At 44.1% G+C, this 64991-nt stretch overlaps 19 protein-coding genes across 19 annotated transcripts; all 19 read right to left on the minus strand.

The window, feature by feature from the left end:
• Positions 1-4196: 4196 nt before the first annotated feature.
• Positions 4197-5811, minus strand: LOC138368062 (uro-adherence factor A-like). The gene is made up of 2 exons (XM_069330358.1): positions 5609-5811; positions 4197-4431 (listed from the first exon to the last, which is right to left on the minus strand). The coding sequence occupies exons 1-2, from the start codon at positions 5809-5811 to the stop codon at positions 4197-4199; spliced, it is 438 nt and encodes a 145-aa protein (XP_069186459.1).
• Positions 5812-8410: 2599 nt separating this feature from the next.
• LOC138368063 (uro-adherence factor A-like) lies at positions 8411-10025 on the minus strand. Its single transcript, XM_069330359.1, has 2 exons — positions 9823-10025; positions 8411-8645 (listed from the first exon to the last, which is right to left on the minus strand). Exons 1-2 carry the CDS (start codon positions 10023-10025, stop codon positions 8411-8413), a joined length of 438 nt encoding a protein of 145 aa, XP_069186460.1.
• Positions 10026-11009: 984 nt separating this feature from the next.
• On the minus strand, positions 11010-12598 carry LOC138368064 (major royal jelly protein 5-like). Its single transcript, XM_069330360.1, has 2 exons — positions 12414-12598; positions 11010-11397 (listed from the first exon to the last, which is right to left on the minus strand). The coding sequence occupies exons 1-2, from the start codon at positions 12596-12598 to the stop codon at positions 11010-11012; spliced, it is 573 nt and encodes a 190-aa protein (XP_069186461.1).
• Positions 12599-14714: 2116 nt separating this feature from the next.
• On the minus strand, positions 14715-16252 carry LOC138368065 (uro-adherence factor A-like). The gene is made up of 2 exons (XM_069330362.1): positions 16050-16252; positions 14715-14949 (listed from the first exon to the last, which is right to left on the minus strand). Exons 1-2 carry the CDS (start codon positions 16250-16252, stop codon positions 14715-14717), a joined length of 438 nt encoding a protein of 145 aa, XP_069186463.1.
• A 297-nt stretch (positions 16253-16549) lies between these two features.
• LOC138368066 (uro-adherence factor A-like) lies at positions 16550-18230 on the minus strand. The gene is made up of 3 exons (XM_069330363.1): positions 18035-18230; positions 16885-17013; positions 16550-16761 (listed from the first exon to the last, which is right to left on the minus strand). The coding sequence occupies exons 1-3, from the start codon at positions 18228-18230 to the stop codon at positions 16550-16552; spliced, it is 537 nt and encodes a 178-aa protein (XP_069186464.1).
• A 336-nt stretch (positions 18231-18566) lies between these two features.
• LOC138368067 (major royal jelly protein 5-like) lies at positions 18567-19094 on the minus strand. The gene is made up of 2 exons (XM_069330364.1): positions 18899-19094; positions 18567-18775 (listed from the first exon to the last, which is right to left on the minus strand). The coding sequence occupies exons 1-2, from the start codon at positions 19092-19094 to the stop codon at positions 18567-18569; spliced, it is 405 nt and encodes a 134-aa protein (XP_069186465.1).
• A 48-nt stretch (positions 19095-19142) lies between these two features.
• On the minus strand, positions 19143-19993 carry LOC138368068 (uro-adherence factor A-like). The gene is made up of 2 exons (XM_069330365.1): positions 19834-19993; positions 19143-19573 (listed from the first exon to the last, which is right to left on the minus strand). The coding sequence occupies exons 1-2, from the start codon at positions 19991-19993 to the stop codon at positions 19143-19145; spliced, it is 591 nt and encodes a 196-aa protein (XP_069186466.1).
• An 81-nt stretch (positions 19994-20074) lies between these two features.
• LOC138368069 (major royal jelly protein 5-like) lies at positions 20075-21720 on the minus strand. The gene is made up of 2 exons (XM_069330366.1): positions 21482-21720; positions 20075-20309 (listed from the first exon to the last, which is right to left on the minus strand). Exons 1-2 carry the CDS (start codon positions 21718-21720, stop codon positions 20075-20077), a joined length of 474 nt encoding a protein of 157 aa, XP_069186467.1.
• Positions 21721-21981: 261 nt separating this feature from the next.
• Positions 21982-24131, minus strand: LOC138368070 (uro-adherence factor A-like). The gene is made up of 3 exons (XM_069330367.1): positions 23936-24131; positions 23389-23596; positions 21982-22216 (listed from the first exon to the last, which is right to left on the minus strand). Exons 1-3 carry the CDS (start codon positions 24129-24131, stop codon positions 21982-21984), a joined length of 639 nt encoding a protein of 212 aa, XP_069186468.1.
• Positions 24132-28209: 4078 nt separating this feature from the next.
• On the minus strand, positions 28210-29924 carry LOC138368071 (major royal jelly protein 5-like). The gene is made up of 3 exons (XM_069330368.1): positions 29729-29924; positions 29189-29281; positions 28210-28382 (listed from the first exon to the last, which is right to left on the minus strand). Exons 1-3 carry the CDS (start codon positions 29922-29924, stop codon positions 28210-28212), a joined length of 462 nt encoding a protein of 153 aa, XP_069186469.1.
• A 1164-nt stretch (positions 29925-31088) lies between these two features.
• On the minus strand, positions 31089-31472 carry LOC138368072 (uncharacterized). Its single transcript, XM_069330369.1, has one exon. The coding sequence runs from the start codon at positions 31470-31472 to the stop codon at positions 31089-31091; it is 384 nt and encodes a 127-aa protein (XP_069186470.1).
• Positions 31473-31484: 12 nt separating this feature from the next.
• Positions 31485-33307, minus strand: LOC138368073 (major royal jelly protein 5-like). The gene is made up of 3 exons (XM_069330370.1): positions 33105-33307; positions 31781-32004; positions 31485-31621 (listed from the first exon to the last, which is right to left on the minus strand). Exons 1-3 carry the CDS (start codon positions 33305-33307, stop codon positions 31485-31487), a joined length of 564 nt encoding a protein of 187 aa, XP_069186471.1.
• Positions 33308-37185: 3878 nt separating this feature from the next.
• LOC138368074 (uro-adherence factor A-like) lies at positions 37186-37677 on the minus strand. The gene is made up of 2 exons (XM_069330371.1): positions 37518-37677; positions 37186-37394 (listed from the first exon to the last, which is right to left on the minus strand). The coding sequence occupies exons 1-2, from the start codon at positions 37675-37677 to the stop codon at positions 37186-37188; spliced, it is 369 nt and encodes a 122-aa protein (XP_069186472.1).
• An 84-nt stretch (positions 37678-37761) lies between these two features.
• Positions 37762-38145, minus strand: LOC138368075 (E3 ubiquitin-protein ligase RNF12-B-like). Its single transcript, XM_069330373.1, has one exon. The coding sequence runs from the start codon at positions 38143-38145 to the stop codon at positions 37762-37764; it is 384 nt and encodes a 127-aa protein (XP_069186474.1).
• A 2727-nt stretch (positions 38146-40872) lies between these two features.
• Positions 40873-41580, minus strand: LOC138368076 (major royal jelly protein 5-like). The gene is made up of 2 exons (XM_069330374.1): positions 41385-41580; positions 40873-41225 (listed from the first exon to the last, which is right to left on the minus strand). The coding sequence occupies exons 1-2, from the start codon at positions 41578-41580 to the stop codon at positions 40873-40875; spliced, it is 549 nt and encodes a 182-aa protein (XP_069186475.1).
• Positions 41581-42743: 1163 nt separating this feature from the next.
• On the minus strand, positions 42744-43127 carry LOC138368077 (uro-adherence factor A-like). Its single transcript, XM_069330375.1, has one exon. It carries the CDS (start codon positions 43125-43127, stop codon positions 42744-42746), a length of 384 nt encoding a protein of 127 aa, XP_069186476.1.
• Positions 43128-50534: 7407 nt separating this feature from the next.
• On the minus strand, positions 50535-50954 carry LOC138368078 (uro-adherence factor A-like). Its single transcript, XM_069330376.1, has one exon. The coding sequence runs from the start codon at positions 50952-50954 to the stop codon at positions 50535-50537; it is 420 nt and encodes a 139-aa protein (XP_069186477.1).
• Positions 50955-51578: 624 nt separating this feature from the next.
• On the minus strand, positions 51579-52250 carry LOC138368079 (uncharacterized). Its single transcript, XM_069330377.1, has 2 exons — positions 52091-52250; positions 51579-51823 (listed from the first exon to the last, which is right to left on the minus strand). Exons 1-2 carry the CDS (start codon positions 52248-52250, stop codon positions 51579-51581), a joined length of 405 nt encoding a protein of 134 aa, XP_069186478.1.
• Positions 52251-52259: 9 nt separating this feature from the next.
• On the minus strand, positions 52260-53258 carry LOC138368080 (major royal jelly protein 5-like). The gene is made up of 3 exons (XM_069330378.1): positions 53099-53258; positions 52523-52759; positions 52260-52471 (listed from the first exon to the last, which is right to left on the minus strand). The coding sequence occupies exons 1-3, from the start codon at positions 53256-53258 to the stop codon at positions 52260-52262; spliced, it is 609 nt and encodes a 202-aa protein (XP_069186479.1).
• Positions 53259-64991: the final 11733 nt, after the last annotated feature.

Raw genomic sequence — 64991 nt, forward strand, 5'->3', positions numbered from 1 at the left:
CTCCGGTACTCTCTACTCATGTCTCGCACATTTGCGTTAAGCATCTTTATGTAATCATTCTCATACCATTTTATTTTCTTCCTCTGAGGGTTACTTCGCCCCGGCGTACGGCGCGGAACTCTTAGACAGCTCTCAATTTGGTGATTAAGGTCATCAAAAAATGTGTCAATGTCTTCTGGGATTTGGTATTCCGTGAACCAGTCATTCATCCTGTTTATGAAGTGCGGCCTCATATCGGGTCCGAGTGATAACCTTTTTCTTTTATTTGTCTCTTTCCTTCTCTTGCTCATGTCGACGGTGGTAATCAGCGCCCCGTGGTCACTACATAAACTGTGTACAATGTGTGTACTGGCATCTGTGTTCTGGCTTGCTCATATGTTCTGCGTGCTACATATTATCTGGTTTGTTCATGTGTTCTGTTCACCACATACTATCTAGCTTGTTCATGTGGTCTGCTCGCCACATACTATCTTGCTTGTTCATGTGTTCTGCTCGCCACATACTATCTGGCTTGTCCTTGTGTTCTGCTCGCCACATACTATCTTGCTTGTCCAAGAGTTCTGCTCCCCACGTACTATCTGGCTTGTTGATGTGTTCTGCTAGCCTCGTACTATCTGGCTTGTTCATGTGTTCTGCTCGCCAGGTAATATCTGACTTGTTTGTGTTTTCTGCTCGCCACGTACTATCTGGCTTGTTCGTGTGTTCTGCTCACCACATACTATCTGGTTTGTTCATGTGTTTTGCTCACCACGTACAATCTAGCTTGTTCATGTGTTCTGCTCACCACGTACTATCTGACTTGTTCATGTGTTTTGCTCACCACGTACTATCTAGCTTGTTCATGTGTTCTGTTTGCTAGGTACTATCTAGCTTGTTTATGTGTTCTGCTCGCCACATACTATCTGGCTTGTTCACATGTTCTGCTCGCCACGTACTATCTGGCTTGTTCATGTGTTCTGCTCGCCACGTACTATCTGGCTTGCTCATGTGTTCTGCTCGCCATGTATTGTCTTGCTTGTTCGTGTTTTCTGCTCGCCACATACTAACTAGCTTGTTGATGTGTGCTGCTCGCCAGGTACTATCTTGCTTGTTCATGTGTTCTGCTCGCCACGTGCTAACTGGCTTATTGATGTGTTCTGTGTGCCATGTACTATCTGGCTTGTTGATGAGTTCTATTTGCCACATACTATCTGGCTTGTTCATGTATTCTGCTTCCACATACTGTCTGGCTTGTTCATGTGTTCTGCTCGACACGTACTATCTGGTTTGTTGATGTGATCTGCTCGCCACATACTATCTAGCTTCTTCATGTGTTCTGCTCGCCCCGTACTATCTGGCTTGTTCATGTGTTCTGCTCGCTACGTACTGTCTGGCTTGTTCGTGTGCTCTGCTCGCCAAGTACTAACTCGCTTGTTGATGTGTTCTGCTCGCCACATAATATCTGGCTTGTTGATGTGTTCTGTTTGCCACGTACTATCTGGCTTGTTCATATATTCTGCTCACCACGTACTGTCTGGCTTGTTCTCATGTTTTACTTGTAACGTACTAACTGGCTTGTGTATGTATTCTGCTCGCCACATACTATCTGGCTTGTTCATGTGTTCTGTTCGCCATTTACTATCTGGCTTTTTTATGTGTTCTTCTTGCCACATACTATCTAGCTTGACATGAGTTCTGCTCGCTACATACTATCTGGCTTGTTCATGAATTCTGCTCGCCACATACTATCTATCTTGTTCATGTGTACTGATCGCCACGTAATATCTGGCTTACTCATATATTCTGCGTGCCACATATTATCTGGCTTGTTCATGTGTTCTGCTCGCCAGGTACTGTCTGGCTTGTTCATGTGTTCTGCTCGCCAAGTACTATCAGGCTTGTTTATTTGTTCTGCATGCCACATACTATATCGCTTGTTCAAGTGTTCTGCTTGCCACGTATTATCTGGATTGTTCATGTGTTCTGCTCACCACGTATTATCTGGCTTGTCCAAATGTTCTGCTCGCTACGTACTAGCTGGCTTGTTGATGTGTTCTGCTAGTCACGATCTATCTGGCTTGTTCATGTGTTCTGCTCACCCCATACTATCTGGCTTGTCCAAGTGTTCTGCTCCCCACGTACTATCTGGCTTGTAGATGTGTTCTGCTAGCCACGTACTATCTGGCTTGTTCACGTGTTCTGCTCGCCAAGTACTATCTGACTTCTTAATGTTTTCTGCTTGCCACGTACTATCTGGTTTGTTCATGTGTTCTGATAGCCACGTACTATCTGCCTTGTTCATGTGTTCTGCTCGCCAGGTACTATCTGACTTGTTCATGTTTTCTGCTCGCCACGTACTATCTGGTTTGTTCATGTGTTCTGTTCACCACGTACTATCTGGCTTGTCCATGTGTTCTGCTCGCCACATACTGTCTTGCTTGTCCAAGTGTTCTGCTCCCCACGTGCTATCTGGCTTGTCCATATGTTCTGCTTGCCACATACTATCTTGCGTGTCCAAGTGTTCTGCTCCCCACGTACTATCTGGCTTGTTGATGTGTTCTGGTAGCCACGAACTATCTGGCTTGTTCATGTGTTCTGCTCGCCAGGTACTATCTGACCTGTTCATGTTTTGTGCTTACACATACTATCTGGTTTGTTCATGTGTTCTGCTCGCCACGTACTATCTGGCCTGTTCATGTGTTCAGTTCACCAGATACTCTCTGGCTTGTTCATATGTTCTGCTCGCCACATACTATCTGGCTTGTCCATGTGTTCTACTCGCCACATACTATCTTGCTTGTCCAAGTGTTCTGCTCCCTACATACTATGTAGCTTGTTGATGTGTTCTGCTAGCTACGTACTATCTGGTTTGTTCATGAGTTCTGCTCGGCAGGTACTATCTGACTTGTTCATGTTTTCTGCTCGCCACGTACTATCTACTATGTTCATGTGTTCTGCTCGCCACGTACTATCTGGCTTCTTCACGTGTTCTGTTCACCACATTCAATCTGGCTTGTTCATATGTTCTGCTCGCCACGTACTATCTGGCTTGTCCATGTGGTCTGCTCGCCACATACTATCTTGCTTGTTCAAGTGTTCTGCTCCCCATGTACTATCTGGCTTGTTCATGTGTTCTGCTAGCTACGTACTGTCTGACTTGTTCGTGTGCTCTGCTCGCCAAGTACTAACTCGCTTGTTGATGTGTTCTGCTCGCCACATAATATCTGGCTTGTTGATGTGTTCTGTTTGCCACGTACTATCTGGCTTGTTCATATATTCTGCTCACCACGTACTGTCTGGCTTGTTCTCATGTTTTACTTGTAACGTACTAACTGGCTTGTGTATATATTCTGCTCGCCACATACTATCTGGCTTGTTCATGTGTTCTGTTCGCCATTTACTATCTGGCTTTTTTATGTGTTCTTCTTGCAACATACTATCTAGCTTGACATGAGTTCTGCTCGCTACATTCTATCTGGCTTGTTCATGAATTCTGCTCGCCACATACTATCTATCTTGTTCATGTGTACTGATCGCTAGGTACTGTCTGGCATGCTCATATGTTCTGCTCGCCACATATTATCTGGCTTGTTCATTTGTTCTGCTCGCCACGTAATACCTGGCTTACTCATATATTCTGCGTGCCACATATTATCTGGCTTGTTCATGTGTTCTGCTCGCCAGGTACTGTCTGGCTTGTTCATGTGTTCTGCTCGCCAAGTACTATCAGGCTTGTTTATTTGTTCTGCATGCCACGTACTATATCGCTTGTTCAAGTGTTCTGCTTGCCACGTATTATCTGGCTTGTTCATGTGTTCTGCTCACCACGTATTATCTGGCTTGTCCAAATGTTCTGCTCGCTACGTACTAGCTGGCTTGTTGATGTGTTCTGCTAGTCACGATCTATCTGGCTTGTTCATGTGTTCTGCTCACCCCATACTATCTGGCTTGTCCAAGTGTTCTGCTCCCCACGTACTATCTGGCGTGTAGATGTGTTCTGCTAGCCACGTACTATCTGGCTTGTTCACGTGTTCTGCTCGCCAAGTACTATCTGACTTCTTAATGTTTCCTGCTTGCCACGTACTATCTGGTTTGTTCATGTGTTCTGATAGCCACGTACTATCTGGCTTGTTCATGTGTTCTGCTCGCCAGGTACTATCTGACTTGTTCATGTTTTCTGCTCGCCACGTACTATCTGGTTTGTTCATGTGTTCTGTTCACCACGTACTATCTGGCTTGTCCATGTGTTCTACTCGCCACATACTGTCTTGCTTGTCCAAGTGTTCTGCTCCCCACGTGCTATCTGGCTTGTCCATATGTTCTGCTTGCCACACACTATCTTGCGTGTCCAAGTGTTCTGCTCCCCACGTACTATCTGGCTTGTTGATGTGTTCTGGTAGCCACGAACTATCTGGCTTGTTCATGTGTTCTGCTCGCCAGGTACTATCTGACCTGTTCATGTTTTCTGCTTACACATACTATCTGGTTTGTTCATGTGTTCTGCTCGCCACGTACTATCTGGCCTGTTCATGTGTTCAGTTCACCAGATACTCTCTGGCTTGTTCATATGTTCTGCTCGCCACATACTATCTGGCTTGTCCATGTGTTCTGCTCGCCACATACTATCTTGCTTGTCCAAGTGTTCTGCTCCCTACATACTATGTAGCTTGTTGATGTGTTCTGCTAGCTACGTACTATCTGGCTTGTTCACGTGTTCTGCTCGCCAAGTACTATCTGACTTCTTAATGTTTTCTGCTTGCCACGTACTATCTGGTTTGTTCATGTGTTCTGATAGCCACGTACTATCTGGCTTGTTCATGTGTTCTGCTCGCCAGGTACTATCTGACTTGTTCATGTTTTCTGCTCGCCACGTACTATCTGGTTTGATCATGTGTTCTGTTCACCACGTACTATCTGGCTTGTTCATGTGTTCTGCTCGCGTCGCCACATACTATCTTGTGTGTCCAAGTGTTCTGCTCCCCACGTACTATCTGGCTTGTTGATGTGTTCTGGTAGCCACGTACTATCTGGTTTGTTCATGTGTTCTGCTCGCACGTATTATCTGGCTTGTTCATGTGTTCAGTTCACCAGACACTCTCTGGCTTGTTCATATGTTCTGCTCGCCACGTACTATCTGGCTTGTCCATGTGTTCAGCTCGCCACATACTATCTTGCTTCTCCAAGTGTTCTGCTCCCTACATACTATGTAGCTTGTTGATGTGTTCTGCTAGCTACGTACTATCTGGCTTGTTCATGAGTTCTGCTCGTCAGGTACAATCTGACTTGTTCATGTTTTCTGCTCGCCACGTACTATCTACTATGTTCATGTGTTCTGTTCGCCACGTACTATCTGGCTTGTTCACGTGTTCTGTTCACCACATACAATCTGGCTTGTTCATATGTTCTGCTCGCCACGTACTATCTGCCTTGTCCAATGTGTTCTGCTCGCCACATACTATCTTGCTTCTCCAAGTGTTCTGCTCCCTACATACTATCTGGTTTGTTCATGTGTTCTGCTTGCCACATACTATCTGCCTTGTTCATGTGTTCTGTTCACCATGTACTATCTAGCTTTTTCATGTGTTCTGTTTTCCACATACTATCTGGCTTGTTCATGTGTTCTGCTCACCCCATACTATCTGGCTTGTCCAAGTGTTCTGCTCCCCACGTACTATATGGCTTGTAGATGTGTTCTGCTAGCCACGTACTATCTGGCTTGTTCATGTGTTCTCCTCGCCAGGTACTATCTGACTTCTTAATGTTTTCTGCTTGCCACGTACTATCTGGTTTGTTCATGTGTTCTGATAGCCACGTACTATCTGGCTTGTTCATGTCTTCCGTTCGCCAGGTACTATCTGACTTGTTCATGTGTTCTGCTAGCTATGTACTATCTGGCTTGTTCATGTGTTCGGCTTGCCACGTACTCTCTGGCTTGTTCATGTGTTCTGCTCGCTACTTACTATCTGGCTTGTTCGTGTGTTCTGCTCGCTACGTACTGTCTGGCTTGTTAACGTTTTCTGCTTGCTACGTACTAACTGGCTTGTTGATGTGTTCTGCTCACCAAGTACTCTTTGACTTGTTCATGGTTTCTGCTCGCCATGTACTATCTGGTTTGTTCATGTGTTCTGCTCTCCACGTTCTATCTGGCTGGTTCATGTGTTCTATTCACCATGTACTTTCTGGCTTGTTCATGTGTTCTGCTCGACAGATACTATCTGGCGTGTCCATGTGTTCTGCTCGCCACATGCTATCTTGCTTTTCCAAGTGTTCTGCTCCCCTCATACTATCTGGCTTGTTGATGTGTTCTGCTCGCCACATACTATCTGGTTTGTTCATGTGTTCTGCTTGCCACATACTATCTGCCTTGTTCATGTGTTCTGTTCACCATGTACTATCTAGCTTTTTCATGTGTTCTGTTTTCCACATACTATCTGGCTTGTTCATGTGTTCTGCTCACCCCATACTATCTGGCTTGTCGAAGTGTTCTGCTCCCCACGTACTATCTGGCTTGTAGATGTGTTCTGCTATCCACGTACTATCTGGCTTGTTCACGTGTTCTCCTCGCCAGGTACTATCTGACTTCTTAATGATTTCTGCTTGCCACGTACTATCTGGTTTGTTCATGTGTTCTGATAGCCACGTACTATCTGGCTTGTTCATGTGTTCTGCTCGCCAGGTACTATCTGACTTGTTCATGTTTTCTGCTCGCCACGTACTATCTGGTTTGTTCATGTGTTCTGTTCACCACGTACTATCTGGCTTGTCCATGTGTTCTGCTCGCCACATACTGTCTTGCTTGTCCAAGTGTTCTGCTCCCCACGTGCTATCTGGCTTGTCCATATGTTCTGCTTGCCACATACTATCTTGCGTGTCCAAGTGTTCTGCTCCCCACGTACTATCTGGCTTGTTGATGTGTTCTGGTAGCCACGAACTATCTGGCTTGTTCATGTGTTCTGCTCGCCAGGTACTATCTGACCTGTTCATGTTTTGTGCTTACACATACTATCTGGTTTGTTCATGTGTTCTGCTCGCCACGTACTATCTGGCCTGTTCATGTGTTCAGTTCACCAGATACTCTCTGGCTTGTTCATATGTTCTGCTCGCCACATACTATCTGGCTTGTCCATGTGTTCTGCTCGCCACATACTATCTTGCTTGTCCAAGTGTTCTGCTCCCTACATACTATGTAGCTTGTTGATGTGTTCTGCTAGCTACGTACTATCTGGTTTGTTCATATGTTCTGCTCGCCACGTACTATCTGGCTTGTCCATGTGGTCTGCTCGCCACATACTATCTTGCTTGTTCAAGTGTTCTGCTCCCCATGTACTATCTGGCTTGTTCATGTGTTCTGCTAGCTACGTACTGTCTGGCTTGTTCGTGTGCTCTGCTCGCCAAGTACTAACTCGCTTGTTGATGTGTTCTGCTCGCCACATAATATCTGGGTTGTTGATGTGTTCTGTTTGCCACGTACTATCTGGCTTGTTCATATATTCTGCTCACCACGTACTGTCTGGCTTGTTCTCATGTTTTACTTGTAACGTACTAACTGGCTTGTGTATATATTCTGCTCGCCACATACTATCTGGCTTGTTCATGTGTTCTGTTCGCCATTTACTATCTGGCTTTTTTATGTGTTCTTCTTGCAACATACTATCTAGCTTGACATGAGTTCTGCTCGCTACATTCTATCTGGCTTGTTCATGAATTCTGCTCGCCACATACTATCTATCTTGTTCATGTGTACTGATCGCTAGGTACTGTCTGGCATGCTCATATGTTCTGCTCGCCACATATTATCTGGCTTGTTCATTTGTTCTGCTCGCCACGTAATACCTGGCTTACTCATATATTCTGCGTGCCACATATTATCTGGCTTGTTCATGTGTTCTGCTCGCCAGGTACTGTCTGGCTTGTTCATGTGTTCTGCTCGCCAAGTACTATCAGGCTTGTTTATTTGTTCTGCATGCCACGTACTATATCGCTTGTTCAAGTGTTCTGCTTGCCACGTATTATCTGGCTTGTTCATGTGTTCTGCTCACCACGTATTATCTGGCTTGTCCAAATGTTCTGCTCGCTACGTACTAGCTGGCTTGTTGATGTGTTCTGCTAGTCACGATCTATCTGGCTTGTTCATGTGTTCTGCTCACCCCATACTATCTGGCTTGTCCAAGTGTTCTGCTCCCCACGTACTATGTGGCTTGTAGATGTGTTCTGCTAGCCACGTACTATCTGGCTTGTTCACGTGTTCTGCTCGCCAAGTACTATCTGACTTCTTAATGTTTCCTGCTTGCCACGTACTATCTGGTTTGTTCATGTTTTCTGATAGCCACGTACTATCTGGCTTGTTCATGCGTTCTGCTCGCCAGGTACTATCTGACTTGTTCATGTTTTCTGCTCGCCACGTACTATCTGGTTTGTTCATGTGTTCTGTTCACCACGTACTATCTGGCTTGTCCATGTGTTCTACTCGCCACATACTGTCTTGCTTGTCCAAGTGTTCTGCTCCCCACGTGCTATCTGGCTTGTCCATATGTTCTGCTTGCCACACACTATCTTGCGTGTCCAAGTGTTCTGCTCCCCACGTACTATCTGGCTTGTTGATGTGTTCTGGTAGCCACGAACTATCTGGCTTGTTCATGTGTTCTGCTCGCCAGGTACTATCTGACCTGTTCATGTTTTCTGCTTACACATACTATCTGGTTTGTTCATGTGTTCTGCTCGCCACGTACTATCTGGCCTGTTCATGTGTTCAGTTCACCAGATACTCTCTGGCTTGTTCATATGTTCTGCTCGCCACATACTATCTGGCTTGTCCATGTGTTCTGCTCGCCACATACTATCTTGCTTGTCCAAGTGTTCTGCTCCCTACATGCTATGTAGCTTGTTGATGTGTTCTGCTAGCTACATACTATCTGGCTTGTTCACGTGTTCTGCTCGCCAAGTACTATCTGACTTCTTAATGTTTTCTGCTTGCCACGTACTATCTGGTTTGTTCATGTGTTCTGATAGCCACGTACTATCTGGCTTGTTCATGTGTTCTGCTCGCCAGGTACTATCTGACTTGTTCATGTTTTCTGCTCGCCACGTACTATCTGGTTTGATCATGTGTTCTGTTCACCACGTACTATCTGGCTTGTTCATGTGTTCTGCTCGCGTCGCCACATACTATCTTGTGTGTCCAAGTGTTCTGCTCCCCACGTACTATCTGGCTTGTTGATGTGTTCTGGTAGCCACGTACTATCTGGTTTGTTCATGTGTTCTGCTCGCACGTATTATCTGGCTTGTTCATGTGTTCAGTTCACCAGACACTCTCTGGCTTGTTCATATGTTCTGCTCGCCACGTACTATCTGGCTTGTCCATGTGTTCAGCTCGCCACATACTATCTTGCTTCTCCAAGTGTTCTGCTCCCTACATACTATGTAGCTTGTTGATGTGTTCTGCTAGCTACGTACTATCTGGCTTGTTCATGAGTTCTGCTCGTCAGGTACTATCTGACTTGTTCATGTTTTCTGCTCGCCACGTACTATCTACTATGTTCATGTGTTCTGTTCGCCACGTACTATCTGGCTTGTTCACGTGTTCTGTTCACCACATACAATCTGGCTTGTTCATATGTTCTGCTCGCCACGTACTATCTGGCTTGTCCAATGTGTTCTGCTCGCCACATACTATCTTGCTTCTCCAAGTGTTCTGCTCCCTACATACTATCTGGTTTGTTCATGTGTTCTGCTTGCCACATACTATCTGCCTTGTTCATGTGTTCTGTTCACCATGTACTATCTAGCTTTTTCATGTGTTCTGTTTTCCACATACTATCTGGCTTGTTCATGTGTTCTGCTCACCCCATACTATCTGGCTTGTCCAAGTGTTCTGCTCCCCACGTACTATATGGCTTGTAGATGTGTTCTGCTAGCCACGTACTATCTGGCTTGTTCATGTGTTCTCCTCGCCAGGTACTATCTGACTTCTTAATGTTTTCTGCTTGCCACGTACTATCTGGTTTGTTCATGTGTTCTGATAGCCACGTACTATCTGGCTTGTTCATGTCTTCCGTTCGCCAGGTACTATCTGACTTGTTCATGTGTTCTGCTAGCTATGTACTATCTGGCTTGTTCATGTGTTCTGCTTGCCACGTACTCTCTGGCTTGTTCATGTGTTCTGCTCGCTACTTACTATCTGGCTTGTTCGTGTGTTCTGCTCGCTACGTACTGTCTGGCTTGTTAACGTTTTCTGCTTGCTACGTACTAACTGGCTTGTTGATGTGTTCTGCTCACCAAGTACTCTTTGACTTGTTCATGGTTTCTGCTCGCCATGTACTATCTGGTTTGTTCATGTGTTCTGCTCTCCACGTTCTATCTGGCTGGTTCATGTGTTCTATTCACCATGTACTTTCTGGCTTGTTCATGTGTTCTGCTCGACAGATACTATCTGGCGTGTCCATGTGTTCTGCTCGCCACATGCTATCTTGCTTTTCCAAGTGTTCTGCTCCCCTCATACTATCTGGCTTGTTGATGTGTTCTGCTCGCCACATACTATCTGGTTTGTTCATGTGTTCTGCTTGCCACATACTATCTGCCTTGTTCATGTGTTCTGTTCACCATGTACTATCTAGCTTTTTCATGTGTTCTGTTTTCCACATACTATCTGGCTTGTTCATATGTTCTGCTCACCCCATACTATCTGGCTTGTCGAAGTGTTCTGCTCCCCACATACTATCTGGCTTGTAGATGTGTTCTGCTATCCACGTACTATCTGGCTTGTTCATGTGTTCTCCTCGCCAGGTACTATCTGACTTCTTAATGATTTCTGCTTGCCACGTACTATCTGGTTTGTTCATGTGTTCTGATAGCCACGTACTATCTGGCTTGTTCATGTGTTCTGCTCGCCAGGTACTATCTGACTTGTTCATGTTTTCTGCTCGCCACGTACTATCTGGTTTGTTCATGTGTTCTGTTTGCTACGTACTATCTGGCTTGTTTATGTGTTCTGCTCGCCACGTATTATCTGTCTTGTTCACATGTTCTGCTCGCTACGTACTATCTGGCTTGTTCACATGTTCTGCTCGCCACGTACTATCTGGCTTGTTCATGTGTTCTGCTCGCCACGTACTATCTGGCTTGCTCATGTGTTCTGTTCGCCATGTATTGTCTGGCTTGTTAGTGTTTTCTGCTCGCCACATACTAACTAGCATGTTGATGTGTTCTGCTCGCCAGGTACTATCTTGCTTGTTCATGTGTTCTGCTCGCCACGTACAGTCTGGCTTGTTCGTGTGTTCTGCTCGCCACGTGCTAACTGGCTTATTGATGTGTTCTGTGCGCGATGTACTATCTGGCTTGTTCATGTATTCTGCTTCCACATACTGTCTGGCTTGTTCATGTGTTCTGCTCGCTACGTACAATCTGGTTTGTTCATGTGATCTGCTCACCACGTACTATCTAGCTTCTTCATGTGTTCTGCTCGCCCCGTACTATCTGGCTTGTTCATGTGTTCTGCTCACTACGTACTGTCTGGCTTGTTCATGTGCTCTGCTCGTCAAGTACTAACTCGCTTGTTGATGTGTTCTGCTCGCCACATAATAGCTGGCTAGTTGATGTGTTTAGTTCACCACGTACTATCTGGCTTGTTCATATATTCTGCTCACCACGTACTGTCTGGCTTGTTCTCATGTTCTGCTTGTAACGTACTAACTGGCTTGTGTATGTATTCTGCTCGCCATATACTATCTGGCTTGTTCATGTGTTCAGTTCACCAAACACTCTCTGGCTTGTTCATATGTTCTGCTCGCCATATACTATCTGGCTTGTCCATGTGTTCAGCTCGCCACATACTATCTTGCTTGTCCAAGTGTTCTGCTCCCTACATACTATGTAGCTTGTTGATGTGTTCTGCTAGCTACGTACTATCTGGCTTGTTCATGTGTTCTGCTCGCCAGGTACTATCTGACTTGTTCATGTGTTCTGCTCGCCACGTACTATCTGGCTTGTTCACGAGTTCTGTTTACCACATAAAATCTGGCTTGTTCATATGTTCTGCTCGCAACGTACTATCTGGCTTGTCCATGTGTTCTGCTCGCCACATGCTATCTTGCTTGTCCAAGTGTTCTGCTCCCCATGTATTATCTGGCTTGTTCATATGTTCTGCTAGCTACGTACAATCTGGCTTGTTCATGTGTTCTGCTTGCCACGTACTCTCCGGCTTGTTCATGTGTTCTGCTCGCTACTTACTATCTGGCTTGTTCGTGTGTTCTGCTCGCTACGTACTGTCTGGCTTGTTAATGTTTTCTGCTCGCTATGTACTAACTGGTTTGTTGATGTGTTCTGCTCATCATGTACTCTCTGACCAGTTTATGGTTTCTGCTCGCCATGTACTATCTGGTTTGTTCATGTGTTCTGCTCTCCACGTACTATCTGGCTGGTTCATGTGTTCTGTTCACCTTGTACTTTCTGGCTTGTTCATGTGTTCTGCTCGACAGATACTATCTGGCTTGTCCATGTGTTCTGCTCGCCACATGCTATCTTGCTTTTCCAAGTGTTCTGCTCCCCTCGTACTATCTGGCTTGTTGATGTGTTTTGCTCGCCACATACTATCTGGTTTGTTCATGTGTTCTGCTTGCAACATACTATCTGCCTTTGTTCATGTGTTCTGTTCACCATGTACTATCTAGCTTTTTCATGTGTTCTGTTTTCCACATACTATCTGGCTTGTTCATGTGTTCTGCTCACCCCATACTATCTGGCTTGTCCAAGTGTTCTGCTCCCCACGTACTATCTGGCTTGTAGATGTGTTCTGCTAGCCACGTACTATCTGGCTTGTTCATGTGTTCTCCTCGCCAGGTACTATCTGACATCTTAATGTTTTCTGCTTGCCACGTACTATCTGGTTTGTTCATGTGTTCTGATAGCCACGTACTATCTGGCTTGTTCATGTGTTCTGCTAGCAATGTACTATCTGGCTTGTTCATGTGTTCTGCTTGCCACGTACTCTCTGGCTTGTTCATATGTTCTGCTCGCTACTTACTATCTGGCTTGTTCGTGTGTTCTGCTCGCTACGTACTGTCTGGCTTGTCAATGTTTTCTGCTCGCTATGTACTAACTGGCTTGTTGATGTGTTCTGCTCACCACGTACTCTCTGACCTGTTCATGGTTCTGCTCGCCATGTACTATCTGGTTTGTTCATGTGTTCTGCTCTCCACGTACTATCTGGCTGGTTCATGTGTTCTGTTCACCATGCACTTTCTGGCTTGTTCATGTGTTCTGCTCGACATGATACTATCTGGCCTGTCCATGTGTTCTGCTCGCCACATGCTATCTTGCTTTTCCAAGTGTTCTGCTCCCCTCGTACTATCATGCTTGTTGATGTGTTCTGCTCGCCACATACTATCTTGTTTGTTCATGTGTTCTGCTTGCCACATATTATCTGCCTTGTTCATGTGTTCTGTTCACCATGTACTATCTAGCTTTTTCATTTGTTCTGTTTTCCACATACTATCTGACTTGTTCATGTGTTCTGCTCACCCCATACTATCTGGCTTGTCCAAGTGTTCTGCTCCCCACGTTCTATCTGGCTTGTAGATGTGTTTTGCTAGTCACATACTATCTGGCTTGTTCATGTGTTCTCCTCGCCAGGTACTATCTGACTTCTTAATGTTTTCTGCTTGCCACGTACTATCTGGTTTGTTCATGTGTTCTGATAGCCACGTACTATCTGGCTTGTTCATGTGTTCTGCCCGCCAGGTACTATCTGACTTGTTCATGTTTTCTGCTCGCCACGTACTATCTGGTTTGTTCATGTGTTCTGTTTGCTACGTACTATCTGGCTTGTTTATGTGTTCTCCTCGCCACATACTATCTGGCTTGTTCACATGTTCTGCTCGCCACGTACTATCTGGCTTGTTCATGTGTTTTGCTCGCCACGTACTATCTGGCTTGCTCATGTGTTCTATTCGCCATGTATTGTCTGGCTTGTTAGTGTTTTCTGCTCGCCACATACTAACTAGCTTGTTGATGTGTTCTGCTCGCCAGGTACTATCTTGCTTGTTCATGTGTTCTGCTCGCCACGTACAGTCTGGCTTGTTCGTGTGTTCTGCTCGCCACGTGCTAACTAGCTTATTGATGTGTTCTGTGCGCCATGTACTATCTGGCTTGTTGATGAGTTCTGTTTGGCACATACTATCTGGCTTGTTCATGTGTTCTGCTCGCTACGTACAATCTGGTTTGTTCATGTGATCTGCTCGCCACGTACTATCTAGCTTCTTCATGTGTTCTGCATGCCTCGTACTATATCGCTTGTTCAAGTGTTCTGCTTGCCACATATTATCTGGCTTGTTCATGTGTTCTGCTCACCACGTATTATCTGGCTTGTCCAAATGTTCTGCTCGCTACGTACTAGCTGGCTTGTTGATGTGTTCTGCTAGTCACGATCTATCTGGCTTGTTCATGTGTTCTGCTCACCCCATACTATCTGGCTTGTCCAAGTGTTCTGCTCCCCACGTACTATCTGGCTTGTAGATGTGTTCTGCTAGCCACGTACTATCTGGCTTGTTCACGTGTTCTGCTCGCCAAGTACTATCTGACTTCTTAATGTTTTCTACTTGCCACGTACTATCTGGTTTGTTCATGTGTTCTGATAGCCACATACTATCTGGCTTGTTCATGTGTTCTGCTCGCCAGGTACTATCTGACTTGTTCATGTTTTCTGCTCGTCACGTACTATCTGGTTTGTTCATGTGTTCTGTTCACCACGTACTATCTGGCTTGTCCATGTGTTCTGCTCGCCACATACTGTCTTGCTTGTCCAAGTGTTCTGCTCCCCACGTGCTATCTGGCTTGTCCATATGTTCTGCTTGCCACATACTATCTTGCGTGTCCAAGTGTTCTGCTCCCCACGTACTATCTGGCTTGTTGATGTGTTCTGGTAGCCACGAACTATCTGGCTTGTTCATGTGTTCTGCTCGCCAGGTACTATCTGACCTGTTCATATTTTGTGGTTACACATACTATCTGGTTTGTTCATGTGTTCTGCTCGTTACGTACTATCTGGCCTGTTCATGTGTTCAGTTCACCAGATACTCTCTGGCTTGTTCATATGTTCTGCTCGCCACATACTATCTGGCTTGTCCATGTGTTCTGCTCGCCACATACTATCTTGCTTGTCCAAGTGTTCTGCTCCCTACATACTATGTAGCTTGTTGATGTGTTCTGCTAGCTACGTACTATCTGGTTTGTTCATGAGTTCTGCTCGGCAGGTACTATCTGACTTGTTCATGTTTTCTGCTCGCCACGTACTATCTACTATGTTCATGTGTTCTGCTCGCCACGTACTATCTGGCTTCTTCACGTGTTCTGTTCACCACATACAATCTGGCTTGTTCATATGTTCTGCTCGCCACGTACTATCTGGCTTGTCCATGTGTTCTGCTCGCCACATACTATCTTGCTTGTCCAAGTGTTCTGCTCCCCATGTACTATCTGGCTTGTTCATGTGATCTGCTAGCTACGTACTATCTGGCTTGTTCATGTGCTCTGCTTGCCACGTACTCTCCGGCTTGTTCATGTGTTCTGCTCGCTACTTACTATCTGGCTTGTTAATGTTTTCTGCTCGCTACGTACTGTCTGGCTTGTTAATGTTTTCTGCTCGCTATGTACTAACTGGCTTGTTGATGTGTTCTGCTCACCACGTACTCTCTGACCTGTTCATGGTTTCTGCTCGCCATGTACTATCTAGTTTGTTCATGTGTTCTGCTCTCCACGTACTATCTGGCTGGTTCATGTGTTCTGTTCACCTTGTACTTTCTGGCTTGTTCATTTGTTCTGCTCAACAGATACTATCTGGCTTGTCCATGTGTTCTGCTCGCCACATGCTATCTTGCTTTTCCAAGTGTTCTGCTCCCCTCCTACTATCGGGCTTGTTGATGTGTTCTGCTCGCCACATACTATCTGGTTTGTTCATGTGTTCTGCTCGACACATACTATCTGCCTTGTTCATGTGTTCTGTTCACCATGTACTATCTAGCTTTTTCATGTGTTCTGTTTTCCACATACTATCTGGCTTGTTCATGTGTTCTGCTCACCCCATACTATCTGGCTTGTCCAAGTGTTCTGCTCCCCACGTATTATCTGGCTTGTAGATGTGTTCTGCTAGCCACGTACTATCTGGCTTGTTCATGTGTTCTCCTCGCCAGGTATTATCTGACTTCTTAATGTTTTCTGCTTGCCACGTACTATCTGGTTTGTTCATGTGTTCTGATAGCCACGTACTATCTGGCTTGTTCATGTGTTCTGCTAGCTACGTACTATCTGGCTTGTTCATGTGTTCTGCTTGCCACGTACTCTCTGGCTTGTTCATGTGTTCTGCTCGCTACTTACTATCTGGCTTGTTCGTGTGTTCTGCTCGCTACGTACTGTCTGGCTTGTTAATGTTTTCTGCTCGCTATGTACTAACTGGCTTGTTGATGTATTCTGCTCACCACGTACTCTCTGACCTGTTCATGGTTTCTGCTCGCCATGTACTATCTGGTTTGTTCATGTGTTCTGCTCTCCACGTACTATCTGGCTGGTTCATGTGTTCTATTCACCATGTACTTTCTGGCTTGTTCATGTGTTCTGCTCGACAGATACTATCTGGCGTGTCCATGTGTTCTGCTCGCCACATGCTATCTTGCTTTTCCAAGTGTTCTGCTCCCCTCATACTATCTGGCTTGTTGATGTGTTCTGCTCGCCACATACTATCTGGTTTGTTCATGTGTTCTGCTTGCCACATACTATCTGCCTTGTTCATGTGTTCTGTTCACCATGTACTATCTAGCTTTTTCATGTGTTCTGTTTTCCACATAATATCTGGCTTGTTCATGTGTTCTGCTCACCCCATACTATCTGGTTTGTCCAAGTGTTCTGCTCCCCACGTACTATCTGGCTTGTAGATGTGTTCTGCTAGCCACGTACTATCTGGCTTGTTCATGTGTTCTCCTCGCCAGTTACTATCTGACTTCTTAATGTTTTCTGCTTGCCACGTAATATCTGGTTTGTTCATGTGTTCTGATAGCCACGTACTATCTGGCTTGTTCATGTGTTCTGCTCGCCAGGTACTATCTGACTTGTTCATGTTTTCGGCTCGCCACGTACTATCTGGTTTGTTCATGTGTTCTGTTTGCTACGTACTATCTGGCTTGTTTATGTGTTCTGCTCGCAACGTACTATCTGGCTTGTTCACATGTTCTGCTCGCCACGTAATATCTGGCTTGTTCACATGTTCTGCTCGCCACGTACTATCTAGCTTGTTCATGTGTTCTGCTCGCCACGTACTATCTGGCTTGCTCATGTGTTCTGCTCGCCACATACTATCTTGTGTGTCCAAGTGTTCAGCTCCCCACGTACTATCTGGCTTGTTGATGTGTTCTGGTAGCCACGTACTATCTTGCTTGTTCATGTGTTCTGCTCGCCAGGTACTATCTGACTTGTTCATGTTTTGTGCTTTCACATACTATCTGGTTTGTTCATGTGTTCTGCTCGCACGTATTATCTGGCTTGTTCATGTGTTCAGTTCACCAGACACTCTCTGGCTTGTTCATATGTTCTGCTCGCCACGTACTATCTGGCTTGTCCATGTGTTCAGCTCGCCACATACTATCTTGCTTCTCCAAGTGTTCTGCTCCCTACATACTATGTAGCTTGTTGATGTGTTCTGCTAGCTACGTACTATCTGGCTTGTTCATGAGTTCTGCTCGCCAGGTACTATCTACTATGTTCATGTGTTCTGTTCGCCACGTACTATCTGGCTTGTTCACGTGTTCTGTTCACCACATACAATCTGGCTTGTTCATATGTTCTGCTCGCCACGTACTATCTGGCTTGTCCATGTGTTCTGCTCGCCACATACTATCTTGCTTCTCCAAGTGTTCTGCTCCCTACATACTATCTGGTTTGTTCATGTGTTCTGCTTGCCACATACTATCTGCCTTGTTCATGTGTTCTGTTCACCATGTACTATCTAGTTTTTTCATGTGTTCTGTTTTCCACATACTATCTGGCTTGTTCATGTGTTCTGCTCACCCCATACTATCTGGCTTGTCCAAGTGTTCTGCTCCCCACGTACTATCTGGCTTGTAGATGTGTTCTGCTAGCCACGTACTATCGGGCTTGTTCATGTGTTCTCCTCGCCAGGTACTATCTGACTTCTTAATGTTTTCTGCTTGCCACGTACTATCTGGTTTGTTCATGTGTTCTGATAGCCACGTACTATCTGGCTTGTTCATGTCTTCTGCTCGCCAGGTACTATCTGACTTGTTCATGTGTTCTGCTAGCTATGTACTATCTGGCTTGTTCATGTGTTCTGCTTGCCACGTACTCTCTGGCTTGTTCATGTGTTCTGCTCGCTACTTACTATCTGGCTTGTTCGTGTGTTCTGCTCGCTACGTACTGTCTGGCTTGTTAACGTTTTCTGCTCGCTATGTACTAACTGGCTTGTTGATGTGTTCTGCTCACTACGTACTCTTTGACTTGTTCATGGTTTCTGCTCGCCATGTACTATCTGCTTTGTTCATGTGTTCTGCTCTCCACGTTCTATCTGGCTGGTTCATGTGTTCTATTCTCTATGTACTTTCTGGCTTGTTCATGTGTTCTGCTCGACAGATACTATCTGGCGTGTCCATGTGTTCTGCTCGCCACATGCTATCTTGCTTTTCCAAGTGTTCTGCTCCCCTCATACTATCTGGCTTGTTGATGTGTTCTGCTCGCCACATACTATCTGGTTTGTTCATGTGTTCTGCTTGCCACATACTATCTGCCTTGTTCATGTGTTCTGTTCACCATGTACTATCTAGCTTTTTCATGTGTTCTGTTTTCCACATACTATCTGGCTTGTTCATGTGTTCTGCTCACCCCATACTATCTGGCTTGTCCAAGTGTTCTGCTCCCCACGTACTATCTGGCTTGTAGATGTGTTCTGCTAGCCACGTACTATCTGGCTTGTTCATGTGTTCTCCTCGCCAGGTACTATCTGACTTCTTAATGTTTTCTGCTTGCCACGTACTATCTGGTTTGTTCATGTGTTCTGATAGCCACGTTCTATCTGGCTTGTTCATGTGTTCTGCTCGCCAGGTACTATCTGATTTGTTCATGTTTTCTGCTCGCCACGTACTATCTGGTTTGTTCATGTGTTCTGTTTGCTAAGTACTATCTGGCTTGTTTATGTGTTCTGCTCGCCACGTACTATCTGTCTTGTTCACATGTTCTGCTCGCCACGTACTATCTGGCTTGTTCACATGTTCTGCTCGCCACGTACTATCTGGCTTGTTCATGTGTTCTGCTCGCCACGTACTATCTGGCTTGCTCATGTGTTCTGTTCGCCATGTATTGTCTGGCTTGTTAGTGTTTTCTGCTCGCCACATACTAACTAGCATGTTGATGTGTTCTGCTCGCCAGGTACTATCTTGCTTGTTCATGTGTTCTGCTCGCCACGTGCTAACTGGCTTATTGATGTGTTCTGTGCGCGATGTACTATCTGGCTTGTTGATGAGTTCTGTTTGCCACATACTATCTGGCTTGTTCATGTATTCTGCTTCCACATACTGACTGGCTTGTTCATGTGTTCTGCTCGCTACGTACAATCTGGTTTGTTCATGTGATCTGCTCACCACGTACTATCTAGCTTCTTCATGTGTTCTGCTCGCCCCGTACTATCTGGCTTGTTCATGTGTTCTGCTCACTACGTTATGTCTGGCTTGTTCATGTGCTCTGCTCGTCAAGTACTAACTCGCTTGTTGATTTGTTCTGCTCGCCACATAATATCTGGCTAGTTGATGTGTTTAGTTCACCACGTACTATCTGGCTTGTTCATATATTCTGCTCACCACGTACTGTCTGGCTTGTAGATGTGTTCTGCTAGCCACGTACTATCTGGCTTGTTCACGTGTTCTGCTCGCCAAGTACTATCTGACTTCTTAATGTTTTCTGCTTGCCACGTACTATCTGGTTTGTTCATGTGTTCTGATAGCCACGTACTATCTGGCTTGTTCATGTGTTCTGCTCGCCAGGTACTATCTGACTTGTTCATGTTTTCTGCTCGCCACGTACTATCTGGTTTGTTCATGTGTTCTGTTCACCACGTACTATCTGGCTTGTCCATGTGTTCTGCTCGCCACATACTGTCTTGCTTGTCCAAGTGTTCTGCTCCCCACGTGCTATCTGGCTTGTCCATATGTTCTGCTTGCCACATACTATCTTGCGTGTCCAAGTGTTCTGCTCCCCACGTACTGTCTGGCTTGTTGATGTGTTCTGGTAGCCACGAACTATCTGGCTTGTTCATGTGTTCTGCTCGCCAGGTACTATCTGACCTGTTCATGTTTTGTGCTTACACATACTATCTGGTTTGTTCATGTGTTCTGCTCGCCACGTACTATCTGGCCTGTTCATGTGTTCAGTTCACCAGATACTCTCTGGCTTGTTCATATGTTCTGCTCGCCACATACTATCTGGCTTGTCCATGTGTTCTGCTCGCCACATACTATCTTGCTTGTCCAAGTGTTCTGCTCCCTACATACTATGTAGCTTGTTGATGTGTTCTGCTAGCTACGTACTATCTGGCTTGTTCACGTGTTCTGCTCGCCAAGTACTATCTGACTTCTTAATGTTTTCTGCTTGCCACGTACTATCTGGTTTGTTCATGTGTTCTGATAGCCACGTACTATCTGGCTTGTTCATGTGTTCTGCTCGCCAGGTACTATCTGACTTGTTCATGTTTTCTGCTCGCCACGTACTATCTGGTTTGATCATGTGTTCTGTTCACCACGTACTATCTGGCTTGTTCATGTGTTCTGCTCGCCACATACTATCTTGTGTGTCCAAGTGTTCTGCTCCCCACGTACTATCTGGCTTGTTGATGTGTTCTGGTAGCCACGTACTATCTGGTTTGTTCATGTGTTCTGCTCGCACGTATTATCTGGCTCTTTCATGTGTTCAGTTCACCAGACACTCTCTGGCTTGTTCATATGTTCTGCTCGCCACGTACTATCTGGCTTGTCCATGTGTTCAGCTCGCCACATACTATCTTGCTTCTCCAAGTGTTCTGCTCCCTACATACTATGTAGCTTGTTGATGTGTTCTGCTAGCTACGTACTATCTGGCTTGTTCATGAGTTCTGCTCGTCAGGTACTATCTGACTTGTTCATGTTTTCTGCTCGCCACGTACTATCTACTATGTTCATGTGTTCTGTTCGCCACGTACTATCTGGCTTGTTCACGTGTTCTGTTCAACACATACAATCTGGCTTGTTCATATGTTCTGCTCGCCACGTACTATTTGGCTTGTCCAATGTGTTCTGCTCGCCACATACTATCTTGCTTCTCCAAGTGTTCTGCTCCCTACATACTATCTGGTTTGTTCATGTGTTCTGCTTGCCACATACTATCTGCCTTGTTCATGTGTTCTGTTCACCATGTACTATCTAGCTTTTTCATGTGTTCTGTTTTCCACATACTATCTGGCTTGTTCATGTGTTCTGCTCACCCCATACTATCTGGCTTGTCCAAGTGTTCTGCTCCCCACGTACTATCTGGCTTGTAGATGTGTTCTGCTAGCCACGTACTATCTGGCTTGTTCATGTGTTCTCCTCGCCAGGTACTATCTGACTTCTTAATGTTTTCTGCTTGCCACGTACTATCTGGTTTGTTCATGTGTTCTGATAGCCACGTACTATCTGGCTTGTTCATGTCTTCTGTTCGCCAGGTACTATCTGACTTGTTCATGTGTTCTGCTAGCTATGTACTATTTGGCTTGTTCATGTGTTCTGCTTGCCACGTACTCTCTGGCTTGTTCATGTGTTCTGCTCGCTACTTACTATCTGGCTTGTTCGTGTGTTCTGCTCGCTACGTACTGTCTGGCTTGTTAACGTTTTCTGCTCGCTATGTACTAACTGGCTTGTTGATGTGTTCTGCTCACCAAGTACTCTTTGACTTGTTCATGGTTTCTGCTCGCCATGTACTATCTGGTTTGTTCATGTGTTCTGTTCACCACGTACTATCTGGCTTGTCCATGTGTTCTGCTCGCCACATACTGTCTTGCTTGTCCAAGTGTTCTGCTCCCCACGTGCTATCTGGCTTGTCCATATGTTCTGCTTGCCACATACTATCTTGCGTGTCCAAGTGTTCTGCTCCCCACGTACTGTCTGGCTTGTTGATGTGTTCTGGTAGCCACGAACTATCTGGCTTGTTCATGTGTTCTGCTCGCCAGGTACTATCTGACCTGTTCATGTTTTGTGCTTACACATACTATCTGGTTTGTTCATGTGTTCTGCTCGCCACGTACTATCTGGCCTGTTCATGTGTTCAGTTCACCAGATACTCTCTGGCTTGTTCATATGTTCTGCTCGCCACATACTATCTGGCTTGTCCATGTGTTCTGCTCGCCACATACTATCTTGCTTGTCCAAGTGTTCTGCTCCCTACATACTATGCAGCTTGTTGATGTGTTCTGCTAGCTACGTACTATCTGGCTTGTTCACGTGTTCTGCTCGCCAAGTACTATCTGACTTCTTAATGTTTTCTGCTTGCCACGTACTATCTGGTTTGTTCATGTGTTCTGATAGCCACGTACTATCTGGCTTGTTCATGTGTTCTGCTCGCCAGGTACTATCTGACTTGTTCATGTTTTCTGCTCGCCACGTACTATCTGGTTTGTTCATGTGTTCTGTTCACCACGTACTATCTGGCTTGTTCATGTGTTCTGCTCGCCACATACTATCTTGTGTGTCCAAGTGTTCTGCTCCCCACGTACTATCTGGCTTGTTGATGTGTTCTGGTAGCCACGTACTATCTGGTTTGTTCATGTGTTCTGCTCGCACGTATTATCTGGCTCTTTCATGTGTTCAGTTCACCAGACACTCTCTGGCTTGTTCATATGTTCTGCTCGCCACGTACTATCTGGCTTGTCCATGTGTTCAGCTCGCCACATACTATCTTGCTTCTCCAAGTGTTCTGCTCCCTACATACTATGTAGCTTGTTGATGTGTTCTGCTAGCTACGTACTATCTGGCTTGTTCATGAGTTCTGCTCGTCAGGTACTATCTGACTTGTTCATGTTTTCTGCTCGCCACGTACTATCTACTATGTTCATGTGTTCTGTTCGCCACGTACTGTCTGGCTTGTTCACGTGTTCTGTTCAACACATACAATCTGGCTTGTTCATATGTTCTGCTCGCCACGTACTATCTGGCTTGTCCAATGTGTTCTGCTCGCCACATACTATCTTGCTTCTCCAAGTGTTCTGCTCCCTACATACTATCTGGTTTGTTCATGTGTTCTGCTTGCCACATACTATCTGCCTTGTTCATGTGTTCTGTTCACCATGTACTATCTAGCTTTTTCATGTGTTCTGTTTTCCACATACTATCTGGCTTGTTCATGTGTTCTGCTCACCCCATACTATCTGGCTTGTCCAAGTGTTCTGCTCCCCACGTACTATCTGGCTTGTAGATGTGTTCTGCTAGCCACGTACTATCTGGCTTGTTCATGTGTTCTCCTCGCCAGGTACTATCTGACTTCTTAATGTTTTCTGCTTGCCACGTACTATCTGGTTTGTTCATGTGTTCTGATAGCCACGTACTATCTGGCTTGTTCATGTCTTCTGTTCGCCAGGTACTATCTGACTTGTTCATGTGTTCTGCTAGCTATGTACTATTTGGCTTGTTCATGTGTTCTGCTTGCCACGTACTCTCTGGCTTGTTCATGTGTTCTGCTCGCTACTTACTATCTGGCTTGTTCGTGTGTTCTGCTCGCTACGTACTGTCTGGCTTGTTAACGTTTTCTGCTCGCTATGTACTAACTGGCTTGTTGATGTGTTCTGCTCACCAAGTACTCTTTGACTTGTTCATGGTTTCTGCTCGCCATGTACTATCTGGTTTGTTCATGTGTTCTGCTCTCCACGTTCTATCTGGCTGGTTCATGTGTTCTATTCACCATGTACTTTCTGGCTTGTTCATGTGTTCTGCTCGACAGATACTATCTGGCGTGTCCATGTGTTCTGCTCTCCACATGCTATCTTGCTTTTCCAAGTGTTCTGCTCCCCTCATACTATCTGGCTTGTTGATGTGTTCTGCTCGCCACATACTATCTGGTTTGTTCATGTGTTCTGCTTGCCACATACTATCTGCCTTGTTCATGTGTTTTGTTCACCATGTACTATCTAGCTTTTTCATGTGTTCTGTTTTCCACATACTATCTGGCTTGTTCATGTGTTCTGCTCACCCCATACTATCTGGCTTGTCCAAGTGTTCTGCTCCCCACGTACTATCTGGCTTGTAGATGTGTTCTGCTATCCACGTACTATCTGGCTTGTTCATGTGTTCTCCTCGCCAGGTACTATCTGACTTCTTAATGATTTCTGCTTGCCACGTACTATCTGGTTTGTTCATGTGTTCTGATAGCCACGTACTATCTGGCTTGTTCATGTGTTCTGCTCGCCAGGTACTATCTGACTTGTTCATGTTTTCTGCTCGCCACGTACTATCTGGTTTGTTCATGTGTTCTGTTTGCTACGTACTCTCTGGCTTGTTTATGTGTTCTGCTCGCCACGTATTATCTGTCTTGTTCACATGTTCTGCTCGCCACGTACTATCTGGCTTGTTCACATATTCTGCTCGCCACGTACTATCTGGCTTGTTCATGTGTTCTGCTCGCCACGTACTATCTGGCTTGCTCATGTGTTCTGTTCGCCATGTATTGTCTTACTTGTTAGTGTTTTCTGCTCGCCACATACTAACTAGCATGTTGATGTGTTCTGCTCGCCAGGTACTATCTTCCTTGTTCATGTGTTCTGCTCGCCACGTACAGTCTGGCTTGTTCGTGTGTTCTGCTCGCCACGTGCTAACTGGCTTATTGATGTGTTCTGTGCGCGATGTACTATCTGGCTTGTTGATGAGTTCTGTTTGCCACATACTATCTGGCTTGTTCATGTATTCTGCTTCCACATACTGTCTGGCTTGTTCATGTGTTCTGCTCGCTACGTACAATCTGGTTTGTTCATGTGATCTGCTCACCACGTACTATCTAGCTTCTTCATGTGTTCTGCTCGCCCCGTACTATCTGGCTTGTTCATGTGTTCTGCTCACTACGTTATGTCTGGCTTGTTCATGTGCTCTGCTCGTCAAGTACTAACTCGCTTGTTGATGTGTTCTGCTCGCCACATAATATCTGGCTAGTTGATGTGTTTAGTTCACCACGTACTATCTGGCTTGTTCATATATTCTGCTCACCACGTACTGTCTGGCTTGTTCTCATGTTCTGCTTGTAACGTACTAACTGGCTTGTGTATGTATTCTGCTCGCCATATACTATCTGGCTTGTTCATGTGTTCAGTTCACCAAACACTCTCTGGCTTGTTCATATGTTCTGCTCGCCATATACTATCTGGCTTGTCCATGTGTTCAGCTCGCCACATACTATCTTGCTTGTCCAAGTGTTCTGCTCCCTACATACTATGTAGCGTGTTGATGTGTTCTGCTAGCTACGTACTATCTGGCTTGTTCATGTGTTCTGCTCGCCAGGTACTATCTGACTTGTTCATGTGTTCTGCTCGCCACGTACTATCTGGCTTGTTCACGAGTTCTGTTTACCACATAAAATCTGGCTTGTTCATATGTTCTGCTCGCAACGTACTATCTGGCTTGTCCATGTGTTCTGCTCGCCACATGCTATCTTGCTTGTCCAAGTGTTCTGCTCCCCATGTATTATCTGGCTTGTTCATATGTTCTGCTAGCTACGTACAATCTGGCTTGTTCATGTGTTCTGCTTGCCACGTACTCTCCGGCTTGTTCATGTGTTCTGCTCGCTACTTACTATCTGGCTTGTTCGTGTGTTCTGCTCCCCACGTACTGTCTGGCTTGTTGATGTGTTCTGGTAGCCACGAACTATCTGGCTTGTTCATGTGTTCTGCTCGCCAGGTACTATCTGACCTGTTCATGTTTTGTGCTTACACATACTATCTGGTTTGTTCATGCGTTCTGCTCGCCACGTACTATCTGGCCTGTTCATGTGTTCAGTTCACCAGATACTCTCTGGCTTGTTCATATGTTCTGCTCGCCACATACTATCTGGCTTGTCCATGTGTTCTGCTCGCCACATACTATCTTGCTTGTCCAAGTGTTCTGCTCCCTACATACTATGTAGCTTGTTGATGTGTTCTGCTAGCTACGTACTATCTGGCTTGTTCACGTGTTCTGCTCGCCAAGTACTATCTGACTTCTTAATGTTTTCTGCTTGCCACGTACTATCTGGTTTGTTCATGTGTTCTGATAGCCACGTACTATCTGGCTTGTTCATGTGTTCTGCTCGCCAGGTACTATCTGACTTGTTCATGTTTTCTGCTCGCCACGTACTATCTGGTTTGATCATGTGTTCTGTTCACCACGTACTATCTGGCTTGTTCATGTGTTCTGCTCGCCACATACTATCTTGTGTGTCCAAGTGTTCTGCTCCCCACGTACTATCTGGCTTGTTGATGTGTTCTGGTAGCCACGTACTATCTGGTTTGTTCATGTGTTCTGCTCGCACGTATTATCTGGCTCTTTCATGTGTTCAGTTCACCAGACACTCTCTGGCTTGTTCATATGTTCTGCTCGCCACGTACTATCTGGCTTGTCCATGTGTTCAGCTCGCCACATACTATCTTGCTTCTCCAAGTGTTCTGCTCCCTACATACTATGTAGCTTGTTGATGTGTTCTGCTAGCTACGTACTATCTGGCTTGTTCATGAGTTCTGCTCGTCAGGTACTATCTGACTTGTTCATGTTTTCTGCTCGCCACGTACTATCTACTATGTTCATGTGTTCTGTTCGCCACGTACTATCTGGCTTGTTCACGTGTTCTGTTCAACACATACAATCTGGCTTGTTCATATGTTCTGCTCGCCACGTACTATCTGGCTTGTCCAATGTGTTCTGCTCGCCACATACTATCTTGCTTTTTCAAGTGTTCTGCTCCCTACATACTATCTGGTTTGTTCATGTGTTCTGCTTGCCACATACTATCTGCCTTGTTCATGTGTTCTGTTCACCATGTACTATCTAGCTTTTTCATGTGTTCTGTTTTCCACATACTATCTGGCTTGTTCATGTGTTCTGCTCACCCCATACTATCTGGCTTGTCCAAGTGTTCTGCTCCCCACGTACTATCTGGCTTGTAGATGTGTTCTGCTAGCCACGTACTATCTGGCTTGTTCATGTGTTCTCCTCGCCAGGTACTATCTGACTTCTTAATGTTTTCTGCTTGCCACGTACTATCTGGTTTGTTCATGTGTTCTGATAGCCACGTACTATCTGGCTTGTTCATGTCTTCTGTTCGCCAGGTACTATCTGACTTGTTCATGTGTTCTGCTAGCTATGTACTATTTGGCTTGTTCATGTGTTCTGCTTGCCACGTACTCTCTGGCTTGTTCATGTGTTCTGCTCGCTACTTACTATCTGGCTTGTTCGTGTGTTCTGCTCGCTACGTACTGTCTGGCTTGTTAACGTTTTCTGCTCGCTATGTACTAACTGGCTTGTTGATGTGTTCTGCTCACCAAGTACTCTTTGACTTGTTCATGGTTTCTGCTTGCCATGTACTATCTGGTTTGTTCATGTGTTCTGCTCTCCACGTTCTATCTGGCTGGTTCATGTGTTCTATTCACCATGTACTTTCTGGCTTGTTCATGTGTTCTGCTCGACAGATACTATCTGGCGTGTCCATGTGTTCTGCTCTCCACATGCTATCCTGCTTTTCCAAGTGTTCTGCTCCCCTCATACTATCTGGCTTGTTGATGTGTTCTGCTCGCCACATACTATCTGGTTTGTTCATGTGTTCTGCTTGCCACATACTATCTGCCTTGTTCATGTGTTTTGTTCACCATGTACTATCTAGCTTTTTCATGTGTTCTGTTTTCCACATACTATCTGGCTTGTTCATGTGTTCTGCTCACCCCATACTATCTGGCTTGTCCAAGTGTTCTGCTCCCCACGTACTATCTTGCTTGTAGATGTGTTCTGCTATCCACGTACTATCTGGCTTGTTCATGTGTTCTCCTCGCCAGGTACTATCTGACTTCTTAATGATTTCTGCTTGCCACGTACTATCTGGTTTGTTCATGTGTTCTGATAGCCACGTACTATCTGGCTTGTTCATGTGTTCTGCTCGCCAGGTACTATCTGACTTGTTCATGTTTTCTGCTCGCCACGTACTATCTGGTTTGTTCATGTGTTCTGTTTGCTACATACTCTCTGGCTTGTTTATGTGTTCTGCTCGCCACGTATTATCTGTCTTGTTCACATGTTCTGCTCGCCACGTACTATCTGGCTTGTTCACATATTCTGCTCGCCACGTACTATCTGGCTTGTTCATGTGTTCTGCTCGCCACGTACTATCTGGCTTGCTCATGTGTTCTGTTCGCCATGTATTGTCTTACTTGTTAGTGTTTTCTGCTCGCCACATACTAACTAGCATGTTGATGTGTTCTGCTCGCCAGGTACTATCTTCCTTGTTCATGTGTTCTGCTCGCCACGTACAGTCTGGCTTGTTCGTGTGTTCTGCTCGCCACGTGCTAACTGGCTTATTGATGTGTTCTGTGCGCGATGTACTATCTGGCTTGTTGATGAGTTCTGTTTGCCACATACTATCTGGCTTGTTCATGTATTCTGCTTCCACATACTGTCTGGCTTGTTCATGTGTTCTGCTCGCTACGTACAATCTGGTTTGTTCATGTGATCTGCTCACCACGTACTATCTAGCTTCTTCATGTGTTCTGCTCGCCCCGTACTATCTGGCTTGTTCATGTGTTCTGCTCACTACGTACTGTCTGGCTTGTTCATGTGCTCTGCTCGTCAAGTACTAACTCGCTTGTTGATGTGTTCTGCTCGCCACATAATATCTGGCTAGTTGATGTGTTTAGTTCACCACGTACTATCTGGCTTGTTCATATATTCTGCTCACCACGTACTGTCTGGCTTGTTCTCATGTTCTGCTTGTAACGTACTAACTGGCTTGTGTATGTATTCTGCTCGCCATATACTATCTGGCTTGTTCATGTGTTCAGTTCACCAAACACTCTCTGGCTTGTTCATATGTTCTGCTCGCCATATACTATCTGGCTTGTCCATGTGTTCAGCTCGCCACATACTATCTTGCTTGTCCAAGTGTTCTGCTCCCTACATACTATGTAGCGTGTTGATGTGTTCTGCTAGCTACGTACTATCTGGCTTGTTCATGTGTTCTGCTCGCCAGGTACTATCTGACTTGTTCATGTGTTCTGCTCGCCACGTACTATCTGGCTTGTTCACGAGTTCTGTTTACCACATAAAATCTGGCTTGTTCATATGTTCTGCTCGCAACGTACTATCTGGCTTGTCCATGTGTTCTGCTCGCCACATGCTATCTTGCTTGTCCAAGTGTTCTGCTCCCCATGTATTATCTGGCTTGTTCATATGTTCTGCTAGCTACGTACAATCTGGCTTGTTCATGTGTTCTGCTTGCCACGTACTCTCTGGCTTGTTCATGTGTTCTGCTCGCTACTTACTATCTGGCTTGTTCGTGTGTTCTGCTCGCTACGTACTGTCTGGCTTGTTAATGTTTTCTGCTCGCTATGTACTAACTGGTTTGTTGATGTGTTCTGCTCACCATGTACTCTCTGACCAGTTTATGGTTTCTGCTCGCCATGTACTATCTGGTTTGTTCATGTGTTCTGCTCTCCACGTACTATCTGGCTGGTTCATGTGTTCTGTTCACCTTGTACTTTCTGGCTTGTTCATGTGTTCTGCTCGACAGATACTATCTGGCTTGTCCATGTGTTCTGCTCGCCACATGCTATCTTGCTTTTCCAAGTGTTCTGCTCCCCTCGTACTATCTGGCTTGTTGATGTGTTTTGCTCGCCACATACTATCTGGTTTGTTCATGTTTTCTGCTTGCAACATAATATCTGCCTTGTTCATGTGTTCTGTTCACCATGTACTATCTAGCTTTTTCATGTGTTCTGTTTTCCACATACTATCTGGCTTGTTCATGTGTTCTGCTCACCCCATACTATCTGGCTTGTCCAAGTGTTCTGCTCCCCACGTACTATCTGGCTTGTAGATGTGTTCTGCTAGCCACCCACTATCTGGCTTGTTCATGTGTTCTCCTCGCCAGGTACTATCTGACATCTTAATGTTTTCTGCTTGCCACGTACTATCTGGTTTGTTCATGTGTTCTGATAGCCACGTACTATCTGGCTTGTTCATGTGTTCTGCTAGCAATGTACTATCTGGCTTGTTCATGTGTTCTGCTTGCCACGTACTCTCTGGCTTGTTCATATGTTCTGCTCGCTACTTACTATCTGGCTTGTTCGTGTGTTCTGCTCGCTACGTACTGTCTGGCTTGTTAATGTTTTCTGCTCGCTATGTACTAACTGGCTTGTTGATGTGTTCTGCTCACCACGTACTCTCTGACCTGTTCATGGTTCTGCTCGCCATGTACTATCTGGTTTGTTCATTTGTTCTGCTCTCCACGTACTATCTGGCTGGTTCATGTGTTCTGTTCACCATGCACTTTCTGGCTTGTTCATGTGTTCTGCTCGACATGATACTATCTGGCCTGTCCATGTGTTCTGCTCGCCACATGCTATCTTGCTTTTCCAAGTGTTCTGCTCCCCTCGTACTATCTTGCTTGTTGATGTGTTCTGCTCGCCACATACTATCTTGTTTGTTCATGTGTTCTGCTTGCCACATATTATCTGCCTTGTTCATGTGTTCTGTTCACCATGTACTATCTAGCTTTTTCATTTGTTCTGTTTTCCACATACTATCTGGCTTGTTCATGTGTTCTGCTCACCCCATACTATCTGGCTTGTCCAAGTGTTCTGCTCCCCACGTACTATCTGGCTTGTAGATGTGTTCTGCTAGTCACGTACTATCTGGCTTGTTCATGTGTTCTCCTCGCCAGGTACTATCTGACTTCTTAATGTTTTCTGCTTGCCACGTACTATCTGGTTTGTTCATGTGTTCTGATAGCCACGTACTATCTGGCTTGTTCATGTGTTCTGCTCGCCAGGTACTATCTGATTTGTTCATGTTTTCTGCTCGCCACGTACTATCTGGTTTGTTCATGTGTTCTGTTTGCTACGTACTATCTGGCTTGTTTATGTGTTCTCCTCGCCACATACTATCTGGCTTGTTCACATGTTCTGCTCGCCACGTACTATCTGGCTTGTTCATGTGTTCTGCTCGCCACGTACTATCTGGCTTGCTCATGTGTTCTATTCGCCATGTATTGTCTGGCTTGTTAGTGTTTTCTGCTCGCCACATACTAACTAGCTTGTTGATGTGTTCTGCTCGCCAGGTACTATCTTGCTTGTTCATGTGTTCTGCTCGCCACGTACAGTCTGGCTTGTTCGTGTGTTCTGCTCGCCACGTGCTAACTAGCTTATTGATGTGTTCTGTGCGCCATGTACTATCTGGCTTGTTGATGAGTTCTGTTTTGCACATACTATCTGGCTTGTTCATGTGTTCTGCTCGCTACGTACAATCTGGTTTGTTCATGTGATCTGCTCGCCACGTACTATCTAGCTTCTTCATGTGTTCTGCATGCCACGTACTATATCGCTTGTTCAAGTGTTCTGCTTGCCACGTATTATCTGGCTTGTTCATGTGTTCTGCTCACCACGTATTATCTGGCTTGTCAAAATGTTCTGCTCGCTACGTACTAGCTGGCTTGTTGATGTGTTCTGCTAGTCACGATCTATCTGGCTTGTTCATGTGTTCTGCTCACCCCATACTATCTGGCTTGTCCAAGTGTTCTGCTCCCCACGTACTATCTGGCTTGTCCATGTGTTCTGCTCGCCACATACTGTCTTGCTTGTCCAAGTGTTCTGGTCCCCACGTGCTATCTGGCTTGTCCATATGTTCTGCTTGCCACATACTATCTTGCGTGTCCAAGTGTTCTGCTCCCCACGTACTATCTGGCTTGTTGATGTGTTCTGGTAGCCACGAACTATCTGGCTTGTTCATGTGTTCTGCTCGCCAGGTACTATCTGACCTGTTCATGTTTTGTGCTTACACATACTATCTGGTTTGTTCATGTGTTCTGCTCGTTACGTACTATCTGGCCTGTTCATGTGTTCAGTTCACCAGATACTCTCTGGCTTGTTCATATGTTCTGCTCGCCACATACTATCTGGCTTGTCAATGTGTTCTGCTCGCCACATACTATCTTGCTTGTCCAAGTGTTCTGCTCCCTACATACTATGTAGCTTGTTGATGTGTTCTGCTAGCTACGTACTATCTGGTTTGTTCATGAGTTCTGCTCGGCAGGTACTATCTGACTTGTTCATGTTTTCTGCTCGCCACGTACTATCTACTATGTTCATGTGTTCTGCTCGCCACGTACTATCTGGCTTCTTCACGTGTTCTGTTCACCACATACAATCTGGCTTGTTCATATGTTCTGCTCGCCACGTACTATCTGGCTTGTCCATGTGTTCTGCTCGCCACATACTATCTTGCTTGTCCAAGTGTTCTGCTCCCCATGTACTATCTGGCTTGTTCATGTGTTCTGCTAGCTACGTACTATCTGGCTTGTTCATGTGCTCTGCTTGCCACGTACTCTCCGGCTTGTTCATGTGTTCTGCTCGCTACTTACTATCTGGCTTGTTAATGTTTTCTGCTCGCTACGTACTGTCTGGCTTGTTAATGTTTTCTGCTCGCTATGTACTAACTGGCTTGTTGATGTGTTCTGCTCACCACGTACTCTCTGACCTGTTCATGGTTTCTGCTCGCCATGTACTATCTAGTTTGTTCATGTGTTCTGCTCTCCACATACTATCTGGCTGGTTCATGTGTTCTGTTCACCTTGTACTTTCTGGCTTGTTCATTTGTTCTGCTCAACAGATACTATCTGGCTTGTCCATGTGTTCTGCTCGCCACATGCTATCTTGCTTTTCCAAGTGTTCTGCTCCCCTCCTACTATCGGGCTTGTTGATGTGTTCTGCTCGCCACATACTATCTGGTTTGTTCATGTGTTCTGCTCGACACATACTATCTGCCTTGTTCATGTGTTCTGTTCACCATGTACTATCTAGCTTTTTCATGTGTTCTGTTTTCCACATACTATCTGGCTTGTTCATGTGTTCTGCTCACCCCATACTATCTGGCTTGTCCAAGTGTTCTGCTCCCCACGTATTATCTGGCTTGTAGATGTGTTCTGCTAGCCACGTACTATCTGGCTTGTTCATGTGTTCTCCTCGCCAGGTATTATCTGACTTCTTAATGTTTTCTGCTTGCCACGTACTATCTGGTTTGTTCATGTGTTCTGATAGCCACGTACTATCTGGCTTGTTCATGTGTTCTGCTAGCTAAGTACTATCTGGCTTGTTCATGTGTTCTGCTTGCCACGTACTCTCTGGCTTGTTCATGTGTTCTGCTCGCTACTTACTATCTGGCTTGTTCGTGTGTTCTGCTCGCTACGTACTGGCTTGTTAATGTTTTCTGCTCGCTATGTACTAACTGGCTTGTTGATGTATTCTGCTCACCACGTACTCTCTGACCTGTTCATGGTTTCTGCTCGCCATGTACTATCTGGTTTGTTCATGTGTTCTGCTCTCCACGTTCTATCTGGCTGGTTCATGTGTTCTATTCACCATGTACTTTCTGGCTTGTTCATGTGTTCTGCTCGACAGATACTATCTGGCGTGTCCATGTGTTCTGCTCGCCACATGCTATCTTGCTTTTCCAAGTATTCTGCTCCCCTCATACTATCTGGCTTGTTGATGTGTTCTGCTCGCCACATACTATCTGGTTTGTTCATGTGTTCTGCTTGCCACATACTATCTGCCTTGTTCATGTGTTCTGTTCACCATGTACTATCTAGCTTTTTCATGTGTTCTGTTTTCCACAAACTATCTGGCTTGTTCATGTGTTCTGCTCACCCCATACTATCTGGTTTGTCCAAGTGTTCTGCTCCCCACGTACTATCTGGCTTGTAGATGTGTTCTGCTAGCCACGCACTATCTGGCTTGTTCATGTGTTCTCCTCGCCAGTTACTATCTGACTTCTTAATGTTTTCTGCTTGCCACGTAATATCTGGTTTGTTCATGTGTTCTGATAGCCACGTACTATCTGGCTTGTTCATGTGTTCTGCTCGCCAGGTACTATCTGACTTGTTCATGTTTTCGGCTCGCCACGTACTATCTGGTTTGTTCATGTGTTCTGTTTGCTACGTACTATCTGGCTTGTTTATGTGTTCTGCTCGCAACGTACTATCTGGCTTGTTCACATATTCTGCTCGCCACGTAATATCTGGCTTGTTCACATGTTCTGCTCGCCACGTACTATCTAGCTTGTTCATGTGTTCTGCTCGCCACGTACTATCTGGCTTGCTCATGTGTTCTGTTCGCCATGTGTTGTCTGGCTTGTTAGTGTTTTCTGCTCGCCACATACTAACTAGCATGTTGATGTGATCTGCTCGCCAGGTACTATCTTGCTTGTTCATGTGTTCTGCTCGCCACGTACAGTCTGGCTTGTTCGTGTGTTCTGCTCGCCACGTGCTAACTGGCTTATTGATGTGTTCTGTGCGCGATGTACTATCTGGCTTGTTGATGAGTTCTGTTTTCCACATACTATCTGGCTTGTTCATGTATTCTGCTTCCACATACTGTCAGGCTTGTTCATGTGTTCTGCTCGCTACGTACAATCTGGTTTGTTCATGTGATCTGCTCGCCACGTACTATCTAGCTTCTTCATGTGTTCTGCTCGCCCCGTACTATCTGGCTTGTTCATGTGTTCTGCTCAGTACGTACTGTCTGGCTTGTTCCTGTGCTCTGCTCGCCAAGTACTAACTCGCTTGTTGATGTGTTCTGCTCGCCACATAATATCTGGCTTGTTGATGTGTTTAGTTCACCACGTACTATCTGGCTTGTTCATATATTCTGCTCACCACGTACTGTCTGGCTTGTTCTCATGTTCTGCTTGTAACGTACTAACTGGCTTGTGTATGTATTCTGCTCGCCACATACTATCTGGCTTGTTCATGTGTTCTGTTCCCCATTTACTATCTGGCTTTTTTATGTGTTCTTCTTGCCACGTACTATCTGGCTTGACATGAGTTCTGCTCGCTACATACTATCTGGCTTGTTCATGTATTCTGCTCAACACATACTATCTATCTTGTTCATGTGTTCTGCTCGCTACGGACAATCTGGTTTCTTGATGTGATCTGCTCGCCACGTACTATCTAGCTTCTTCATGTGTACTATCTGGCATGCTCAAATGTTCTGCTCGCGACATATTATCTGGCTTGTTCATTTGTTCTGCTCGCAAGGTACAGTCTGGCTTGTTCATGTGTTCTGCTCGCCAAGTACTATCAGGCTTGTTTATTTGTTCTGCACGCCACGTACTATATTGCTTGTTCAAGTGTTCTGCTTGCCACTTACTATCTGGCTTGTTCATGTGTTCTCCTCACCATGTATTATCTGGCTTGTCCAAATGTTCTGCTCGCTACGTACTAGCTGGCTTGTTGATGTGTTCTGCTAGTCACGAACTATCTGGCTTGTTCATGTGTTCTGCTTGCCACATACTATTTGGCTTGTTCATGTGTTCTGCTCACCCCATACTATTTGGCTTGTTCATGTGTTCTGCTCACCCCATACTATCTGGCTTGTCCAAGTGTTCTGCTCCCCACGTACTATCTGGCTTGTAGATGTGTTCTGCTAGCTACGTAATATCTGGCTTATTCATGTGTTCTGCTCGCCAGGTACTATCTGACTTCTTAATGTTTTCTGCTTGCCACGTACTATCTGGTTCGTTCATGTGTTCTGATAGCCACGTACTATCTGGCTTGTTCATGTGTTCTGCTCGCCAGGTACTATCTGACTTGTTCATGTTTTCTGCTCGCCACGTACTATCTGTTTTGTTCATGTGTTCTGTTCACCACGTACTATCTGACTTGTTCATGTGTTCTGCTCGCCACATACTATCTTGTGTGTCCAAGTGTTCTGCTCCCCACGTACTATCTGGCTTGTTGATGTGTTCTGGTAGCCACGTACTATCTTGCTTGTTCATGTGTTCTGCTCACCAGGTACTATCTGACTTGTTCATGTTTTGTGCTTTCACATTCTATCTGGTTTGTTCATGTGTTCTGCTCGCACGTATTATATGGCTTGTTCATGTGTTCAGTTCACCAGACACTCTCCGGCTTGTTCATATGTTCTGCTCGCCACGTACTATCTGGCTTGTCCATGTGTTCAGCTCGCCACATACTATCTTGCTTCTCCAAGTGTTCTGCTCCCTACATACTATGTAGCTTGTTGATGTGTTCTGCTAGCTACGTACTATCTGGCTTGTTCATGAGTTCTGCTCGTCAGGTACTATCTACTATGTTCATGTGTTCTGTTCGCTACGTACTATCTGGCTTGTTCACGTGTTCTGTTCACCACATACAATCTGGCTTGTTCATATGTTCTGCTCGCCACGTACTATCTGGCTTGTCCATGTGTTCTGCTCGCCACATACTATCTTGCTTCTCCAAGTGTTCTGCTCCCTACATACTATCTGGTTTGTTCATGTGTTCTGCTTGCCACATACTATCTGCCTTGTTCATGTGTTCTGTTCACCATGTACTATCTAGTTTTTTCATGTGTTCTGTTTTCCACATACTATCTGGCTTGTTCATGTGTTCTGCTCACCCCATACTATCTGGCTTGTCCAAGTGTTCTGCTCCCCACGTACTATCTGGCTTGTAGATGTGTTCTGCTAGCCACGTACTATCTGGCTTGTTCATGTGTTCTCCTCGCCAGGTACTATCTGACTTCTTAAAGTTTTCTGCTTGCCACGTACTATCTGGTTTGTTCATGTGTTCTGATAGCCACGTACTATCTGGCTTGTTCATGTCTTCTGCTCGCCAGGTACTATCTGACTTGTTCATGTGTTCTGCTAGCTATGTACTATCTGGCTTGTTCATGTGTTCTGCTTGCCACGTACTCTCTGGCTTGTTCATGTGTTCTGCTCGCTACTTACTATCTGGCTTGTTCGTGTGTTCTGCTCGCTACGTACTGTCTGGCTTGTTAACGTTTTCTGCTCGCTATGTACTAACTGGCTTGTTGATGTGTTCTGCTCACCACGTACTCTTTGACTTGTTCATGGTTTCTGCTCGCCATGTACTATCTGCTTTGTTCATATGTTCTGCTCTCCACGTTCTATCTGGCTGGTTCATGTGTTCTATTCCCTATGTACTTTCTGGCTTGTTCATGTGTTCTGCTCGACAGATACTATCTGGTGTGTCCATGTGTTCTGCTCGCCACATGCTATCTTGCTTTTCCAAGTGTTCTGCTCCCCTCACACTATCTGGCTTGTTGATGTGTTCTGCTCGCCACATACTATCTGGTTTGTTCATGTGTTCTGCTTGCCACATACTATCTGCCTTGTTCATGTGTTCTGTTCACCATGTACTATCTAGCTTTTTCATGTGTTCTGTTTTCCACATACTATCTGGCTTGTTCATGTGTTCTGCTCACCCCATACTATCTGGCTTGTCCAAGTGTTCTGCTCCCCACGTACTATCTGGCTTGTAGATGTGTTCTGCTAGCCACGTACTATCTGGCTTGTTCATGTGTTCTCCTCGCCAGGTACTATCTGACTTCTTAATGTTTTCTGCTTGCCACGTACTATCTGGTTTGTTCATGTGTTCTGATAGCCACGTACTATCTGGCTTGTTCATGTGTTCTGCTCGCCAGGTACTATCTGACTTGTTCATGTTTTCTGCTCGCCACGTACTATCTGGTTTGTTCATGTGTTCTGTTTGCTAAGTACTATCTGGCTTGTTTATGTGTTCTGCTCGCCACGTACTATCTGTCTTGTTCACATGTTCTGCTCGCCACGTACTATCTGGCTTGTTCACATGTTCTGCTCGCCACGTACTATCTGGCTTGTTCATGTGTTCTGCTCGCCACGTACTATCTGGCTTGCTCATGTGTTCTGTTCGCCATGTATTGTCTGGCTTGTTAGTGTTTTCTGCTCGCCACATACTAACTAGCATGTTGATGTGTTCTGCTTGCCAGGTACTATCTTGCTTGTTCATGTGTTCTGCTCGCCACGTGCTAACTGGCTTATTGATGTGTTCTGTGCGCGATGTACTATCTGGCTTGTTGATGAGTTCTGTTTGCCACATACTATCTGGCTTGTTCATGTATTCTGCTTCCACATACTGTCTGGCTTGTTCATGTGTTCTGCTCGCTACGTACAATCTGGTTTGTTCATGTGATCTGCTCACCACGTACTATCTAGCTTCTTCATGTGTTCTGCTCGCCCCGTACTATCTGGCTTGTTCATGTGTTCTGCTCACTACGTACTGTCTGGCTTGTTCATGTGCTCTGCTCGTCAAGTACTAACTCGCTTGTTGATTTGTTCTGCTCGCCACATAATATCTGGCTAGTTGATGTGTTTAGTTCACCACGTACTATCTGGCTTGTTCATATATTCTGCTCACCACTTACTGTCTGGCTTGTTCTCATGTTCTGCTTGTAACGTACTAACTGGCTTGTGTATGTATTCTGCTCGCCACATACTATCTGGCTTGTTTATGTCTTCTGTTCCCCATTTACTATCTGGCTTTTTTATGTGTTCTTCTTGCCACGTACTATCTGGCTTGACATGAGTTCTGCTCGCTACATACTATCTGGCTTGTTCATGTATTCTGCTCGCCACATACTATATCTTGTTCATGTGTTCTGCTCGCTACGGACAATCTGGTTTGTTGATGTGATCTGCTCGCCACGTACTATCTAGCTTCTTCATGTGTACTATCTGGCATGCTCAAATGTTCTGCTCGCGACATATTATCTGGCTTGTTCATTTGTTCTGCTTGCCACTTACTATCTGGCTTGTTCATGTGTTCTGCTCACCACGTATTATCTGGCTTGTCCAAATGTTCTGATCGCTACGTACTAGCTGGCTTGTTGATGTGTTCTGCTAGTCACGAACTATCTGGCTTGTTCATGTGTTCTGCTTGCCACATACTATTTGGCTTGTTCATGTGTTCTGCTCACCCCATACTATCTGGCTTGTCCAAGTGTTCTGCTCCCCACGTACTATCTGGCTTGTAGATGTGTTCTGCTAGCTACGTACTATCTGGCTTGTTCATGTGTTCTGCTCGTCAGGTACTATCTGTCTTCTTAATGTTTTCTGCTTGCCACGTACTATCTGGTTTGTTCATGTGTTCTGCTCGCCAGGTACTATCTGACTTGTTCATGTTTTCTGCTCGCCACGTACTATCTGGTTTGTTCATGTGTTCTGTTCACCACGTGCTATCTGGCTTGTTCGTGTGTTCTGCTCGCTACGTACTGTCTGGTTTGTAATGTTTTCTGCTCGCTATGTACTAACTGGCTTGTTGATGTGTTCTGCTCACCACGTACTCTCTGACCTGTTTATGGTTCTGCTCGCCATGTACTATCTGGTTTGTTCATGTGTTCTGCTCTCCACGTACTATCTGGCAGGTTCATGTGTTCTGTTCACCATGCACTTTCTGGCTTGTTCATGTGTTCTGCTCGACAGATACTATCTGGCCTGTCCATGTGTTCTGCTCGCCACATGCTATCTTGCTTTTCCAAGTGTTCTGCTCCCCTCGTACTATCTTGCTTGTTGATGTGTTCTGCTCGCCACATACTATCTGGTTTGTTCATGTGTTCTGCTTGCCACATATTATCTGCCTTGTTCATGTGTTCTGTTCACCATGTACTATCTAGCTTTTTCATGTGTTCTGTTTTCCACATACTATCTGGCTTGTTCATGTGTTCTGCTCACCCCATACTATCTGGCTTGTCCAAGTTTTCTGCTCCCCACGTACTATCTGGCTTGTAGATGTGTTCTGCTAGCCACGTACTATCTGGCTTGTTCATGTGTTCTCCTCGCCAGGTACTATCTGACATCTTAATGTTTTCTGCTTGCCACGTACTATCTGGTTTGTTCATGTGTTCTGATAGCCACGTACTATCTGGCTTGTTCATGTGTTCTGCTCTGCAGGTACTATCTGACTTGTTCATGTTTTCTGCTCGCCACGTACTATCTGGTTTGTTCATGTGTTCTGCTCGCTAGGTACTATCTGACTTGTTCATGTTTTCTGCTCGCCACGTACTATCTGGCTTGTTCACATGTTCTGCTCGCCACGTACTATCTGGCTTGTTCATGTGTTCTGCTCGCCACGTACTATCTGGCTTGCTCATGTGTTCTGTTCGCCATGTATTGTCTGGCTTGTTAGTGTTTTCTGCTCGCCACATACTAACTAGCTTGTTGATGTGTTCTGCTCGCCAGGTACTATCTTGCTTGTTCATGTGTTCTGCTCGCCACGTACAGTCTGGCTTGTTCGTGTGTTCTGCTCGCCACGTGCTAACTAGCTTATTGATGTGTTCTGTGCGCCATGTACTATCTGGCTTGTTGATGAGTTCTGTTTGCCACATACTATCTGGCTTGTTCATGTGTTCTGCTCGCTACGTACAATCTGGTTTGTTCATGTGATCTGCTCTCCACGTACTATCTAGCTTCTTCATGTGTTCTGCTCGCCACGTACTATCTGGCTTGTTCATGTGTTCTGCTCGCTACGTACTGTCTGGCTTGTTCGTGTGCTCTGCTCGCCAAGTACTAACTCGCTTGTTGATGTGTTCTGCTGGCCACATAATATCTGGCTTGTTGATGTGTTTTTTTCGCCACATACTATCTGGCTTGTTCATATATTCTGCTCACCACGTACTGTCTGGCTTGTTCTCATGTTCTGCTTGTAACGTACTAACTGGCTTGTGTATGTATTCTGCTCGCCACATACTATCTGGCTTGTTCATGTGTTCTGTTCCCCATTTACTATCTGGCTTTTTTATGTGTTCTTCTTGCCACATACTATCTGGATTGACATGAGTTCTGCTCGCTACATACTATCTGGTTTGTTCATGTATTCTGCTCGCCACATACTATCTATCTTGTTCATGTGTACTGATCGCCAGGTACTATCTGGCATGCTCATATGTTCTGCTCGCCACATATTATCTGGCTTGTTCATCTGTTCTGCTCGCCACGTAATATCTGGCTTGCTCATATGTTCTGCGTGCAACATATTATCTGGCTTGTTCATGTGTTCTGTTCGCCAGGTATTGTCTGGCTTGTTCATGTGTTCTGCTCGCCAAGTACTATCAGGCTTGTTTATTTGTTCTGCACGCCACGTACTATATCGCTTGTTCAAGTGTTCTGCTTGCCACGTACTATCTGGCTTGTTCATGTGTTCTGCTCACCACGTATTATCTGGCTCGTCCAAATGTTCTGCTCGCTACGTACTAGCTGGCTTGTTGATGTGTTCTGCTAGTCACGAACTATCTGGGTTGTTCATGTGTACTGTTTGCCACATACTATTTGGCTTGTTCATGTGTTCTGCTCACCCCATACTATCTGGCTTGTCCAAGTGTTCTGCTCCCCAGGTACTATCTGGCTTGTAGATGTGTTCTGCTAGCCACGTACTATCTGGCTTGTTCATGTGTTCTGCTCGCCAGGTACTATCTGACTTCTTAATGTTTTCTGCTTGCCACGTACTATCTGGTTTGTTCATGTGTTCTGATAGCCACGTACTATCTGGCTTGTTCATGTGTTCTGCTCGCCAGGTACTATTTGACTTGTTCATGTTTTCTGCTCGCCACGTACTATCTGGTTTGTTCATGTGTTCTGTTCACCACGTACTATCTGGCTTGTTGATGTGTTCTGCTTGCCACGTACTATCTGGCTTGTCCATATGTTCTGCTTGCCACATACTATCTTGCGTGTCCAAGTGTTCTGCTCCCCATGTACTATCTGGCTTGTTGATGTGTTCTGGTAGCCACGTACTATCTGGCTTGTTCATGTGTTCTGCTCGCCAGGTACTATCTTACTTGTTCATGTTTTGTGCTTTCACATACTATCTTGTTTGTTCATGTGTTCTGCTCGCCACGTACTATCTGATTTGTTCATGTGTTCAGTTTACCAGATACTCTCTGGCTTGTTCATATGTTCTGCTCGCCACATACTATCTGCCTTGTCCATGTGTTCTGCTCGCCACATACTATCTTGCTTGTCCAAGTGTTCTGCTCCCTACATACTATGTAGCTTGTTGATGTGTTCTGCTAGCTACGTACTATCTGGCTTGTTCATGAGTTCTGCTCGCCAGGTACTATCTGACTTGTTCATGTTTTCTGCTCGCCACGTACTATCTACTATGTTCATGTGTTCTGCTCGCCACGTACTATCTGGCTTGTTCACGTGTTCTGTTCACCACATACAATCTGGCTTGTTCATATGTTCTGCTCGCCACATACTATCATGCCTGTCCAATTGTTCTGCTCCTCATGTACTATCTGGCTTGTTCATGTGTTCTGCTCGCCACATACTATCTGGTTTGTTCATGTGTTCTGCTTGCCACATACTATCTGCCTTGTTCATGTGTTCTGTTCACCATGTACTATCTAGCTTTTTCATGTGTTCTGTTTTCCACATACTATCTGGCTTGTTCATGTGTTCTGCTCACCCCATACTATCTGGCTTGTCCAAGTGTTCTGCTCCCCACGTACTATCTGGCTTGTAGATGTGTTCTGCTAGCCACGTACTATTTGGCTTGTTCATGTTTTCTGCTCGCCACGTACTATCTGGTTTGTTCATGTGTTCTGATAGCCACGTACTATCTGGCTTGTTCATGTGTTCTGCTCGCCAGGTACTATCTGACTTGTTCATGTTTTCTGCTCGCCACGTACTATCTGGTTTGTTCATGTATTCTGTTTGCTAAGTACTATCTGGCTTGTTTATGTGTTCTGCTCGCCACGTACTATCTGTCTTGTTCACATGTTCTGCTCGCCACGTACTATCTGGCTTGTTCACATGTTCTGCTCGCCACGTACTATCTGGCTTGTTCATGTGTTCTGCTCGCCACGTACTATCTGGCTTGCTCATGTGTTCTGTTCGCCATGTATTGTCTGGCTTGTTAGTGTTTTCTGCTCGCCACATACTAACTAGCATGTTGATGTGTTCTGCTCGCCAGGTACTATCTTGCTTGTTCATGTGTTCTGCTCGCCACGTGCTAACTGGCTTATTGATGTGTTCTGTGCACGATGTACTATCTGGCTTGTTGATGAGTTCTGTTTGCCACATACTATCTGGCTTGTTCATGTATTCTGCTTCCACATACTGTCTGGCTTGTTCATGTGTTCTGCTCGCTACGTACAATCTGGTTTGTTCATGTGATCTGCTCACCACGTACTATCTAGCTTCTTCATGTGTTCTGCTCGCCCCGTACTATCTGGCTTGTTCATGTGTTCTGCTCACTACGTACTGTCTGGCTTGTTCATGTGCTCTGCTCGTCAAGTACTAAGTCGCTTGTTGATTTGTTCTGCTCGCCACATAATATCTGGCTAGTTGATGTGTTTTGTTCACCACGTACTATCTGGCTTGTTCATATATTCTGCTCACCACGTACTGTCTGGCTTGTTCTCATGTTCTGCTTGTAACGTACTAACTGGCTTGTGTATGTATTCTGCTCGCCACATACTATATCTTGTTCATGTGTTCTGCTCGCTACGGACAATCTGGTTTGTTGATGTGATCTGCTCGCCACGTACTATCTAGCTTCTTCATGTGTACTATCTGGCATGCTCAAATGTTCTGCTCGCGACATATTATCTGGCTTGTTCGTTTGTTCTGCTTGCCACTTACTATCTGGCTTGTTCATGTGTTCTGCTCACCACGTATTATCTGGCTTGTCCAAATGTTCTGCTCGCTACGTACTAGCTGGTTAGTTGATGTGTTCTGCTAGTCACAAACTATCTGGCTTGTTCATGTGTTCTGCTTGCCACATACTATTTGGCTTGTTCATGTGTTCTGCTCACCCCATACTATCTGGCTTGTCCAAGTGTTCTGCTCCCCACGTACTATCTGGCTTGTAGATGTGTTCTGCTAGCTACGTACTATCTGGCTTGTTCATGTGTTCTGCTCGTCAGGTACTATCTGACTTCTTAATGTTTTCTGCTTGCCACGTACTATCTGGTTTGTTCATGTGTTCTGCTCGCCAGGTACTATCTGACTTGTTCATGTTTTCTGCTCGCCACGTACTATCTGGTTTGTTCATGTGTTCTGTTCACCACGTGCTATCTGGCTTGTTCATGTGTTCTGCTCGCCACATACTATCTTGTGTGTCCAAGTGTTCTGCTCCCCACGTACTATCTGGCTTGTTGATGTGTTCTGGTAGCCACGTACTATCTTGCTTATTCATGTGTTCTGCTCGCCAGGTACTATCTGGCTTGTTCATGTGTTCAGTTAACCAGACACTCTCTGGCTTGTTCATATGTTCTGCTCGCCACATACTATCTGGCTTGTCCATGTGTTCAGCTCGCCACATACTATCTTGCTTGTCCAAGTGTTCTGCTCCCTACATACTATGTAGCTTGTTGATGTGTTCTGCTAGCTACGTACTATCTGGCTTGTTCATGAGTTCTGCTCGCCAGGTACTATCTGACTTGTTCATGTGTTCTGTTCACCACATAAAATCTGGCTTGTTCATATGTTCTGCTCGCAACGTACTATCTGGCTTGTCCATGTGTTCTGCTCGCCACATACTATCTTGCTTGTCCAAGTGTTCTGCTCCCCATGTATTATCTGGCTTGTTCATATGTTCTGCTAGCTACGTACAATCTGGCTTGTTCATGTGTTCTGCTTGCCACGTACTCTCCGGCTTGTTCATGTGTTCTGCTCGCTACTTACTATCTGGCTTGTTCGTGTGTTCTGCTCGCTACGTACTGTCTGGCTTGTTAATGTTTTCTGCTCGCTATGTACTAACTGGCTTGTTGATGTGTTCTGCTCACCACGTACTCTCTGACCTGTTCATGGTTCTGCTCGCCATGTACTATCTGGTTTGTTCATGTGTTCTGCTCTCCACGTACTATCTGGCAGGTTCATGTGTTCTGTTCACCATGCACTTTCTGGCTTGTTCATGTGTTCTGCTCGACAGATACTATCTGGCCTGTCCATGTGTTCTGCTCGCCACATGCTATCTTGCTTTTCCAAGTGTTCTGCTCCCCTCGTACTATCTTGCTTGTTGATGTGTTCTGCTCGCCACATACTATCTGGTTTGTTCATGTGTTCTGCTTGCCACATATTATCTGCCTTGTTCATGTGTTCTGTTCACCATGTACTATCTAGCTTTTTCATGTGTTCTGTTTTCCACATACTATCTGGCTTGTTCATGTGTTCTGCTCACCCCATACTATCTGGCTTGTCCAAGTGTTCTGCTCCCCACGTACTATCTGGCTTGTAGATGTGTTCTGCTAGCCACGTACTATCTGGCTTGTTCATGTGTTCTCCTCGCCAGGTACTATCTGACATCTTAATGTTTTCTGCTTGCCACGTACTATCTGGTTTGTTCATGTGTTCTGATAGCCACGTACTATCTGGCTTGTTCATGTGTTCTGCTCGCCAGGTACTATCTGACTTGTTCATGTTTTCTGCTCGCCACGTACTATCTGGTTTGTTCATGTGTTCTGCTCGCTAGGTACTATCTGACTTGTTCATGTTTTCTGCTCGCCACGTACTATCTGGCTTGTTCACATGTTCTGCTCGCCACGTACTATCTGGCTTGTTCATGTGTTCTGCTCGCCACGTACTATCTGGCTTGCTCATGTGTTCTGTTCGCCATGTATTGTCTGGCTTGTTAGTGTTTTCTGCTCGCCACATACTAACTAGCTTGTTGATGTGTTCTGCTCGCCAGGTACTATCTTGCTTGTTCATGTGTTCTGCTCGCCACGTACAGTCTGGCTTGTTCGTGTGTTCTGCTCGCCACGTGCTAACTAGCTTATTGATGTGTTCTGTGCGCCATGTACTATCTGGCTTGTTGATGAGTTCTGTTTGCCACATACTATCTGGCTTGTTCATGTGTTCTGCTCGCTGCGTACAATCTGGTTTGTTCATGTGATCTGCACGCCACGTACTATCTAGCTTCTTCATGTGTTCTGCTCGCTACGTACTATCTGGCTTGTTCATGTGTTCTGCTCGCTACGTACTGTCTGGCTTGTTCGTGTGCTCTGCTCGCCAAGTACTAACTCGCTTGTTGATGTGTTCTGCTCGCCACATAATATCTGGCTTGTTGATGTGTTTTGTTCGCCACATACTATCTGGCTTGTTCATATATTCTGCTCACCACGTACTGTCTGGCTTGTTCTCATGTTCTGCTTGTAACGTACTAACTGGCTTGTGTATGTATTCTGCTCGCCACATACTATCTGGCTTGTTCATGTGTTCTGTTCCCCATTTACTATCTGGCTTTTTTATGTGTTCTTCTTGCCACATACTATCTGGCTTGACATGAGTTCTGCTCACTACATACTATCTGGTTTGTTCATGTATTCTGCTCGCCACATACTATCTATCTTGTTCATGTGTACTGATCACCAGGTACTATCTGGCATGCTCATATGTTCTGCTCGCCACATATTATCTGGCTTGTTCATCTGTTCTGCTCGCCACGTAATATCTGGCTTGCTCATATGTTCTGCGTGCAACATATTATCTGGCTTGTTCATGTGTTCTGTTCGCCAGGTATTGTCTGGCTTGTTCATGTGTTCTGCTCGCCAAGAACTATCAGGCTTGTTTATTTGTTCTGCACGCCACGTACTATATCGCTTGTTCAAGTGTTCTGCTTGCCACGTACTATCTGGCTTGTTCATGTGTTCTGCTCACCACGTATTATCTGGCTCGTCCAAATGTTCTGCTCGCTACGTACTAGCTGGCTTGTTGATGTGTTCTGCTAGTCACGAACTATCTGGGTTGTTCATGTGTACTGTTTGCCACATACTATTTGGCTTGTTCATGTGTTCTGCTCACCCCATACTATCTGGCTTGTCCAAGTGTTCTGCTCCCCAGGTACTATCTGGCTTGTAGATGTGTTCTGCTAGCCACGTACTATCTGGCTTGTTCATGTGTTCTGCTCGCCAGGTACTATCTGACTTCTTAATGTTTTCTGCTTGCCACGTACTGTCTGGTTTGTTCATGTGTTCTGATAGCCACGTACTATCTGGCTTGTTCATGTGTTCTGCTCGCCAGGTACTATTTGACTTGTTCATGTTTTCTGCTCGCCACGTACTATCTGGTTTGTTCATGTGTTCTGTTCACCACGTACTATCTGGCTTGTTGATGTGTTCTGCTTGCCACGTACTATCTGGCTTGTCCATATGTTCTGCTTGCCACATACTATCTTGCGTGTCCAAGTGTTCTGCTCCCCACGTACTATCTGGCTTGTTGATGTGTTCTGGTAGCCACGTACTATCTGGCTTGTTCATGTGTTCTGCTCGCCAGGTACTATCTTACTTGTTCATGTTTTGTGCTTTCACATACTATCTTGTTTGTTCATGTGTTCTGCTCGCCACGTACTATCTGATTTGTTCATGTGTTCAGTTCACCAGATACTCTCTGGCTTGTTCATATGTTCTGCTCGCCACATACTATCTGCCTTGTCCATGTGTTCTGCTCGCCACATACTATCTTGCTTGTCCAAGTGTTCTGCTCCCTACATACTATGTAGCTTGTTGATGTGTTCTGCTAGCTACGTACTATCTGGCTTGTTCATGAGTTCTGCTCGCCAGGTACTATCTGACTTGTTCATGTTTTCTGCTCGCCACGTACTATCTACTATGTTCATGTGTTCTGCTCGCCACGTACTATCTGGCTTGTTCACGTGTTCTGTTCACCACATACAATCTGGCTTGTTCATATGTTCTGCTCGCCACATACTATCATGCTTGTCCAAGTGTTCTGCTCCCCATGTACTATCTGGCTTGTTCATGTGTTCTGCTAGCTACGTACTATCTGGCTTGTTCATGTGTTCTGCTCGTAACGTACTCTCTGGCTTGCTCATGGGTTCTGCTCGCTACTTACTATCTGGCTTGTTTGTGTGCTCTGCTCGCCACGTACTGTCTGGCTTGTTAATGTTTTCTGCTCGCTATGTACTAACTGGCTTGTTGATGGGTTCTGCTCACCACGTACTCTCTGACCTGTTCATGGTTTCTGCTCGCCATGTACTATCTGGTTTGTTCATGTGTTCTGCTCTCCACGTACTATCTGGCTGGTTCATGTGTTCTGTTTACCATGTACTTTCTGGCTTGTTCATGTGTTCTGCTCGACACATACTATCTGGCTTGTCCATGTGTTCTGCTCGCCACATGCTATCTTGCTTTTCCAAGTGCTCTGCTTCCCTCGTACTCTCTGGCTTGTTGATGTGTTCTACTCGCCACATAATATCTGGTTTGTTCATGTGTTCTGCTTGCCACATACTATCTGCCTTGTTCATGTGTTCTGTTCACCATGTACTATCTAGCTTTTTCATGTGTTCTGTTTTCCATATACTATCTGGCTTGTTCGTGTGTTCTGCTCGCCACGTACTATCTGACTTGTTCATGTGTTTTGCTCGCCACGTACTATCTGGCTTGTTCATGTGTTCTGTTCGCTATGTATTGTCTGGCTTGTTAGTGTTTTCTGCTTGCCACATACTAACTAGCTTGTTGATGTGTTCTGGTCGCCAGGTACTATCTTGCTTGTTCATGTGTTCTGCTCGCCACTTATAGTCTGGCTTGTTCGTGTGTGTTCTGCTCGCCACGTGCTAACTGGCTTATTGATGTGTTCTGTGCGCCATGTACTATCTGGCTTGTTGATGAGTTCTGTTTGCCACATACTATCTGGCTTGTTCATGTGTTCTGCTCGCCAGGTACTATCTGACTTGTTCATGTTTTCTGCTCGCCACGTACTATCTGGTTTGTTCATGTGTTCTGTTCACCACGTACTATCTGGCTTGTTGATGTGTTCTCCTTGCCACGTACGATCTGGCTTGTCCATATGTTCTGCTTGCCACATACTATCTTGCGTGTCCAAGTGTTCTGCTCCCCACGTACTATCTGGCTTGTTGATGTGTTCTGGTAGCCACGTACTATCTGGCTTGTTCATGTGTTCTGCTCGCCAGGTACTATCTGACTTGTTCATGTTTTGTGCTTTCACATACTATCTGGTTTGTTCATGTGTTCTGCTCGCCACGTACTATCTGGTTTGTTCATGTGTTCAGTTCACCAGATACTCTCTGGCTTGTTCATATGTTCTGCTCGCCACATACTATCTGCCTTGTCCATGTGTTCTGCTCGCCACATACTATCTTGCTTGTCCAAGTGTTCTGCTCCCTACATACTATGTAGCTTGTTGATGTGTTCTGCTAGCTACGTACTATCTGGCTTGTTCATGAGTTCTGCTCGCCAGGTACTAGCTGACTTGTTCATGTTTTCTGCTCGCCACGTACTATCTACTATGTTCATGTGTTCTGCTCGCCACGTACTATCTGGCTTGTTCACGTGTTCTGTTCACCACATACAATCTGGCCTGTTCATATGTTCTGCTCGCCACATACTATCATGCTTGTCCAAGTGTTCTGCTCCCCATGTACTATCTGGCTTGTTCATGTGTTCTGCTAGCTACGTACTATCTGGCTTGTTCATGTGTTCTGCTCGTAACGTACTCTCTTGCTTGTTCATGGGTTCTGCTCGCTACTTACTATCTGGCTTGTTTGTGTGTTCTGCTCGCCACGTACTGTCTGGCTTGTTAATGTTTTCTGCTCGATATGTACTAACTGGCTTGTTGATGGGTTCCTCTCACCACGTACTCTCTGACCTGTTCATGGTTTCTGCTCGCCATGGACTATCTGGTTTGTTCATGTGTTCTGCTCTCCACGTACTATCTGGCTGGTTCATGTGTTCTGTTCACCATGTACTTTCTGGCTTGTTCATGTGTTCTGCTCGACACATACTATCTGGCTTGTCTGTGTGTTCTGCTCGCCACATGCTATCTTGCTTTTCCAAGTGCTCTGCTTCTCTCGTACTATCTGGCTTGTTGATGTGTTCTACTCACCACATACTATCTGGTTTGTTCATGTGTTCTGCTTGCCACATACTCTCTGCCTTGTTCATGTGTTCTGTTCACCATGTACTATCTAGCTTTTTCATGTGTTCTGTTTTCCACATACTATCTGGCTTGTTCATGTGTTCTGCTCGCCACGTACTATCTGGCTTGTTGATGTGTTCTACTCGCCACATACTATCTGGTTTGTTCATGTGTTCTGCTTGCCACATACTATCTGCCTTGTTCATGTGTTCTGTTCACCATGTACTATCTAGCTTTTTCATGTGTTCTGTTTTCCACATACTATCTTGCTTGTTCATGTGTTCTGCTCGCCACGTACTATCTGACTTGTTCATGTGTTCTGCTTGCCATGTACTATTTGGCTTGTTCATGTGTTCTGCTCGCCACGTACTATCTGGCTTGCTCATGTGTTCTGCTTGCCATGTACTTCTGGCTTCTTCGTGTGTTCTGTTTGCCACATTCTGTCTGGCTTCTTCATGTATGCTGCTTCCACTTACTGTCTGGCTTGTTCATGTGTTCTGCTCGCCACGTACTATCTAGTTTGTTCATGTGATCTGCTCGTTATGTACTATGAAGCTTCTTCATGTGTTCTGCTCGCCTCATACTATCTGGCTTGTTCATGTGTTCTGCTCGCTACATACTGTCTGGCTTGTTCATGTGCCCTGCTTGCCACGTACTAACTTGCTTGTTGATGTGTTCTGCTCGCCACATAATATCTGGCTTGTTGATGTGTTCTGTTCGCCACGTACTTTCTGGCTTGTTCATATATTCTGCTTGCCACACACTGTCTGGCTTGTTCTCGTGTTCTGCTTGTAACATAGTAAATGGTTTGTTGATGTGTTCTGCTCGCCACATACCATCTAGCTTGTTAATGTGTTTTGTTCCCCACATACTACCTGGGTTGGTCATGTGTTCTGTTCCCCTCATACTATCTGGCTTGTTCATGTGTTCTGCTTGCCACGTACTATCTTTCTTGTTCATGTGTTCTGCTCGCCATGTACTATCTGGCTTGTTAAGGTGATCTGCTCTCAAAGTACTGTCTGGCTTATTCATGTGTTCTACTCGCTATGTACTAACTGGCTTGTTGATGTGTTCTTCTCACCAAATACTATCTGGCTTTTTGATGTGTTCTGTTCACCACGTATTATCTGGCTTTTTGATATGTTCTGTTCACCACGTACTATCTGGCTTGTTCATGTGTTCTGCTCGCCACATATTATTTGGCTTTCTCATATGTTCTGTTCGCCACATATTATCTGGCTTTTTCATTTGTTCTGCTCACTACGTACTATCTGGCTTGCTCATATGGTCTGTGCTCCACATATTTTCTGGCTTGTTCGTGTGTTTTGCTCGCCAGGTACTATCTGGCTTGCTGATATGGTCTGTTCGCCAGGTAATATCTGGCTTGTTCATGTGTTCTGCTCGCAACGTACTTTCTGGCTTGTTCATGTGTTCTGCTCGCCAAGTACTATCAGGCTTGTTTATGTGTTCTGCTCGCCACGTACTATATCGCTTGTTCAAGTGTTCTGCTTGCCACATACTATCTGGATTGTTCATGAGTTCTGCTCACCACGTTTTATCTGGCTTGTCCAAGTGTTCTGCTCGCCACTTACTAGCTGGCTTGTTGATGTGTTCTGCTAGTCACGAACTATCTGGCTTGTTCATGTGTTTTACTCGCTACATACTATTTGGCTTGTTCATGTGTTCTGCTCGCAATGTACCATCTGGCTTGTAAAAGTGTTCTGCTCCCCACGTACTATCTGGCTTGTTGATGTGTTCTGCTAGCCACGTTCTATCTGGCTTGTTCATGTGTTCTGCTCGCCAGGTACTATCTGACTTGTTTATGTTTTCTGCTCGCCATGTACTATCTGGTTTGTTCATCTGTTCTTCTCGCCACATACTATCTGGCTTGTTCATGTGTTCTGTTCACCACGTACTTTCTGGCATGTTCATGCGTTCTGCTCGCCACGTACTATCTGGCTTGTTCATGTTTTCTGCTTGCCATGTACTATCTGGTTTGTTTGTGTGCTCTGCTCGCCACGTACTGTCTGGCTTGTCCATATTTTCTGTTTGCTATGTACTTACTGGCTTGTTGATGTGTTCTGCTCGCCACATACTATCTGACATGTTGGTGTGTCCTGTTCGCGATGTAATATCTGGTTTGTTCATGTGTTCTGCTCACCACGTACTATCTGGCTTGCTCATATGCTCTGCTCGCCACATACTTTCTGGCTTGTTCATGTGATCTGCTCGCCAAGTACTATCAGGCTTGTTTATGTGTTCAGCTTGCCACGTACTATATCGTTTGTTCAAGTGTTCTGCTTGCCACGTACTATCTGGCTTGTTCATGTGTTTTGCTCACCACGTTTTATCTGGCTTGTCCAAGTGTTCTGCATGCCATGTACTAGCTGGCTTGTTGATTTGTTCTGCTAGTAATGAACTATCTGGCTTGTTCATGTGTTCTGCTCGCCACATACTATCTGGCTTGTTGATGTGTTCTGCTCGCCACGTACTATCTGGTTTGTTCATGTGTTCTGCTTGCCACGTACTATCTGGCTTGTTTATGTGTTCTGCTCACCACATACTATCTGGCTTGTTCATGTGTTCTGCTCGCCACATACTATCTGGCTTGTCCATGTGTTCTCCTCGCCACGTACTATCTTGCTTGTCCAAGTGTTCTGCTCCCCACATACTATCTGGCTTGTTGTTGTGTTCTGCTAGCCAATTACTATCTGGCTTGTTCATGTGTTCTGCTCGCCAGGTACTATCTGACTTGTTTATGTTTTCTGCTCGCCATGTACTATCTGGTTTGTTCATCTGTTCTTCTCGCCACATACTATCTGGCTTGTTCATGTGTTCTGTTCACCACGTACTTTCTGGCATGTTCATGCGTTCTGCTCGCCACGTACTATCTGGCTTGTTCATGTGTTCTGCTCGCCACTTACTATCTGGCAGATTCGTGTGTTCTGCTCGCCACGTACTGTCTGGCTTGTTCATGTTTTCTGCTCGCTATGTACTAACTGGCATGTTGATGTGTTCTGCTCGCAATGTACGGTCTGGCATGTTGGTGTGTTCTGCTCGCCTCATACTATATGGCTTGTTTGTGTGTTCTATTCGCCACATACTATCTAGCTTGTTCATGTGTTCTGCTCGCCACGTACTATCTGGCTTGTTCATGTGTTCATCTCGCTACGTACTATATGGCTTGTTCATGTGTTCTGCTCGCCACGTACTTTCTGGCTTGTTGAAGTGTTCTGCTCGCCTCATACTATATGGCTTGTTTGTGTGTTCTATTCGCCACATACTATCTAGCTTGTTCATGTGTTCTGCTCGCCACGTACTATCTGGATTGCTCATATGTTCTGCTCGCTACGTATTATCTGGCTTCTTTGTGTGTTCCACTCGCCACATATTCTCCCTCTTATGATGTGCTCTTGTTTTCAAGATGAGATCTTTGTGGTTAATATCTCATGATATAAATAGTTCCTATTGCTTTGTAGTCATCAAAGCAACGTCTCACTTCCACGACCAAACAGTTTCTGTCACTACTTGCCTGACTTTTTTGTCTTCTCGTGTTCGGAGATGGGTACAACCTGCTTGTTTCCTATGAAGAGTAGGGAAGTTGATATGATTGAGTGATCCGTGTAGTGCTTGATATATCTAATGAAATAATGCTACTCTGTTCAGTTGTATGTGAATTATAGAAGATCTGTTTTCCTACATACACACACACTCACTAAGACACACACATGCACAAACACACACACACACCTACAGGAGCCTTGTAGCCTGGTGGATAGCACGCAGGACTCGTAATTCTGTGGCGCGAGTTCGAGTCCCGCACGAGTCAGAAACAAATGGTCAAAGTTTCTTTCACCCTGAATGCCCCCTGTTACCTAGCAGTAAATAGGTACCTGGGAGTTAGTCAGCTGTCATGGGCTGCTTCCTGGGGTGTGTGTGTGTGTGTGTGTGTGTGGTGTGGAAAAAAAAATTAAAAAGTAGTTAGTAAACAGTTGATTGACAGTTGAGAGGCGGACCGAAAGAGCAGAAATGCTCATCCCCCGCAAACACAACTAGGTGATTACAAACACACTCACAAACATATACACACACACACACACACACACACACACACACACACACACACATGGGATACTGAAGGGGTTACAGATGGAAGGGGCTGAACAAAACATTGAGAAGGTTTTCAGGTTGGGCTGGTACAACAAGGGCAGAAACCGACTGGTAAAGGTGGTGTTTACAAACGAGACCACGAAGGAGGTTATTCTGGAAAAGAAGAGTCATCTGCAGTATGTGGAGAAATACAAAAATTTATTCCTGCAGAGGGACAGGACGAAGAAGGAGAGAGCCAGGAGCAGCAGAGGCAAGGAGGAAGCACGGGGAGAGAGGAGTAAACCAGGAAATCGCAGCCCCCAACACAACAGTCCCAGAGACAAGAGGGTAACCCACAACCAGCATCCCAGGAACAACAGGGGAGAGGGCAACACCACCACCCCTCTCTGCATAGAAACCCTCCCATCCTCTCACCCTACCTGCCCCCCACCTTAATGCTCCCCCCACCATCTAATTCCGACCCTGTCACCCCTTCCCTATTCCCACCATGTTCCCCCTCCCGCCTTTTCCCCGTCCCCCTCTCATCCAATACCCTCCTCTTCCCTCACCCCGTATCCTACATGTCCCCACTATCTCCTTACCCTACACCCTACCTGTCCCCACTTCCCTTGAACCCCCACACCCACCCCAAAATCCTATTAGACCCTGCAAACCACCTCACAGATCTTCTCACCCAGGGAAAAGCTTTCCCCACCAGCAGAACGCTCGCCAAGAAGGGGACAAGAAAGTGAACAGAAGAAAGTGAGCTTCAAGGCAATTTACATTAACACTGATGGGATTACAAATAAAACAAGTGAATTCAGAGAATTTTCTTCACAAGAAGAAAACCCAGACATAATAGCACTCACAGAAACAAAGCTAACGAAAACCATAACAAATGCAGTGTTTCCATAGGACTACAATGTAGTGAGGAAAGAGAGAGAGAAGGAGGAGGAGAAGATGGTGTAGCTTTGCTGATAAGAAAGGGTTGGAGTTTTGAAGAGGTGGTAAATCAGAACTGTGAAGGTTTCAGTGACTACATATCAGGCACCATAGCAACTGGAGGACAGAAAAATATAGTAGCAGTCATATATAACCCCCCACCGAACGACAGAAGACCCAGACAGGAATATGATAGAAACGACATGGCCATCATCAATATAATAAAGAGAGCAGCTTCTGTGGCTAGCAGGAACGGTTCCAGACTACTAATCATAAGAGACATCAACCACGGGAAGAACAGATTGGGAGAACAGACACCCACATGGAGGACCAGATACATGGAGAGCTAAGCCTCTGGACATGGCAACTCTTATGACCATGCATACACCAGTATGATTATACTGAGATTGGTGTATGAGAGTGCTCAAACTATAGTGATATCTTGGTTGATAGCCTCGTATCACGAATATTGTGTATATGATGTAATCTCATGTTACCATATATTAATCTTATTTTATGTATTGTCACTGTGTGTTATACATTTCCAAGTCTATATTAATTCTGTATCAAAGTTGTATGGCATTTAATTGTGGATTTTAATTATATATATATATATATATATATATATATATATATATATATATATATATATATATATATATATATATATATATATATATATGTCGTACCTAGTAGCCAGAACGCACTTTTCAGCCAACTATGCAAGGCCCGATTTGCCTAATAAGCCAAGTTTTCCTGGGAACAGAGTATACATAATATTACATTATTCCATTGTGATAATTCAATCATTTCTGATCGTCCATGGGGCAGAGTGATATTATCCCATGTGTAGTCTTGCAGGTGTGGAATTCCAACACTGAGCGCTCAGGTTAGTGTGTGTAACGTCAGTATTCCTGGCAATGATTATTGTGGAGTGTGGTAAATTCTTGTATTGTTCCCAGGGCCGTGACAAGTGTGATTTATATATATATGTATGGTAGTTGCAGTATTAAAGTAATTTTGGTAGAATTTGGTGAGTGACGAGGCTGTCGCGAGAGACCGCCGTCGCTCTGTCGAGTAACGTAATTCTTGGTAGTGTTTAGCGGCCTGCGGGATCGATAAATCACTCACCCATGTGATTTAAGGAGTGCGAGATCTCCTTAGTGTTCCCAATAACGTTTGATAGCTGTAGGCTACATGTGTCAGCAGTAAATATATATATGATCGTAGTGTCACGGTGCCCAGTGTTATTGTGTTATTTACTGTGGTGACTGCAAATTGTGGACATATGTTCTAAGGGTAATGAGAGCACTGTTGGTCATTTGTAACAGTAAGTGTTGTGCAGTGTTCTAATACTTGGAAATTAGAGTACTTGCCGTGTGTGTTATGGCAAAGGTGTTGTTATTTGGTGATTGTTGCTAGTGTTGAGCATCACCGTATGTGATTGTAGTTCAGTAAAGTCATTGTGGGGCAGTGTTCTAGAGGGTTCATGTCCTGTATGTTATTTTACTAGGTTCTGTAGTATTGTCATTGCAACCAGATTGTAACGTAAATCACTATGATTTGTTAGTGTGATTTGTCATTGTCGTGGGTGAACTCGGCTGTAGACGAGTACTTGGGTTTTATATTCTCCTGGTTATCTGGTGGGACATCGAAGTCCAGTATTCAGTGAGGTGATTGCGAGGCAATTAATATAACGTAACCAAGGGAACGCCCATTGCTTTAAGAGGATTTGTTCTTTGACAATTTGAGTAACGTAGAATACGTTTGGGTTAATTTACTGTCCTGAAAGCAGCTACGGTAGTCTCTAGCTTAGCCATGAGCCAGATAAGAATTAGAGTATTGTCTGTCGTAATTAACGGTCAGTGGGCCGGGTAATTGACGTGTTTCAGGAAGTCAAAGCAATTAACCTCGATCCTTGTTTGATCGACTCACACGAAGGCTACATTGTTCCATTAACGTAACGTCGTTATTTATCTGCGGGGAAGTACCGGCACTTGATTGACTCGTGAGAGGAGTAACGTCGTATTAGAATAACGTAAACGTGGTGCTAATTACTGTTATTAGCCACCTAAATTAGTTTGAGTATGGAAGGCTTAGACGGAATTCATACCTTAATGTAAATTACTGAGTCAGTGTGAAAGGTTGCATATTTAATTGTTTAATTATTGATCTTGAGGATAGTAATTAATTACTCTAAAGGTAATCACGAGTGATTACCGTTCTCTTAGCACGTTGGACATTGTAAATCAGAGTTTACCATCGCTTAGTGATTGTAACCGATTAATGTAAATTAACGTAACTAGTAAAGAGATTAATCAGCTGTCTGGTAGTACAGGGATTAATGGGATTTACTCAATGAATGCTCGACGGGTAGAGTGTTGTGTAATTTCCGCGTTACTAGTGACCGTTGTAAGAGTTATTAAATTAACGTAAATGTTATTTTGTTATTAACGTAAATGTTATTGTGTTATTGACGTCAATCAATTGTTATTGATTGTTGATCGTCCGTGGGACGGAGTGTTAACGTAAGGATTAATTTGAGGAAGGGTGCTGGAGTTGCCAGTGAACCCATTAGTCATTGTTGTCATTGAAAGACTACTGATTTGATTGCATTGCAACCGTTATTGCAGGAGTAGACTGCACTCAGGCGTAGAACAGTTAGGAGGTTACTGGAGACGTGTTTCAGAACCCATTGTGTCAATTGTTGTAATTGTGATTATAGATCTGTTAGTTCTTGTTTCTTGTTGATTCCTCTGTGTTCACGCTTATGTTCGAGTTAGTTCATTATGCAGTCCGAGGGGCTGGTGTCTAGCTGTCATTGATAGTGTCACAGGAAGGATTTCGAGTAACGTCATTGATATTTCTTTTCGTTTTGTTGTAGTAGTTAGTACTTTATTGAATAAACTAAGTTGTTATGGTTAACACTGTCTTTTCGTTACACCCCACACATTATTATTGTTATGCAAATGTTACTGCACACTCGACTAATCAAATTGAGACTGATTCTGAGTTTTGGACCAAATATACGGCACCTCACAACAATAAATTATTGTTGTGAGAGCCCAGGACCTACTCGTTAGATTCGCTTCGGCGAATGGCGAAGGTCAGCGACCTAAGAGGGGGGGATTTCAATTTTTATTGGGGTCTCGGCGTTTGCTCGCCCCTAGTCAATTGTTCATACATGGTCCCAAAGTGAGGAATGAGCTGGTTACTACACTGGTGTGTTAGCTAAGCAAGTCCTTCCTCAGGCGACCTAGTTGAATATCACGACAGGAATAAAGGTTAAAGAATAAGGAAAATTCTTAGAAATTTTCCGAGCTCAATTCCTTATACCAATTTCATTTATTCCCACTTAATCAAGTCACAAACTCTCTCAGAGTATCTCCAGAAAAGAGAGATATTATCAGGAGGGAAGTGGAGTTCCTCCTGGAAAACGGTCTAGTTACACCCAGTCAGAGTTCCTGGTGTTCACCATGTTCGTTAGTTCCTAAACCGGATGGGAGTTGGCGCCTGTGTACTGATTATAGGCGGTTAAATAAGGTAACTGAAGTAGACACTTTCCCATTGCCATTACTTGAAGATTGTATCGACCAGATTGGTCACTGTCAATATATATCTAAACTCTATTTGTCCAAGGGATATCATCAAGTGCCTTTGACAAGTCGAGCTAGTGAGTTCAGCTTTTGAAACACCTGATGGTTGCTTTCAGTATAACGTTATGCCTTTTGGTCTTAAAAATGCCCCAGCAACCTTCCAGAGATTAATGAATTTGTTGCTGCAGGATATTCCAAATTGCCGTGCTTATTTAGATGACATTGTTTTATTTAGTGATTCTTGGCAAGAACATTTGCAGGGTTTAAATTTGTTGTTTGCTAAGTTGCAAGAGGCCAATCTTACTGTTAACCCAAAGAAATGTAACTTTGCTAGAGGTACAATTGTTTATCTAGGGCACGAGGTTGGTCAAGGTAAGGTGATGCCTCTATCTGATAAAATTAATGCCATTGTAAATTATCCTATCTTGACTAACAAAAAACAGGTTCAACGATTTTTAGGGATGTGTGCCTATTACCGTAGGTACTGTAAGCGATAGCAGGCGGCATGATATCTGCAAGGCACTACACATTAAGAAGTCAACACCAGCAATCAACAGCCAATTAATGCACAACTATATTCTACCCACTTCAAGACTCAACACTAATATAGAAGTATCAAGAAATATGGGCCAATAGGCCCTTTTCATTTATCTCCATTCTTCCCCTTTAACTTTACCCAATATTTCGTGTTCTATCTTGTGTTGAAAATTTTTTTTCACCTCATCCAAAACATCTATATATATATATATATATACATATATATATATATATATATATATATATATATATATATATATATATATATATATATATATATAATATATATATAATATATATATATATATAATATATATATATATATATATATATATATATATATATATATATATATATATATATATGTCGTACCTAGTAGCCAGAACTCACTTCTCAGCCTACTATGCGAGGCCCGATTTGCCTAATAAGCCAAGTTTTACTGAATTAATATATTTTCTCTAATTTTTTTCTTATGAAATGATAAAGCTACCCATTTCATTATGTATGAGGTCAATTTATTTTTATTAGAGTTAAAATTAACGTAGATATATGACCGAACCTAACCAACCCTACCTAACCTAACCTAACCTATCTTTATAGGTTAGGTTAGGTTAGGTAGCCGAAAACGTTAGGTTAGGTTAGGTTAGGTAGGTTAGGTTGTCGAAAAAACATTAATTCATGAAAACTAGGCTTATTAGGCAAATCAGGCCTTGAATAGTAGGCTGAGAAGTGCGTTCTGGCTATTAGGTACGACATATATATATATATAATATATATAAATATATATATATAATATATATAAATATATAAATAAATATATATATAATATATATAAATATATATAATATATATATATGTAAATATATATATATATATATATATTTATATATATATATATATATATATATATATATATATATATAAATATATATATATTTATAAATATATATATATATATATATATATATATATATATATATATATATATATATATATATATATATATATATATATATATATATAAAATATGAGGGTACCACCTCTGGTGCCAATGTGGGGACCCATAGCCTCGGAGAAGAAAATAAAAAGTATTCAGAGGAGACCTTGTGGTTTCTCACTGAACACTAATATTATCTTCTCCTACCACCCCCATTCTTTTGTATGTACACATATATATTTACTTTATTTGAACTTTGTTACAAAAAAGGAGTTACATATGGGTTACAAAGATGGTTGTCATAGGTTTTCGAGTTCCTCCAGCTTCTCAGATGGCGGGCAGGAACCCTGGATGCAGTGCGCATTTCCCCTCTGTATCGCCACACTGAGGCCCTGGAAAAGAAAGCTTGCAGCTCTCGGGTCCCTTGTTGTTTCAATGAGCCTAGAACCCAGTTCCTTCAAAAAACTGGTAGCACTTTTACCCCAGGCGCCGAGTGTCTCAGAAGCAATGGGGACAAAATTGTAGTGGTGATCCAGTTCTCTATACTTACGGGATTTGGCTGCTTCCCTGTGGGTGGCAGCGCCACCTGGTTGTGCAACACTGAGGTTAATGTAGGTGTTAGCCAGGGTTGATACGCACGTGTAGTCCCATACCAACTGCTTGCCATTCTACCAGGGGTTCACTGTGATACCATCCGGGCGACCAATAAGAGCATCAGAGTTACGAGGCGTTAGGTAACGGGGCTCTTTCAGCTGGGCATCCAGCTGTGGTGAGGCTCCTCTTGATGATGTCGTTAACTTCACTGTGCCTCGAGTGTCATCCCCCTGTGCTTTGGCAGAGTAGGCCATGGTGGCCGTACCTGTCAGCCACCACCTCGCCACCACCTATATATATATATATATATATATATATATATATATATATATATATATATATATATATATATTTATAATAGTATATTTTGGTAGCAGTCTTTCCTGTAGACATATATTATTAAATATGACCGAAAAAGTAAGATTAATAATTCTAACACGAATTTTCTCAATCTTTCGTACATTACGCTTCACTGTTGGAGGTAAATCAAAAATCAATTCTCCAAAATTCATTTTTATTTCTAGTCTGACGCGACACGGGCACGTTTCGTAAAACTTATTACATTTTCAAAGACTTTAGTTCACAAATACACAACTGATTAGAACTTACGTATCTCTGATTTTATATCTACATTTGAGTGAGGTGGGAGGGGTGAGGTGGGAGGGGTGATGTGGCATTAACACAAGGCAGAACAAGAGGGGATATTAATAGGGTATTAAAAGTATCAACACAAGACAGAACACAAACAATGGGTATTGAATAGAAGTGTTTGTAGAAAGCCTATTGGTCCATATTTCTTGATGCTTCTATATTGGAGCGGAGTCTTGAGGTTGGTAGAATATAGTTGTGCAATAATTAGGATTTCTCTGGCGATGGTTTGGTTGTGGGAAGAGATTATATGTTCCTTAATGTTAGTTGTCTCTTCAGAGGTTTACCTCTGAAGAGACAACTAACACAACACCTATACCCCCTATTAGACTATTTTACAGGAACTTCTTTTCCACAGCTCATAAAACGGAGGAAAGGGTCCTGAAAGATATTGTTAATAGAAACGTTATCCCTACAGACAAAAATCAGAGGATACAACTGACGATTTACTATAAAACCAGAAAAACGGCCAGCCTTCTCATGAGAAACTCTCCAGACACAAAACAGAACGCTTTAAAAGAGACTAACGTCGTCTATGCCTTCAAATGCCCACTTGGGGACTGTAAGCTCCAAAAAAACCAGTATATAGGCAAGACAACAACATCTCTTTCTAGGCGTTTAACGATGCATAAGCAACAGGGCTCCATTAAGGAACATATAATCTCTTCCCACAACCAAACCATCGCCAGAGAAATCCTAGTAAACAACACAGAAATCATCGATAGATACAGCGATAGCAGGCGGCTTGACGTTTGCGAGGCACTACACATCAAGAAGTCAACACCAGCAATCAACAGCCAATTATTGCACAACTATATTCTACCCACCTCAAGACTCCGCTCCAATATAGAAGCATCAAGAAATATGGACCAATAGGCTTTCTACAAACACTTCTATTCAATACCCATTGTTTGTGTTCTGTCTTGTGTTGATACTTTTAATACCCTATTAATATCCCCTCTTGTTCTGTCTTGTGTTAATGCCACATCACCCCTCCCACCTCACTCAAATGTAGATATAAAATCAGAGATACGTAAGTTCTAATCAGTTGTGTATTTGTGAACTAAAGTCTTTGAAAATGTAATAAGTTTTACGAAACGCGCCCGTGTCGCGTCAGACTAGAAATAAAAATTAATTTTGGAGAATTGATTTTTGATTTACCTCCAACAGTGAAGCGTAATGTACGAAAGATTGAGAAAATTCGTGTTAGAATTATTAATCTTACTTTTTCGGTCATATTTAATAATATATTTATAAATATATATATATATATATATATATATATATATATATATATATATATATATATATATATATATATATATATATATATATATATATATATATATATATATATATATATATATATATATATATATGTATGTCGTACCTATGCAGGCGATGAATCACAATAACGTGGCTGAAGTATGTTGACCAGACCACACACTAGAAGTTGAAGGGACGACGACGTTTCGGTCCGTCCTGGACCATTCTCAAGTCGATTCGTACCTAGTAGCCAGAACGCACTTCTCAGCCTACTATGCAAGGCCCGATTTGTCTAATAAGCCAAGTTTTCATGAATTAATGTTTTTTCGACTACCTAACCTAACTTTTTCGGCTACCTAATCTAACCTAACCTATACAGATAGGTTAGGTTAGGTAGGGTTGGTTAGGTTCGGTCATATATCTACGTTAATTTTATCTCCAATAAAAAAAATTGACCTCATACATAATGAAATGGGTAGCTTTATCATTTCATAAGAAAAAAATTAGAGAAAATATATTAATTCTGGAAAACTTGGCTTATTAGGCAAATCGGGCCTTGCATAGTAGGCCGAGAAGTGCGTTCTGGCTATTAGGTACGACATATGTATATATATATATGTCGTACCTAGTAGCCAGAACTCACTTCTCAGCCTACTATTCAAGGCCCGATTTGCCTAATAAGCCAAGTTTTCCTGAATTAATATATTTACTATAATTTTTTTCTTATGAAATGATAAAGCAACCCTTTTCTCTATGTATGAGGTCAATTTTTTTTTATTGGAGTTAAAATTAACGTAGATATATGACCGAACCTAACCAACCCTACCTAACCTAACCTAACCTATATTTATAGGTAAGGTTAGGTTAGGTAGCCAAAAAAAGCTAGGTTAGGTTAGGTTAGGTAGGTTAGGTAGACGAAAAAACATTAATTCATGAAAACTTGGCTTATTAGGCAAATCGGGCCTTGAATAGTAGGCTGAGAAGTGCGTTCTGGCTATTAGGTACGACATATATATATATATATATATATATATATATATATATATATATATATATATATATATATATATATATATTGTGACGGTAAAGCGTTGGTGTTCGGCTGTTTCAAAAGCTAGGGGCAGGGCCTCGTCACATAATCAAAAAAAAGAGAAAAGTTGGTCCTTTCGTCTGTGGTAAGGTAATGGGAAGACACACAAAGTATATAAACAATGAAATTTTAATTACTCCAGAAAAACAAGACATGAATAAAGGCAATCTCATAAAAATATGCAGGACAAGTCAACAAACAAAATAACATGAATAATCACTGGCAAATGAAAAGTTACGCTAAGACAAGTAAGTTACAGTGATAGCAAAATAAAATATCAGTGCTGGAATACTGGCTTCGAGCTGCCACCTCCCTTAGTACACGAAAGCCAAGGATTAGTCTACCAGCGAGAGATGTCAACTGCATGGAGCACTGAGATATTCTGACGAGACTGGCGCACTGCATCCCAGACGTCGGCTTGTGGTGGTGGCGGAGGGCAGGTGCGACGAGACACCAGCCAATCAGCAACAGGCAGGCAGAGGATGAGTAGTGAGCTGGTTACGGCGGTGGCCAGGTGTGCTGGGTACGATTTGCCCACTGGGCAAAACGTTTGGCGATACTTGGTGAACGTATCTAGTATATAGTATCTTCTATTTTGACGTAATTATGTAGGGAAGAGCAGGCTCAATCTCTCTTGAAAGAGATTATCGTCACATCTCTCCCCCGAAGCCTGCGGTTCTGGAAGAAGTTACGTCTTCATGTGGTGGAGTAATAGGTGGAGTTGCTTCTACTTCATAGACTCTGGAGAGGGCGTCGGCTATGATGTTGTCAGAACCCTTGATATAGCGGATCTCCAGGTTGAAATCTTGCAGATATAAAGCCCATCGTAGAAGACGCTGGTTAGTGAATTGGGCTTGATGTAAGAAGCGGAGAGGATTGTGGTCTGAGAAGATGGTGGTAGACCTGGCACCTTGTAGGTATGGAGCAAAGTGCTGGAGATTCAGGACAATGGAGAGTAGCTCCTATTCAATAGTGCTGTAGTTCCTCTGGTGGGGTTTCAACTTGTACCTGTAGTAGCTGACAGGTAGAACCTTCTCGCCTCGTTGCTGCATCAGGACACCACCGATGCCGGTACCACTGGCGTCGACATGAAGGACGAAAGGCTTGGTGATATCTGGCGAGGCGAGAATGAGATTAGAACAGAGGAGGAATTTGAGTTGTTCGAAAGCAACGGTTTGCTGCATGGTCCAATTATACCGTTGCTTGGGACTGGTTAAAATGTTAAAATGATTAATGGTGTGGCGACTGTACTAAAATTTTTCACAAACCTACAGTAGTAGGAGGCAAGACCAAGGAAGCGCAGGAGCTGCTTCCTGGTGGTAGGCTGTGGATAATGTTGGATGGCTTGAGTGTGTATGTCTAACGGAGCT

Source organism: Procambarus clarkii, chromosome 24 (assembly GCF_040958095.1).
Source record: "Procambarus clarkii isolate CNS0578487 chromosome 24, FALCON_Pclarkii_2.0, whole genome shotgun sequence".
In the NCBI taxonomy this organism is placed as follows: domain Eukaryota; kingdom Metazoa; phylum Arthropoda; class Malacostraca; order Decapoda; family Cambaridae; genus Procambarus; species Procambarus clarkii.

What these genes read in the sequence shown, in the direction of transcription:
- LOC138368062 (XM_069330358.1), bottom strand. Translation starts at nt 5,811, where the DNA reads ATGAACAAGCCAGATAGTACGTGGCTATCAGAACACATGAACAAACCA. An exon ending in GACAAGCCAGATAGTATGGG is followed by an intron (nt 4,432 to 5,608) that starts GTGAGCAGAACA and finishes AAACATGAACAG; the next exon opens with GTCAGATAGTACCTGGCGAG.
- LOC138368069 (XM_069330366.1), bottom strand. Translation starts at nt 21,720, where the DNA reads ATGAACAAGTCAGATAGTACCTGGCGAACAGAAGACATGAACAAGCCA. An exon ending in GACAAGCCAGATAGTATGGG is followed by an intron (nt 20,310 to 21,481) that starts GTGAGCAGAACA and finishes AAACATGAACAG; the next exon opens with GTCAGATAGTACCTGGCGAG.
- LOC138368074 (XM_069330371.1), bottom strand. Translation starts at nt 37,677, where the DNA reads ATGAACAAGCCAGATAGTACGTGGCTATCAGAACACATGAACAAACCA. An exon ending in ACACATCTACAAGCCAGATA is followed by an intron (nt 37,395 to 37,517) that starts GTACGTGGGGAG and finishes CATGGTGAACAG; the next exon opens with AACACATGAACAAGGCAGAT.
- LOC138368073 (XM_069330370.1), bottom strand. Translation starts at nt 33,307, where the DNA reads ATGAACAAGCCAGATAGTACGTGGCTATCAGAACACATGAACAAACCA. An exon ending in GACAAGCCAGATAGTATGGG is followed by an intron (nt 32,005 to 33,104) that starts GTGAGCAGAACA and finishes AAACATGAACAG; the next exon opens with GTCAGATAGTACCTGGCGAG. An exon ending in ACACATGGACAAGCCAGATA is followed by an intron (nt 31,622 to 31,780) that starts GTACGTGGGGAG and finishes CGTGGTGAGCAG; the next exon opens with AACACATGAACAAGCCAGAT.
- LOC138368071 (XM_069330368.1), bottom strand. Translation starts at nt 29,924, where the DNA reads ATGAACAAGGCAGATATTATGTTGCAAGCAGAAAACATGAACAAACCA. An exon ending in ACACATGAACAAGCCAGAAA is followed by an intron (nt 29,282 to 29,728) that starts GTACAAGGTGAA and finishes TGTGGTAAACAG; the next exon opens with AACTCGTGAACAAGCCAGAT. An exon ending in ACACATGAACAAGCCAGATA is followed by an intron (nt 28,383 to 29,188) that starts GTACGTAGCTAG and finishes CATGGCGAACAG; the next exon opens with AACACATGAGCAAGCCAGAT.
- LOC138368076 (XM_069330374.1), bottom strand. Translation starts at nt 41,580, where the DNA reads ATGAACAAGCCAGATAGTACGTGGCTATCAGAACACATGAACAAACCA. An exon ending in ACACTTGGACAAGCCAGATA is followed by an intron (nt 41,226 to 41,384) that starts GTATGGGGTGAG and finishes CGTGGTGAGCAG; the next exon opens with AACACATGAACAAGCCAGAT.
- LOC138368070 (XM_069330367.1), bottom strand. Translation starts at nt 24,131, where the DNA reads ATGAACAAGGCAGATAGTATGTGGCAAGCAGAACACATGAACAAACCA. An exon ending in ACACATGAACAAGCCAGAAA is followed by an intron (nt 23,597 to 23,935) that starts GTACATGGTGAA and finishes CCTGGCGAACAG; the next exon opens with AAGACATGAACAAGCCAGAT. An exon ending in GACAAGCCAGATAGTATGGG is followed by an intron (nt 22,217 to 23,388) that starts GTGAGCAGAACA and finishes AAACATGAACAG; the next exon opens with GTCAGATAGTACCTGGCGAG.
- LOC138368072 (XM_069330369.1), bottom strand. Translation starts at nt 31,472, where the DNA reads ATGAACAAGCCAGATAGTATGTGCAAAACAGAACTCATCAACAAGCCA.
- LOC138368065 (XM_069330362.1), bottom strand. Translation starts at nt 16,252, where the DNA reads ATGAACAAGCCAGATAGTACGTGGCTATCAGAACACATGAACAAACCA. An exon ending in GACAAGCCAGATAGTATGGG is followed by an intron (nt 14,950 to 16,049) that starts GTGAGCAGAACA and finishes AAATATGAACAG; the next exon opens with GTCAGATAGTACCTGGCGAG.
- LOC138368079 (XM_069330377.1), bottom strand. Translation starts at nt 52,250, where the DNA reads ATGAACAAGCCAGATAGTACGTGGCAAGCAGAACACTTGAACAAACGA. An exon ending in GCATATGAGCAAGCCAGATA is followed by an intron (nt 51,824 to 52,090) that starts GTACGTGGTGAG and finishes CGTGGTGAACAG; the next exon opens with AACACATGAACAAGCCAGAT.
- LOC138368075 (XM_069330373.1), bottom strand. Translation starts at nt 38,145, where the DNA reads ATGAACAAGCCAGATAGTATGTGGCAAACAGAACTCATCAACAAGCCA.
- LOC138368077 (XM_069330375.1), bottom strand. Translation starts at nt 43,127, where the DNA reads ATGAACAAGCCAGATAGTATGTGGCAAACAGAACTCATCAACAAGCCA.
- LOC138368067 (XM_069330364.1), bottom strand. Translation starts at nt 19,094, where the DNA reads ATGAACAAATCAGATAGTACCTGGCGAGCAGAACACATGAACAAGCCA. An exon ending in ACACATCTACAAGCCAGATA is followed by an intron (nt 18,776 to 18,898) that starts GTACGTGGGGAG and finishes CATGGTGAACAG; the next exon opens with AACACATGAACAAGGCAGAT.
- LOC138368078 (XM_069330376.1), bottom strand. Translation starts at nt 50,954, where the DNA reads ATGAATAAGCCAGACAGTACTTTGAGAGCAGATCACCTTAACAAGCCA.
- LOC138368068 (XM_069330365.1), bottom strand. Translation starts at nt 19,993, where the DNA reads ATGAACAAGCCAGATAGTACGTGGCTATCAGAACACATGAACAAACCA. An exon ending in ACACATCTACAAGCCAGACA is followed by an intron (nt 19,574 to 19,833) that starts GTACGTGGTGAG and finishes GATTGTACGTAG; the next exon opens with CGAGCAGAACACATGAACAA.
- LOC138368066 (XM_069330363.1), bottom strand. Translation starts at nt 18,230, where the DNA reads ATGAACAAGCCAGATAGTACGTGGCTATCAGAACACATGAACAAACCA. An exon ending in ACACTTGGACAAGCCAGATA is followed by an intron (nt 17,014 to 18,034) that starts GTATGGGGTGAG and finishes CGTGGCTATCAG; the next exon opens with AACACATGAACAAACCAGAT. An exon ending in ACACATCTACAAGCCAGATA is followed by an intron (nt 16,762 to 16,884) that starts GTACGTGGGGAG and finishes CATGGTGAACAG; the next exon opens with AACACATGAACAAGGCAGAT.
- LOC138368080 (XM_069330378.1), bottom strand. Translation starts at nt 53,258, where the DNA reads ATGAGCAATCCAGATAGTACGTGGCGAGCAGAACACATGAACAAGCTA. An exon ending in ACACATGAACAAGCCATATA is followed by an intron (nt 52,760 to 53,098) that starts GTACGTAGCGAG and finishes CGTGGTGAACAG; the next exon opens with AACACATGAACAAGCCAGAT. An exon ending in ACACATGGACAAGCCAGATA is followed by an intron (nt 52,472 to 52,522) that starts GTATGTGGCGAG and finishes TGTGGTGAGCAG; the next exon opens with AACACATAAACAAGCCAGAT.
- LOC138368063 (XM_069330359.1), bottom strand. Translation starts at nt 10,025, where the DNA reads ATGAACAAGCCAGATAGTACGTGGCTATCAGAACACATGAACAAACCA. An exon ending in GACAAGCCAGATAGTATGGG is followed by an intron (nt 8,646 to 9,822) that starts GTGAGCAGAACA and finishes AAACATGAACAG; the next exon opens with GTCAGATAGTACCTGGCGAG.
- LOC138368064 (XM_069330360.1), bottom strand. Translation starts at nt 12,598, where the DNA reads ATGTTGCAAGCAGAACACATGAACAAACCAGATAGTATGTGGCGAGCA. An exon ending in AACAAGCCAGAAAGTACAAG is followed by an intron (nt 11,398 to 12,413) that starts GTGAACAGAACA and finishes CGTGGTGAGCAG; the next exon opens with ATCACATGAACAAACCAGAT.